Genomic DNA, 70286 nt, shown 5'->3' on the forward strand with positions numbered 1-70286 from the left:
AAGTCCATGCCACCCCAAGGTACTTTATGGCATCTGGGACATCTTAGGACCTCCCTTAACACCTGGCATGGGACATACCATAATTCCCGTCGCAACTATACTATAAGCTTTATTCATAATCACACTGATCAGTGCCTAATTTGCACTACCCATCCATATGATTTCCTTATGGGAATTAACATTTCCATTATACTTCAAAACTCCACGTTTGTGACCTGGATGCAGGGACGGGCTTGGTTTGTCTCATGTATCACTAATCACAATATATCTAACTTAAAAATTACTAGTGCCATGGTATTAAAGAGAAAATCTGAGGCATTCCTACCAGTCAATCTGGCATGCAATTGGCAAGGTTCCTATGCCCTTGCAACATTAGAATGTGCCCTGTCCCCTGTCAGACACAAAAGATTCGTAGTTACTCTTATGGCCTTTATAGTCTCAGCCATAGTCATCCTGGCAACTGCTACCATTGCTGTTGCATGTATTATTGACTTAGTGTAAATGCTGCCTTTTTAGATAATCTGGCCAAAAATGTGTCTAATGAACTTCTCTTACAGCAAGGTACAGATCAAAAAATTCTCGCACACCTGCTCGCCCTCGAGGCTGCTTTAGAATATGTCAGGGAGTGACAAGATGCACTGGCATTCTGACAGCATTTAAACTGTGACTGGGAACATGAACATATCTGTATCACTTCTCTACCATGGAATCTATCAATACATAGTTAGGATGAGGGAAAACCATACCTCTGGGGAACCTTTCATGACAATTTAATAGCAGACATAAAGTAAGTTCAAACTAAAATTTTAGAATCTCTTCACACCATAGATCTACACGCCCAACAAACAGTGATATGGAAGGGTGTGCAAGATCATCTCTCCTGGTTAGACCCCGCTCCTGGGGGTCACTCTGACTGGAAAAGAATGTTGCTAATTCTACTCATGATTGTTTTATGTTATTTGCTAATTCTAGGATGCAAAGCCAGAATAAGAGCAATAACTGCCACACATGACAGACATGTTGCTGCACATATCTGTGCTCTCCAATCTAAAAGACCTGATGTAGAAAACAGAAAAGGGGGAGATGTGATGGTCCAGTCAGGCTGGTGGGAAACATTTTAGTTATAATAGCCACAAACCCTCTTGGAGGGCCTGGGAGTTTGCATAACTTTGGTAATAAATCTGGCTGAAGGCAGCCCAGTCCCCTTACCTTTAGTTACATAAATTAGAGTAGAAACAAAGGAATGTGAGGAGTTTATCTAACTAGCTTGTTTACTCATGTGTTCCTCAGACTAACCTTTGATCTACTGTGGGTGCTTAATTGCTTTCTACTGAAGAGGTCCACAATGTCAATTACCCTCTAGTGGTATTTACTCACGACCTTTGTCAATTAATCTTTACTGAATAAATGCAAGTCTCACTGACTGATTGAGGCCGTGGCTGTGAATAAGTGGCCCAGAAGCTCAGTCGAACTGGCAAAGCAGAATATCTTTGTGTCAGTGCACTTTATTCATTTGTCATTGTGTCAGGGTGTGCAGGACAGACCCCTGCAACTTCCAAGTCACATATTTGTTAAATGAATTCTTTTAATTTGTTAATTAATTTTTATAATCAATATACAAGTAAACTTACAACTAATCAAAAGAAAACAATGCTATTGGAAATGAACCAGATATGGAGAGGCATCTCACCAAAAATTATATAAAAATTGTTAAATATGAATTTTATTAGGGGCATGTGCATTTAAGCAAAAATTAGATATCATTACTTACCTACTAGAATGGTTAAAACACACAATTCTCATAATGATAAATGGTAATATAATGTGGAAAGCCAAGAACAATCATTCATTGATGGTGGGAATTCAAAGAGGTACATGGTCAAAATGAGATTCTTTTTGGCATTTTTTATAGAGATAAAAGTAGAGTTAAAACGTGATTTGTGTCTGTGTTCCAAAACATTTACAACACTGATTCAGAAATTGATGTTCACAAAGATACCTTCAGAGGAGTGTCTATGTCAGCTTTATTAATTTGATTAATTTTCCAATCCCTGAAATTTGCTTACAGAATAAATGTTGTATAAAAAATCTGTCAAATAATTACAATTTCTCAAATACACATTTATATTGTTCCTTTTCGTAAATGACTTAATGTAATTTTCTAAGAACGTCTTCAATCTAATAATCTTTGTCATCTCCTCCATGCCAGCACAGCCACCTCCCCCTGGGGTTTCTGACACTCTCAGGATGTGGGTTCTCACACTGTGTATCTTGCCCAGTAATACACAGCCGAGTCCTCAGATCTCAGGCTGCTCAGCTCCACGTAGGCTGTCCTCAGGGACATGTCCCTGGTAATGGTGACTCTGCCCTGGAACTTCTGTGCACAGTTGGCGTTACCATTGCAAAGTGTGATCCATCTCATCCATTCAAGCCCTTGTCCAGGGGCCTGTCACACCCAGTGCAAGTAGCAGTAGGTGAAGGTGTATCCGGAAGCCTTGCAGGAGACCTTCACTGAGGCCCCAGGCTTCTTCACCTCAGCCTCAGACTGCCCCAGGTGCACCTGGGAGCAGACACCCATTGGAGGGTGGGACACAGGAGTGGATGAAAGCCTCCTTGACTGTACTCAATCCCCTTCTCATCACTGGGACTTGGGAGCACCTTACCTGTAGCTGCTGCCACCAGGAAGATTAGCTCTAGGTCCTGTCCATGGTGAGGAGGTGTGCTCTTGGGGGATTCTCTAGAGGAGGGATGTGATTGTTGGGTGATGCTCCCAGGGCACAGACCATATTTACCTCCGTGGATCTCAGGTATTTACATATTCATGAGACAGGGCATTTCATAGCTCAAAGCCTGATCCATCTGATAAGAAAGGGAAGATAAATGACACATCAGCCTTACAAGAGTGAGATGTTGATGGTCCAAGCCCTAATCCTGCTTGAGGAAATGCATGCCCCTGTCCATTTAGGAATATTTGTGGACAGAAGTCCTTTCACTGAAGAATAAGCCCCCTCAGAACTGCCCCTCACTGTGAAACTACATTAGATTAGCATAGAGACCACTTGGATCATTTTGGGGACCATCACTGTCCATGACACAGAGCAGGTGCGTTGGCCCTGTGCTGGACCCGTCACCAGCACAGCTCACTGATGACTCTGAGCAAGTGACGCTGATGTCACACGTGAGTGTCCAGCAGGTTCCTCTGAGATCCCCGGGTGCTCCTGAGAGTTTCTCCAGCACCTGCCTGGTGTCCTGATTCCCCAGGATCTTCAACAGAAAAACTCTTAGTTAACAGATTTGCCCTGTGATGCATAATTGGAGATGATTTTCTTATATCATGGACACTAGGATTCAGAAGTTGAAACAGGAGTTAGGAGTTCTTTGTGAACTCATGCTCCCATAATAATTTCAAAGGAATTATGTTTTGGATAAGTTTGGATTTTATTTCCTACTGGAATTATTAGAATTTCATGAACTGTTTACATACTTTCAGTTCATGTCCGTAGCTCCTCATCTTTACATACTGATTTCTGACTCACTCTCAGATCCACACTCTCGGATCCACCACTGCCCTGTCACTCACACAATGTAGGCAACTTTACTTAACACTGAAATCTGACTTTATTTATTTTTTTTTTTTGGAGATGGAATCTCACTATGTTACCCAAACTAGAGTGTAGTGGCGCAATCTCGGCTCACTGCAACCTCTGCCTCCCAGGATCACGGCCGGCTGCCTAGTCCGGGGCTGTAAGTCTTGTAACTTACAGCCGACCACCTAGTCTGGGGCTGTAAATCTCCTGCCTCAGCCTCCTGAGTAGCTGGGACTACAGGTTCATGCCACCACACCTGGCTAATTTTTTGTATTTTGAATAGAGACAGGGTTTCATGGTGTTAGCCAGGATGGTCTCGAGCTCCTGACCTCGTAACCCGCTCACCTCGGCCTGGCAAAGTGCTGGGATTACAGGCATGAGCCACCAGCCCCAGCCTGAAATTTGAAATTGTTATTCATAGAAATATAGTGACTCCCATAATTCTCTATCCATTGAATTAGTAAAACCATCCCTATTCTTCATATTCTCACTATTAAGATATTATAATCTTAGAAGCCTACTTTAAAAAAATACTTATCATTGCCTTAAATTGTATGAATAGCTCAGATGTGATAGAATATTTAAAGGCACATCAGCAACTTATTGAATTTTAGCTTTTTTCTCCCAAAGGAAGACCCAGACCCTGAGAGGAAACCTTCTCACGTGCCTCCTGTGCACCAGCTGCAGGGCTGGAATCTGTGCTGAGTGGCTCCTGAGCACCCCCTCCAGCCCAGCCCTTGCCTTGCAACGAGGTTCCTGTTGGGTCTCAAAAAGCATTTACCCCCAGCTTCTCTAGCCCAGCATGAAATGGCTGTGTCGTAGTTTAGAATACTCCTTCAGTGACACCACATGCTGGTGACACCATCTCTCGAAATAATTGATCAACCTTGCTAAACCTATTGAACTCTGCCATGAGACTCAAAGCAAGGATTCTATGACACAGGATGGAGCCCCTTCTCTGAAGCTCCAGATGCACTTAAGTAGTGGACCCACAATGAATACAAAAACTTACAAAAGAGTTGGGAGTGCCTTCTTTCTTCATTGGGCTCTTGCAGGTGAATGTAGCATTGGAAAATACCAGCAGGTGCAGATTCATCGAGATGAAAGCCCACTCCATATCCACTATTCTAATAACACACATTTTCCCTTCTTTCGAAAGCCTAGCCTATAGAAAATTTCTCCTACACTGACACTAGGCCGAGGTATCTGACTTTTTTCTCCTAGAGATCTAAAGCAAACAGGATACAAGTAGAGACTTGGGAAGAGCATGCAGGTTGTTATTTTCACTTTCTCAGCTAGGAACCCAGCAAAAGCCCCATGATAAAAGAAGCTGAGGTCAATGAGGGAGTTTCCAAGACCTTGATCTTAAAAATGGTGATGTCAGAGGCTTCAGATTGCTCTGCTGTCCTTGTCTTACTCTCTGCCATTGTCCTTTAGTTTTCCAGTGTTCTTCTCACGTAGAGTCTGTGCATTGCCACACTTGCATCTTTAATTCAGAGCTATCATCCTGGTTAGAATGGATTGTGCAGTGCAGGTAAGCACTGCCTGTTTTGACAATGGAAACCTAGAGATGCGATTGGCTTCCTCTTCTGGGCTGTGACTTTGACCAGGAAGCTCCAGGGGAAAAGCTACTTTGGCCATTACTCCCTTTCAGTGGGAGTGGTTTCAGTGTCCCTGGACTATTTACTTACATCTTACCCCTATTGGCTAACTTTACTCCTTTGTATAATAATGGAAGAATGGGAGAGAAATCTGGAATGGGAGATTTGTCTTCCTTTACATAGGATAAGGTTCTGGAAAAGCCCTTCCATGTAGAAGCTTTCGAAAAAGTCTCCTGTAATATTTCTCAGTAATTAATCTTCGCCAATCTGACAAATAGGAAATGTATTTGGATAGTATTTTTAGAATCTGGAGGTTTCTGGTGAGAAAGTCCATAAAACACAGAAGTATAAGACCCTCTGGAACAGTCACATTTACTGAGTCCACATCTGTCTTTCAGACAACTATAGTGCTTATCATGTAAGTGCCCTCAACAATTGGTGGCTTCTGTAGCTTCTCTTCCAGTTAAACAAGGGTCAACTGCCATTCTGGACATGGCTATCTACCCAGGTTCTTGAGTGGGTATTTTTTTTCAATTTCAGTTACTTAGTAGATTCCAAAAAGTATTGGCATTCAGATTATGCAGATTTCCTTAGACATAAAAATGAGGGTGATGAACATTATAATCTACATGTCAGTGCATAAACCAAAAGTACAATCGAAGGTCTCCATTGATGTGTTACTGGAGGCAGAATTTTGATCTTATTACGTATAGCAGGCACCTGGTATGACATAAATGAACAGGCAAGAAAACAGAGAAAGGACATGGCACAACACTTATGAAAAAGTCCCAGCAATTTTAATTTTCTCGTGAGGAAGTGGAAATTGTGAAAGTGAAACAGCGGGACTGGTCATGTCTCAGGTGATGTTGTCTTCTGGAAAGTATCTCCAATCCTGGGCTGCATCCAGTAGGTGCACCTGGGCTCCCGAACCTGAAACAGGGACTCTTACTCCTTAAACACAAGACATTCCAATGAGAAAGCTGTTCTCAGGTGAGCTGCAGAGCAGGGAGCAGGAGATGGAGGTATCCTTTGCTTCCCAGAATTGCTGAAACTTGAAGACCAAGGCCACCCCTGAGGGGCAGAGATCCACCTATGAGTACATCACGTCAGCTCTGTCTTCAGGAATCTTTGCCTGTGTGGGAGGATAAGGACTGTGATTTATTTCTTTCTGCTCACTGAATGTGCTTCAGAGGAAATGAAACTGAAAATTCAATAAGTATGTTTTTTGCCATATTAGGGGAGGGAACATGTATAAATCATGGCAATACAAGTGCTCACTACAGAGCCTGCAGAAGGGGCAAGTGCACAATTGAGAGAAGGAAGCGCCCTGCCCGAGGAAGCAGGTGCCCTAAGATCATCCCCTGAGAACTGTGCTCTAGATGCCGTGCATCAGTGGAACCTGGGCTGGGGCCTGGGATTTGTAGGTAGTGTGGAGAGCAGAGCACAGGTCCATTCCTCCTCACTGTGTGACCTGGGATGTGGCATCTTCCTCTGAGCTTCATTCTAACAAGGTGTTAATATAAAATTGCAGCATTAAATTTACCTATAACCTTTCTTTTTAAAATTTTATTTTTATTTTTTTATTTTTTATTCTTTTTATTATTATTATTATTATATTTTAAGTTTTAGGGTACATGTGCGCAATGTGCAGGTTAGTTACATATGTATACATATGCCATGCTGGTGTGCTGCACCCATTAACTCGCCATTTAGCATTAGGCATATCTCCTAATGATTTAGCATTAGGCATATCTCCTAATGCTATCCCTCCCCCCTCCCCCCACCCCACAACAGTCCCCAGAGTGTGATGTTCCCCTTCCTGTGTCCATGTGTTCTCATTGTTCAATTCCCACCTATGAATGAGAACATGCGGTGTTTGGTTTTTTGTCCTTGCGATGGTTTGCTGAGAATGATGATTTCCAATTTCATCCATGTCCCTACAAACGACATGAACTCATCATTTTTTATGGCTGCATAGTATTCCATGGTGTATATGTGCCACATTTTCTTAATCCAGTCTATCATTGTTGGACATTTGGGTTGGTTCCAAGTCTTTGCTATTGTGAATAGTACCGCAATAAACATACATGTGCATGTGTCTTTATAGCAGCATGATTTATAATCCTTTGGGTATATACCCAGTAATGGGATGGCTGGGTCAAATGGTATTTCTAGTTCTAGATCCCTGAGGAATCGCCACACTGACTTCCACAATGGTTGAACTAGTTTACAGTCCCAACAACAGTGTAAAAGTGTTCCTATTTCTCCACATCCTCTCCAGCACCTGTTGTTTCCTGACTTTTTAATGATCACCATTCTAACTGGTGTGAGATGGTATCTCATTGTGGTTTTGGTTTGCATTTCTCTGATGGCCAGTGATGATGAGCATTTTTTCATGTGTCCTTTGGCTGCATAAATGTCTTCTTTTGAGAAGTGTCTGTTCATATCCTTCGCCCACTTTTTGATGGGGTTGTTTGTTTTTTTCTTGTAAATTTATTGGAGTTCATTGTAGATTCTGGATATTAGCCCTTTGTCAGATGAGTAGGTTGCAAAAATTTTCTCCCATTCTGTAGGTTGCCTGTTCACTCTGATGGTGGTTTCTTTTGCAGTGCAGAAGCTCTTTAGTTGAATTAGATCCCATTTGTCAATTTTGGCTTTTGTTGCCATTGCTTTTGGTGTTTTAGACATGAAGTCCTTGCCCATGCCTATGTCCTGAATGGTAATGCCTAGGTTTTCTTCTAGGGTTTTTATGGTTTTAGGTCTAACGTTTAAGTCTTTAAGCCGTCTTGAATTAATTTTTGTATAAGGTGTAAGGAAGGGATCCAGTTTCAGCTTTCTACATATGGCTAGCCAGTTTTCCCAGCACCATTTATTAAATAGGGAATCCTTTCCCCATTGCTTGTTTTTCTCAGATTTGTCAAAGATCAGATAGTTGTAGATATGCGGAGTTATTTCTGAGGACTCTGTTCTGTTCCATTGATCTATATCTCTGTTTTGGTACCAGTACCATGCTGTTTTGGTTACTGTAGCCTTTTAGTATAGTTTGAAGTCAGGTAACGTGATGCCTCCAGCTTTGTTCTTTTGGCTTAGGGTTGACTTGGGGATGTGGGTTCTTTTTTGGTTCCATATGAACTTTAAAGTAGTTTTTTCCAATTCTGTGAAGAAAGTCATTGGTAGCTTGATGGGGATGATGGATTCACAGCCAAATTCTACCAGAGGTATAAGGAGGAACGGGTACCATTCCTTCTGAAACTACTCCAATCAATAGAAAAAGAGGGAATCCTCCCTAACTCATTTTATGAGGCCAGCATCATCCTGATACCAAAGCCTGGCAGAGACACAACAAAAAAAAAGAGAATTTTAGACCAATATCCTTGATGAACATTGATGCAAAAATCCTCAATAAAATACTGGCAAACCAAATCCAGCAGCACATCAAAAAGCTTACCCACCACGATCAAGTGGGCTTCATCCCTGGGATGCAAGGCTGGTTCAATATACGCAAATCAATAAATGTAATCCAGCATATAAACAGAACCAAAGACAAAAACCACATGATTATCTCAATAGATGCAGAAAAGGCCTTTAACAAAATTCAACAATGCTTCATGCTAAAAACTCTCAATAAATTAGGTATCGATGGGATGTATCTCAAAATAATAAGAGCTATCTATGCCAAACCCACAGCCAATATCATACTGAATGGACAAAAACTGGAAGCATTCCCTTTAAAAACTGGCACAAGACAGGGATGCCCTCTCTCACCAATCCTTTTCAACATAGTGTTGGAAGTTCTGGCCAGAGCAACTAGGCAGGAGAAGGAAATAAATGGTATTCAATTAGGAAAAGAGGAAATCAAATTGTCCCTGTTTGCAGATGACATGATTGTATATCTAGAAAACCCCATCGTCTCAGCCCAAAATCTCCTTAAGCTGATAAGCAGCTTCAGCAGTCTCAGGATACAAAATCAATGTACAAAAATCACAAGCATTCTTATACACCAATAACAGACAAACAGAGAGCCAAATCATGAGTGAACTCCCATTCACAATTGCTTCAAAGAGAATAAAATACCTAGGAATCCAACTTACAAGGGATGTGAAGGACATCTTCAAGGAGAACTATAAACCACTGCTCAATGAAATCAAAGAGGATACAAACAAATGGAAGAACATTCCATGCTCATGGGTAGGAAGAATCAATATCGTGAAAATGGCCATACTGCCCAAGGTAATTTATAGATTAAATTTACCTATAACCTTTCAATTAGGAGCCAGGGCTGTTCAGAATTGTTATCACTATTGCTGTCCCCACCCTTAGAAACCAGAACAATACCTGCATGATCCCTCATCTCAGGTCTCAGGTGACCACATTTCAGGGAACACACATGTTTGTTTCTGTCACAAACATGGTATCGGATACTGGAAAGTATGTGTTCCTTGTTAAAGAGTTTGTGTTAATTACGTTACAATGGGTAAAATTAGAATTAGTAAGTGATACTTAAAATTTAGCTTTGGGGATTTCTAAGCAAAGTGTGGATGATGTGTTTTGATTTCTCCTTGCTTAATATAGTATCATGTGAGAGGAGGAGACAAAGGAGAAACTATTCAGCAATGTGGAATCAGGTATTTTATAAATAAAGAAGGTTCTCACATCTTCTGGAAACCCCATAAACTTAAAAAAAATGAAGGAACTTTAAGACATATTTCTATATTCTGGAGACATAACTAATAAAAACTTAGATTTAAGTGCAAAAGGAGATACACAGAAGACGAAAATTCTGCAGCAGAGAATTTTGCCAAATAGACAGTTTTATACTAGTTTGTAATTTTACCTAAATATTCAAAAGATAAACTCCAGAGAGATCCAAATAAGAAATTATAACATTTCAATGTTAGATGACTGGTTGAGAGGTGCTTGAACTAACATTATTTTGATGAATCATACGTCAATAATAAAACTGTGTCTAATGGTACACCTGTTCAAGAGGCTGCTTGAGTAAATACTTTCTACCTCTCCTACTTGGGAGTTCTGGCACAACCCAACATTCTCTTTTGTTTTTTTATTATACTTTAAGTTTTAGGGTACATGTGCACAATGTGCAGGTTTGTTACATATGTATACATGTGTCATGTTGGTGGGCTGCACCCATTAACTCCTCATTTAGCATTAGGTATATCTCCTAATGCTATCCCTCCCCCTCCCCCCACCCCACAACAGTCCCCAGAGTGTGATGTTCCCCTTCCTGTGTCCATGTGTTCTCATTGTTCAATTCCCACCTATGAATGAGAACATGCGGTGTTTGGTTTTTTGTCCTTGCGATGGTTTGCTGAGAATGATGATTTCCAATTTCATCCATGTCCCTACAAACGACATGAACTCATCATTTTTTATGGCTGCATAGTATTCCATGGTGTATATGTGCCACATTTTCTTAATCCAGTCTATCATTGTTGGACATTTGGGTTGGTTCCAAGTCTTTGCTATTGTGAATAGTGCCGCAGTAAACATATGTGTGCGTGTGTCTTTATAGCAGCATGATTTATAATCCTTTGGGTATATACCCAGTAATGGGATGGCTGGGTCAAATGCTATTTCTAGTTCTAGATCCCTGAGGAATCGCCACACTGACTTCCACAATGGATGAACTAGTTTACAGTCCCACCAACAGTGTAAAAGTGTTCCTATCTCTCCACATCCTCTCCAGCACCTGTTGTTTCCTGACTTTTTAATGATCACCATTCTAACTGGTGTGAGATGGTATCTCATTGTGGTTTTGGTTTGCATTTCTCTGATGGCCAGTGATGATGAGCATTTTTTCATGTGTCTTCTGGCTGCATAAATGTCTTCTTTTGAGAAGTGTCTGTTCATATCCTTCGCCCACTTTTTGATGGGGTTGTTTGTTTTTTTCTTGTAAATTTGTTGGAGTTCATTGTAGATTCTGGATATTAGCCCTTTGTCAGATGAGTAGGTTGCAAAAATTTTCTCCCATTCTGTAGGTTGCCTGTTCACTCTGATGGTGGTTTCTTTTGCAGTGCAGAAGCTCTTTAGTTGAATTAGATCCCATTTGTCAATTTTGGCTTTTGTTGCCATTGCTTTTGGTGTTTTAGACATGAAGTCTTTGCCCATGCCTATGTCCTGAATGGCATTGCCTAGGTTTTCTTCTAGGGTTTTTATGGTTTAGGTCTAGCATGTAAGTCTTTAATCCATCTTGAATTAATTTTTGTATAAGGTGTAAGGAAGGGATCCAGTTTCAGTTTCTACATATGGCTAGCCAGTTTTCCCAGTACCATTTATTAAAGAGGGAATCCTTTCCCCATTTCTTCTTTTTGTCAGGTTTGTCAAAGATCAGATAGTTGTAGATATGTGGCATTATTTCTGAAGGCTCTGTTCTGTTCCATTGATCTATATCTCTGTTTTGGTACCAGTACCATGCTGTTTTGGTTACTGTAGCCTTGTAATATAGTTTGAAGTCAGGTAACGTGATGCATCCAGCTTTGTTCTTTTGGCTTAGGATTGACTTGGCAATGCAGGCTCTTTTTTGGTTCCATATGAACTTTAAAGTAGTTTTTTCCAATTCTGTGAAGAAAGTCATTGGTAGCTTGATGGGGATGGCATTGAATCTATAAATTACCTTGGGCAGTATGGCCATTTTCACGATATTGATTCTTCCTACCCATGAGCATGGAATGTTCTTCCATTTGTTTGTATCCTCTTTGATTTCATTGAGCAGTGGCTTATAATTCTTGAAGAGGCCCTTCACGTCCCTTGTAAGTTGGATTCCTAAGTATTTTATTCTCTTTGAAGCAATTGTGAATGGGAGTTCACTCATGATTTGGCTCTCTGTTTGTCTGTTATTGGTGTATAAGAATGCTTGTGATTTTTGTACATTGATTTTGTATCCTGAGACTGCTGAAGCTGCTTATCAGCTTAAGGAGATTTTGGGCTGAGACGATGGGGTTTTCTAGATATACAATCATGTCATCTGCAAACAGGGACAACTTGATTTCCTCTTTTCCTAATTGAACGCCCTTTATTCCCTTCTTCTGCCTGATTGCCCTGGCCAGAACTTCCAACCCTGTGTTGAACAGGAGTGGTGAGAGAGGGCATCCCTGTCTTGTGCCAGTTTTCAAAGGGAATGCTTCCAATTTTTGTCCATTCAGTATGATATTGGCTGTGGGTTTGGCATAGATAGCTCTTATTATTTTGAGATACATCCCATCAATACCTAATTTATTGAGAGTTTTTAGCATGAAGCGTTGTTGAATTTTGTTAAAGGCCTTTCCTGCATCTATTGAGATAATCATGTGGTTTTTGTCTTTGGTTCTGTTTATATGCTGGATTATGTTTATTGATTTTTGTATGTTGAACCAGCCGTGTATCTCAGGGATGAAGCCCACTTGATCATGTTGGATAAGCTTTTTGATGTGCTGCTGGATTCGGTTTGCCAGTATTTTATTGAGGATTTTGCATCAGTGTTCATCAAGGATATTGGTCTAAAATTCTCTTTTTTTTTTTGTGTCTCTGCCAGGCTTTGGTATCAGGATGATGCTGGCCTCATAAAATGAGTTAGGGAGGATTCCCTCTTTTTCTATTGATTGGAGTAGTTTCAGAAGGAATGGTACCAGCTCCTCCTTGTACCTCTGGTAGAATTCGGCTGTGAATCCATCTGGTCCTGGACTTTTTTTGGTTGGTAAGCTATTGATTATTGCCTCAATTTCAGAGCCTGTTATTGGCCTATTCAGAGATTCAACTTCTTCCTGGTTTAGTCTTGGGAGAGTGTATGTGTCCAGGAATTTATCCATTTCTTCTAGATTTTCTAGTTTATTTGCGTAGAGGTGTTTATAGTATTCTCTGATGGTAGTTTGTATTTCTTTGGGATCGGTGGTTATATCCCCTTTATCATTTTTTATTGTGTCTATTTGATTCTTCTCTCTTTTCTTCTTTATTAGCCTTGCTAGCGGTCTATCAATTTTGTTGATCTTTTCAAAAAACCAGCTCCTGGATTCATTGATATTTTGAAGGGTTTTTTGTGTCTCTATTTCCTTCAGTTCTGCTCTGATCTCAGTTATTTCTTGCCTTCTGCTAGCTTTTGAATGTGTTTGCTCTTGCTTCTCTAGTTCTTTTAATTGTGATATTAGGGTGTCAATTTTAGATCTTTCCTGCTTTCTCTTGTGGGCATTTAGTGCTATAAATTTCCCTCTACATACTGCTTTGAATGTGTCCCAGAAATTCTGGTATGTTGTGTCTTTCTTCTCATTGGTTTCAAAGAACATCTTTATTTCTGCCTTCATTTCGTTATGTACCCAGTAGCCATTCAGGAGCAGGTTGTTCAGTTTCCATGTAGTTGAGTGGTTTTGAGTGAGTTTCTTAATCCTGAGTTCTAGTTTGATTGCACTGTGGTCTGAGAGACAGTTTGTTATAATTTCTGTTCTTTTACATCTGCTAAGGAGTGCTTTACTTCCAACTATGTGGTCAATTTTGGAATAGGTGTGGTGTGGTGCTGAAAAGAATGTATATTCTGTTGATTTGGGGTGTAGTGTTCTGTAGATGTCTATTAGGTCCACTTGGTGCAGAGCTGAGTTCAATTCCTGGATATCCTTATTAACTTTCTGTCTCATTGATCTGTCTAATGTTGACAGTGGGGTGTTAAAGTCTCCCATTATTATCGTGTGGGAGTCTAAGTCTTTTTGTAGGTCACTAAGGACTTGCTTTATGCATCTGGGTGCTCCTGTATTGGGTGCATATATATTTAGGATAGTTAGTTCTTCTTGTTGAATTGATCCCTTTACTATTACGTAATGGCCTTCTGTGTCATTCTCTAAACCTGGGGGCCACTAAGAACAGAGACAGTTCTTAGTGTCTCTGTCCAAACAGAGACAGTTTGAATATTATGAAGTTATTATGAAGTTCTGAGAGATCCGCAATCACTGATTGGGACTATTGGCAAGGGTGGTCTCTATGAGCCTGGTCTTTGAAGAGTGTGGCTCTTTTTTATGATGAGCAAAGAGCTGTTTGTTATGATAAACAGAGAGTAACAAAGATAGTCAAGGAAAATGAAGAAACAGGGAACATGGTCCAAACAGACGGACAACATAGAGGTCCAGAATCTGGCATCAATGCATAAAAAAAGCATATGGATGTCCTGGCAGAAAATTCAAAGTAAATATTAGAAGCATGTTTAATAAGGTAGTGGCAGCATGCAAGAAGGATGTGAGAATTTTAATAGAGATAAAAAAATTTAAAAGAAGACTAAACAAAAAGATTTGTGTCGAAGAATACAGTAAGTCAGCCAAAATTTTTAACAGAGCACACTGTGGAAGAGGCTTAGGCTTTCATTTCCCCTAGAGCAGGTAACCCTGAAATTTCCCTAGACATGAATCACTGTTTCCTCCCGTCCACCTTCCAGATTCTCCTCAGAGATGCCCAGGGCTCCGGAGTTCAAGTTCTCATATGTTGTGTGGCTTTCAGTTAAAACACACCTGAAACACTGAGTGTCTGTTGTCCTTTATCACTTCATCATCGTCTGCATTGTAATTGATGCAATTTTTTTTTTACCTCATTTGAAGAAATGAAAATAAATCTGTAGACTCTATCTAGGTCAGTTTTTTTTTTTTTTTTTTTTTTTTTTGAGATGGAGTCTTGCTCTGTCCCCAGGCTGGAGTGCAGTGGCGTGATCTTGGTTCACTGCCAGCTCTGCCTCCCGGGTTCATGCCATTCTCCTGCCTCAGCCTCCCAAGTAGCTGGGGCTACAGGTGCCTGCCACTATGCCCCAGCTAATTTTTTGTATTTTTAGTAGAAACGGGGTTTCACCGTGTTTGCCAGGATGGTCTCGAATTCCTGAACTTGTGATCTGCCAGCCTCAGCCACCGCCTCCCAAAGTGCTGTGATTACAGGCGTGAGCCACCGCGCCTGGCCTAGGCCAGATTTTCTTATCTCTCTTATCTCTCTTTCCCTTGGTAGATGCGAATGTAGCCCCAAATATGATAGGAATCAGTAGACACTGCAGCTCTTACAACACTTTCTTGGTCAGCTGGTCCAACAGCGTGAGCACCACAGTAGCACAATTATTTTATGAGGCTAATTTTGTATCCAATGCAGACACATTTTTTTTATATACCAGGATCTCCAGTCCATCGCAGCCTATGATTATGGACAAGGAAACATTCTTCAAATTTCCATCATACATGTGGTAAGAGAAACTGAGATTTCTGTCCAGTGGTTTCCAGACCCAGGTGTTGTAGCTCCTGGCCACTGGGCACTGTAGTGCTCTCTGTTTGGGGGCATTTAAGCATCCTGGAGAGTAGTATTATCCCCAAAATGGCCCTTCTTTAGAAATTAAATTTCCTACTATAAAATGGAGGCATAAACTACCTGCTGCTTATCTCACATCAGACTGTGGAGACCTAAGTCAACCCGTCCATTGTTCTGCTGGGGTCTTTGTTTCTGGGCAAATGTGAAGGAGAAAGAACTGCTGGATCGCAGACTCTTGTTCCTGTGATCACATCTCCTGTCCCTTAACTACAGCTACATTCCCTCGTGTCAGAACACATTGTGCAGTGTCTCATTCTAGGAATAAGATATTCAGTAACTTGGACAGTGACACTACTAGTTTCTCTATGATTAAAAAAAACATGTGGAGATAAAAGTTAATTCTTCTAAGTATAAATGACTACCTATCAGGTTTGGGCTTTAATTTTTTCAGATTGTCTCCATATGACTGGTGGGTATACTTAGAGTGTGAATTTTTTTTTTTAGACAAATGTGATATCTATCGCTGTCAGTTCAGGCACTTGGTAAGAGGTGCTGGTCAGTCTGGTTGGAGGTATCTGGGCTCAGTCTTCATTGTACATGTTAGGGAAAGCTCTGATATAAACGGAGTGGACACTGTCACTTATGTAGCCGTATGGATTAAACTGCAGAAGATCTTCATACTATGAGGTCTCCATACCCTTTTACACAGCAGAGTAGATTTCCCTTGCTTTCAGCTGCCTGCTTACTTATATTAAATATTACTGCATGTACTTTTACTTTACCTTGTTTTCTATTCTAAGCTATTGCCTGCTTATTTAATTAAAGTAAGCAACAGTAAATTTTAAAACTAACAATCAATTACCTGTACAAGTAACATAAAATGGGCATGATGAATAAGCCAGGTAGAGATACCAGAAAACAAAGCTAATAAAGAAACACATTGTGTAAGTTTAGAGTAGTCAGTGGGCACTGAAACTGTGAAGAGCTTGTGTTAACATTTACACGAAGAAAGTCAATTACATTTGACATCCAGAAGGCTAGTCACACCTGTGAGAGAAATATGTAGAGTGGTCCACATAATTCAGAAATTAGAAAGTGATAAAGTCACAAACTTACAAAATCAGCAAAAACAACATTCAGTGTATTTAGTATTCAGCTCTATTTCTTCAGGAAAAGAGATGGGTTATATCTGCATGGAAAATGGGACAAGTAGTTTTAAACTGATTCTCCTGGGAAGTTGCTAATGAAATCACCCAAGTGATGCGCTGACACAGGATTGTGAAGAGGACATTGACCCCTGGTGGTTGCTGTCAGCAACACAGGATGCTCAACCCTGGTGGGTGCCTTTGTTACCGTTTTGTCCACAAGAGATTTTAGGCTGTCATTTGCTGCATGCAGGTGAGTTTTTAACCCTCAGATGAAAAAAAGAAATAACATGACCACCAAGAAGATGAGAAAATTGAAAACTTCACTTCATCACCCACATTCCACTGATGAGAACTGTTTACACAGAGAGCCAGCGATGAGCTGGGAAGAGGAAGGGGTTGGGGAAGATCATCCATAGAAGGACACATCCAGCCTGCTTGAACTCCCTGTGGAAGGAGGGTTTAAATGTTTGCCCTCAGCTACTCAGGGGCATTTCAAGACCTTCACAAACTTTCAGAAAAACAGTTTTCATGAACAAATGCTCATACGTTACTCAGAGTTGTATTTTTCATCATTTATTCTTCCTCTCTAGGAAGCAACGCAGCAGGGTGTTCTCAGAATTCTCTCTGATCCCCCTTGAGTTCCTGGTGCAGCTCCTGGAGGAAAAGCTTACATGGGGGAGGTAGCCCTCCTCATGTGCAGCCCTGAGGCTGTCCTGTCACCTCACCCACCACTGCCCTTCAGTCAATTGGTAAACATTTCTGAGCTAATCTTCCTGAAACGTGTGGTTTTGGGCAGTGTATTCACCAGGAAATAAAATCCTTAAGCTCTGTTTGTTTCGGCAGGCACGTATCCCTTTCTGGAGCACAGGGTTGTTCTGAGTGTGTGGTAGTGGATAATTAGTGAGAGGAGGTTTATGTGCATCTTGTCATCTCCCAAAGTGCACCCGCCATGGAGTTGACACCCACAAACAAGCAGATGGACTTGGTCAGCTGGAGGATGACAAACAGTTTCATGACCTATGACCTCAGTGGTGCTCTTTGTCTGCAAGACCAATCATGATCATGCCTCTGGCTAATCTGCACTCATCAAGGGTGAACAGTGCCCACCTCTGTGAGGGCTTCAGGTGCACACTCCCTTTGTAAAGCGAAGCTTTTGTTCCTACCTGGGTCCCATGAATGTGTTTGCATTTGCTGCACAAACCACCTTACTCAGACTCACCAGCCAAGAGCTTACAGTGTACCTAATCCAATTCTAGGGCATTGTACATGGAGTCTCTCATTGCCAGGGTCTCCAATTCTCATGAAAGGATGTTCATTATGGGATTCCCCAGAACTTTCTGGTCTTTTAGAGACATGAACCAGCCTCTAAAAGTTTAAAAATCTTACTCTCTGGGAAGGAGCATTGTAAACCAGAAGGAAGATAAGCTCTAAATTAATACGTATTTTGTGGATTTTGGAAGAAAGAGTTCAAACAGTAACAGCCTCACCCACTTTCCCTCTGATATCAGTTCTAGAAAGCACTGAAAAAACCATGGAATTCTGAGATACTTTAGGCATGTTATATTAGGGCATCACCAGAAAAAGAAAAAGCAAGTGTCCTTGGAGATTCATCCATTGTAACTGATTGGTGACTGTGGTGCAGGATGGTCGTAGGGGAGGAGGCTGTGCCTGTGCAGGGCAGGGATGAACGGGAATTCTCACACCTTCTGTGCAATTTCTTTGTAACCCTAAAACTGCTCTAAAGTAAAGTTTATGATAAGGAGTGACAGAAACATTTGAAGGAATTTTTTGCCACTTTTTAAGAATCATTCTTAGTCTCACCACATGATCAAATAACCTTGCTCCAAATCATGTGTTCATCCAATTCGAAAACTTGTTCACAATAGCACCTTCATGGAATGTTTGTATCAACTTTATTGAGTGTGGCCTTTTCCACTCTGTGAATTTGGCTTATATGATGACTCTTGAATGGAATATTTATCTTAAAATTACAGTATGTACTTGTTTCTATTGTTCTTTTTTTCTCAAATATACAACTCATTTTGTAAATAGACTTAAACATAATAACCCCTGTCATCTCCTCAGCCCAGCACAGCTGCCTTCTCCCTCAGGGTTTCTGACACTCTCAGGATGTGGGTTGTCACACTGTGTCTCTCACACAGTAATACACGGCCGTGTCCTCAGATCTCAGGCTGCTCAGCTCCATGTAGGCTGTGCTCGTTGATGTGTCCGCGGTAATCGTGACTCTGCCCTGGAACTTCTGTGCATAGTCTGCTGTACCAAGCACAGGGATGATCCCTCCCATCCACTCAAGCCCTTGTCCAGGGGCCTGTCGCACCCAGCTGATAGCATAGCTGCTGAAGGTGTCTTCAGAAACCTTGCAGGAGATCTTCACTGAGGACCCAGGCTTCTTCACCTCAGCCCCCAACTGCACCAGCTGGACCTGGGACTGGACACCTGTGGAGAGGACACAGGAGTGAATAAAATTCTCTTTAACTAAACCAGGATCCCTTCCTCAGCTTTAGGACTAGGAAGCCCCTTACCCGTAGCTGCTGCCACCACAAAGAGGAACCTCCAGGTCCAGTCCATGGTGATGAGCTGTGCTCCCAGGTGCTTCTTTAGAGGAGGGATGTGGTTGTTATGTGATGCTCTCAGGGCACCAATATATCTATATTTATCTCAGAAGACCTCAGGTTATTTGCATATTCATGAGGCAGGGTATTTCACAGCTCAAAGCCTGAACTAGGATGAGAAAGAAAACACAGATGCCACATCAGCTGTACAAGTGTGGGATGCTGAAAGACCAAGCCCTAAATCCTGCCTGAGGAAATGCATCACCTGCCCCATTTCTAAGCTTTCTGTGGACAGCACTCTTCCCACTGAAGAACATGCCCCAACCCCAGGATGTGCTCTTAACTGTGAACACACATTTTATTGGCCTAGAGATTACCTAGGTTGTTTCTGGGACCATCACTGTCTCTGACATTGAGCAGGCACCTTGACCCATCCTGGTCCTATTAGGAACAGTCAGAGCTCACTGGTAACACTGAAAAGGTGGCCACTAGTTATCCCACGTGAGTATCCAACAGGCTCCATGGAGAGTTCTGAGATCTGCTGGGCATTCGCAAGACAGAGTCCCCAGCACTTTCCCGAGGGTCCTGACCTCCCAGGCCCTTCAATGGAAAGACTCTTGGTTGACAGATTTGCCCTCTGATGTGTGATTGATTCTGGGATTTCCCTCCCATTGACAGTAGGAATCAGGGGTTGAAATAGAAATAAGAATTTGAGTTTCTTGATGAACTCATAGCTCCCAAAATAATTACCAAGTAATTTGTATTTTGAATAAGTTTGTGTTTTATTTCAAACTGCATTAAATAGAATTATTTGAAGTTTTTACATGGTTTTAGATCATATCCATAGATCATCATCTTTACATGTTGATTTCTGTTCTGCTTGGTCTGGGCACCTACCACACTCTTCAATCCACCACTTCCAAGTCACAAACACAACGTAGGAAACATTACTTATCTCTGACATCTGAATACCTTCTTCATAGGGATATAGCGTCTCCCACAGTTATGTGCCCATTGAATTAAAAAAAACCATCCATATCCTTCATATTCTCACTATTCAGATATTTATTATCCTAGAATCCCACTTATAAGTATAGTTCTCATTGCTTTTCGAGTGATATAAGTTGCCCAGATGAAATAGAATATTTAAATGAGTATCAGCAACTTGTTGAACACTTAATTTAGAATGACTTGTTGAATAAGAAAGACTCAGGCCCTGGAAGAATATTTGTTTTTATTTATCTCCAACAAATAAGGGAGAACATATAGTATCTGGTTTTCTGTTCCTGAATTAGTTTGCTAAGAGTATTGACTGCCAGTTCCATTGTGTTCCTACAAAGGGCATAGTTTCATTCTTTTCTTAGCTGCATAGTATTCCCTGGTTGTACGTACCACATTTTTCTCTATCCATTCTTCCAGTGGTGGGGATTTCGGTCAATTCCATGTCTATGCTATTGTGAATAGTGCTGCAGTGAACCTACTTGTTTATATTCCTTTAGGTATATGTCCAGTTGTAGGATTGTTGGGTCAAATGAAACTTCTGTTTTAGGTTATTGGAGGGATCATCACACTGCTTTCCACAATGGTTGAGCTAATTTATATTCCCGCCAGAAATGTATACTTTTCCCCTTTTTTCTGTAACCTTAAAAATCTGTTATTTTTTTTTTTTAAGATTAGCCATCCTGACTGATGTGAGACGGTACCTCATTGTGGTTTTGATATGTATTTCTCTAATGATAGTGATATTCAGCATTTTTTCCTATGCTCGTTGGCCACATGTAGGTCTTTTTTGAAGTGTGTTTTCATGTTCTTTGGTCACTTTTTATTTCTTGAATGTTTGTTAAATTTCCATGTATATACTAAGCATCGGACCTTTCTCAGATGTATAGGTTGCAAATATTTTATTTCCCATTCTGTAGGTTGCCTGTTTACTCTGTTGATAGTATCTTTTGCTGTACAGAGATACAGCAAATTTTAATTTACTCTTTAAGTAAATTAAAGAGTACAGAAGCTCTTTAATTTACTTAGGTCCCATTTGTCAATTTTCAATTTTGTTGCAACTGCTTCTAGCATTTTCATTATAAAACCTTTGTCAGTTCTTACCTCCTAAATTCTGTTTCCTAGGTTATTATCCAGAGGTTTTATAGTGTTAGGTTTTACATTTTGATCTTTAATCCACATAGTTTTTTTTCAATTGATGCTGAAAACGCATTTGATGAAACAACATCCTTTCATTAAAAAAAAAACATGAAAAATGGGTATAGAAAGAACCCATCTCGACAAAATAAAAGTTACATTCGAGAGACTTGCAGGTAGTATCAGGTTGAATGAGAAATAACTAAAAGTCTTTTCTCTAAGATCTGGAACATGACAAGTTTCCCACTTTAACCACCGGTAAAGCATAAACCCTTCTGCGGCCACCATAGTCGGCTCTTACCTGCGAGCACCACCTACTGGCCTGACCTTCAAACTGCATGACCTAATACAAAGTCACTACCACCGGTGTACAGCAGTTGAAATTGAGATTAGCTTCTCAATACTTCTGTGATTCCAGCCCCGCAAAAGACCACGGGCCTGCTCACATGCCCAGTATATTACTACTACAACAGGAATTTGAAAAAGCCACCACACTAATAATAGCTCTTAATAACAAAATAAACCACACTAAGTAGATGCCCCTCACCTGGCCATTTCCATCAAGGCTGGCGCTTTTGCTTGCCAGGCTCAGTGGCTCATGTGTGTCCAGCTTGGTCCACCTCTCAGGGGCTGAGCAGGGAACTCAGGTCACTGTGCATTTCGTAGACCAGTCCATCGCCTGGGGCAACAGAGAGCTTCTCCCTGTGCACAGATATCAAGCATGTATTCATCTGCTTCTGCCACAGTCAGCTCAAACCTATAAGGCCACCTACTAACATGAAGGGTGAACTTGACAACCCAACAGAAAATCTGCTGAAACAAATGAATTCCAAATAAGAAAGAGTTCCTGAGGCCTCCACTATCTGGGACCTGCAGGGGACAGTGAGTCTACTCACAGGTCCAGTACAATGGTACTAAAACCACCATTTCAGAAAGCCACTAAATAATGGCTATCTATAGACAAGGAACTCTTACGGAGTCTTTGCCACTGAGTGAACCAAAAACCAAAATCAAAAGACCCACACAATGTACATTATATTCACATTCTAAAGGGAAGTAAATATTCATCAAAATCAGAATGAATTCAAAAATAAGAAGAAGAGATAGGTTAGCTAATGAAAAGTAAACAGATAAGCAATTCAGGAAGTATGAAAAAACGAGTTACAAACCCCCAAATATCACCTTAACTCTCCAGCAATAGAATCTAAACATGACATATTTGAAATGTCTGATAAATAATTCAAAATGTTGATTTTAAAGAAGCTCAATTAAACCTTTTTCTCTAGTGGCTCAGTAAGCACTGGCACTGAGACAAGCACTATGAAGACAATTGCAGCCCATCCCCTGATGACCTGACCCCCTGTTCCACAAACCGTAACCTCAGCTTTGACTGAACACTAGACTGATATCAGGAATTTTCTCCTGATCCGAGGCTGCTGACCATGGCCTCGTTCTGGCCGTTTACAGAGGCTGCACCTGAGTGCCTTTGTGTCTCTGCTTCCGCTATTGGCACATAGGGCCTGACTGTAATGAATTTAAATGCTAAGTCACCGCGGGTATGTGAACAGGGGTCGTACGTTACAGGCATGTTTGTTCAGTATGCATGTGTGAGGACCACCTCCATGAACATCAGTAGCCCCTCCTGTAACCTGTTGATTATGTCTGTCTAGCCAAACCCTTCAGCATAAAGCTTCTGCCCTACCCCTTCTTTGTGGAGTGCCTTTGTCTCGTCTTTACCAAACGCTATGCTTTCCAGCATATGGGATGGCTGTAACCCTTGATAAAAATAAACTCTCACTTTCCTAAATTGTAGATTGTGTTTTTTTTTTAGTTTAACACAAGTGAAGATTAAATTCAGAAGTTCATCTAATTATAAGGCTACTTTAGTGAAGAAGGACAAACTGAGCATTTTCACATATACTGTAAGGGCCTGTGATATTTTGAAGCAGGAAGCTGACCTGAGACCTTCAGAATAAACTGATGATTGTGGATAATGAAAGGCCCCACCCAGGACATTGATTCAGCACCCCTGCCTGTCTCATTCCTTCTTCTCTTTCTTTTTATTATGTGCTTATAGTAATAAAATTGTTATTTTCTTTAGACGTGCTTGCTTTTCACACATAGTGGACTCTTATCTCTCTTTTTCACTCATTTTCTTAAGCTGCTAGGGAGAATAAAGTGTCAGGTCCTATTTTTAGTGCCTTGATGCTGATGAATTAAGGTTTATTCTTCCTCCTCCTTGTCCCCTGCATGTGGTAAATCTAGTAAGAAATCATGGAAGCTCCCTTATCTGATGACAGTGTGAGGTTTAAATCACACAAGCTCCTTCTCCTGAGTAGAAATGCCCCCCCAGTGACCCCACCACCAAATCATTATAAAGCCCTGAGCCAGCCTCCTTTCCTGCTCTACTGAGGAAATTCCAGTTTGTCATTTCTTGAGAGGCCTGTGCTGCTCTCAGCAGACACCTCAAAAACAGAGCTAATAAATCTTTTCATATTCACCTGGAGTGTGAGTGTGGAACCATCAGACTCCACATCCACACTAACCATTGGTGGGATCGCTCTTCCTCTGCCTGGCATCACCTACAATTGGAACTATGGGCTTGGAGACCTGACAGTGACCCCCACGGGGCCTTGCTTCTCCTGCACTGGATGCTAATGCCCTCTGCCCCAATGCCCAGCATGCACTTCATCCTGGCTACTGCTGGCTGGCCTTTGGAGTTCTGTTGAGCTGGGCTGCAATGCTGAGTTAAACACAGCATCTTTATAGATTTAGCTTATTAACTTCAGAAGCATTGGTAACTTATTGACATTGGGAAACAGGAGTAAGTGACTGTAGGTGACTCAGCCTTTGGTGCATGTGAGAAAGTTTTTCTCTTGTTACAACAAATGTTCTTCTTCAGAGACTTCACAGGAAGAACAGGATAAGGAATCCAGAGATGTGCCACAAAGGAAACTGTTTCATGGAGAGGAAGCCACAGAGCTGAAAGGAAACCAGACCTTAACCCCCATCTGCACCTGCCCTGAGGCTGGATCTTGTGCTCAGTGGGTCCTGAGCGCCCCCAGGTGGTCCTGTGCCCATTCAGGGAGGCTTGTTTCTGGGCTCACACTGACTTTTTTTTCTAATTGTTTTCACAAAAATGGAGACAGAGTACATGGTGAATCCATGCATCTCAGAGAACACAGAACAGCAGGATAACACTCCTTGACACACACACACACATTTAGATAAATATTATTAAAACTGCTGAAAACCAAAGACAAATAGAAATACATGCAAACAAGTGGAGGTGAGTAGAGGGGGCATTCCTTCTAAAAGAAAAGACGATGACAGCATTCTTCTGGTTAAAACCTTATAAACAAGAGGAAAATTGATGGTGTCTGTAAAGTGTTGGAAGAAAAGCCAACCCATTATTTTATAACCCATGGATGTTCGCTAAAAAGTGAAAAAAAAAACCAGTTCTATTTCTCTTTGACAGTATGAGGGGCTCAATGAATCCATACCCTCATGAGACCAGTGAAAATTATTTTGGAAAATTACAGGGTTTGAAAAACTCTAACAGCATACAGCAAGTGAAGAAACATTTATTCAGGAAAATCTAGAAAACTCAGTAAGGCCAGTCATCATATTTGATCTAAGATGCTCTTCCTTTCTTCCACATCCCTGCTCAACATGATGTAAACTCCACTGCAGACAGATACAGCCAAGAAGGCAGGACACCTTCTACCGAGCTCCCATCAGAGGAAACTCTTCCCCAGGGGCCAGGACATTGGCCCTCTGACCCTGCACACAGCACATGATGCTAAGGCTCAGTCTGGACAAGAGCTACTGAGAGCCAGAGACTCACTTCTTCCATGGAGCCCCGGTCATGGACGGAGGCTCTGCCCTGGTTCCAGTGCCACTGGGAACATTCAGTCCGTGGTTTCTAGCTCTGTCCTATGGCACAGATTCCGCCCCACCAGAACCAAAGTGCTGGGATGGTGGGAAGCTTCTGCCCAACCCTCCACTTAGCACTCATCTCCTAGGCTGAGGAAGAAAAAAGCTCAACTTCGTCTCCACCTGCAGAAACTTGGTTATGCGCTCTGTCCCAGGAGAGAGGGGGCACTGGAATTCAGTCATAGAATATCATCCTTAATTTGGTCCTAAACATCCTAACTTCAATAACAACAGAATGTGGAAAAGTTGAAAGCCTGCCTGTGCTCTCAAAACAGTGGAGGGTGTGGTGGAAGGCCCTTGGAAGGAGAGGGCTGGATGCATGGGAGATGCAGACTAAACTGCAGGGCTACCGGCTTGCAGGAGAGAACCGAGGAGGGGGAGAGCTGAGGGACGTTCTCTTGTGGTTGGAACAAATGTCGGACACTGTTCAAAGGAGCCCGTGTTTGTTTTGTTCAGTCTGTGAAGCAATTCAAACCTCAGTGCATGGTTGAAAATAGGATTTTCCATCTGCAAGTGGCAGAGCTCAACATCTGGGTCTGGTCAGGAAAGAGGCAGAGAGAGCCCAGCCCAAACCACTGACACCTGAGGATGACCATGGTGCTTACAGCTGCGTCCCTTTGATATTTGAGACTGGCTTCTCTCACTTAGCACAATGTCTGGAGTTCACCTGTAATGGTTTCTGTATCGGTCACTTGTTATTTTTTTATTGCTGATGGTATTCAATTTATAGATGCTTCCTAGTTTCTTCACCTATTCAAATTGTGAGACATTTATGTTATTTTTACTTTCTAACACACACACACACAAAATATCTTGAATATTTGAATAGAAGTTATGTGTGAATATAAGATTGTTTTTCTCTGATGCAAATATTCAGGAGTGGGATATTAGGGTCAGGTGTTAAGGGCATGTTTGATTTTAGAGAAAACTAAAAATTATTTTCCTGAGTATCTGTTTCATTTTGCATTCCCGTTAGCAATGTTTTAGCCTCTAGCAACCTGGTATGCTCACCAGCATTGATGTTATCCATATTTCTTCTTAATCTCAGCCATTTTAAAAAGTGTACAGTGGTATCTCATTGTGGGCTTGATTTGAATTTCTCTAATGGAAAATCCTGTTGAGAGCCTGTTTATATGCTTCAGTGTCATCTGCACGTCTCCTTTATGAAATGTCTGTACAAACCCTTGCCTAATTTATCCATCAGTTATTTCTTTTTTATTCACAGTTGAGTTCTGAAGGTTCTTATTATAATTACATTGGTGATTATATGACTCGAAAACAGTTTCTCATCTGTAACCTGGCATTCATTTTCTTACAGTCACTTGAGTAGAAAAAGTTTTTAAATTTAATGAGGTCAACTAATATCAAATTCATTTATTGATCATATTCTACATTTTAATTTTAAGATCATTGGTCAATTCTTAATTATTTTATATTGTGCCCTTTATATAACATCTCATCATGCTCCCGCCTTCTGCCCGCCCATCCTTCTAAGTCTCCAGTGTGTATAATTTCTCTCTACAAATGCTTGTGTACACACTGTTTACCTCCCACTTACAGGTAATAACGTTTGACATGTGACATTCTGTTTGTGAGTTAGTTCACTAATTATATTGTCCCCCAGTTCTATGCATCTTGCTGCAAAGACACAGTTTCATTCCTTATTGTGGCTGACTAGTATTGAATTGTGCATACATGCTACATTATTTTATAAAATCATCTGTTGGCAGACACTCAGTTTGACACATGTGCTACTGAGAGTAGTTTTATGGTAAGCATAGGAGGTGGGTATCTTTTTGAAATAATGGTTTATTTTCCTTTGGGTAGTTACCCAGTAGTGGGATTGCTTGACCAAATGGCAGTTCTGTTTCTAGTTTTCTGGGAAATCTCCATACCGTTTTCCATAGAGATTGTACTCGTCTACATCCTCATCAACAATGTCTAAGAGTTGCCTTTATTTTCTATCCTCACCAACATCTGATATTTTTTGAGTTTTTAGTAATAGTCATTGTGACTGGTGGAAGATAATATCTTATTGTGGTTTTAGTTTGCATTTCCCTGATGGTTAGTGATGCTAAGCATTGTTTATATATTTATTATCCATTTCTATGCGTTCTTTTGAAAATGTCTACTCATGTCCTTTGCTCATTTTAACGGGGTTATTTGGTTCTTGTTGCTGTTGTTGTTGTAGAGTTGTTTGAGTTCCTTGCAAATTCTTCATATTAGTTCCCTGTCACAGGCAAAGTGTGTAGAAGTTTTCTGTCATTCTGCAAATTGCGTATTTGCCTTGTTGTTGTGAAAAAATTATTTAGGTTAATTAAGTCTCATTTGTCTATTTTTTTTAGGTAACAGGATCTTTCATGCTGAATCTTTGTCAAACAAGATACAGCTTCTGCTTGTGTGAATCACTAACAGGGGACATGCCATTTATTAGTAAAGAAGAGGGAGGAAAACAAGGCTCTGAGTCAGATGGGGATGGGAAACGCAGGCCCTGGCAGGAAATGTCATCTCTGTAACACTATCCTGTTCTGCAGAGGTGGGGAGGGAGCACCACTGAGAAGCAGCCTGAGTTCTTGTAGAGGAGGCCCCCTGGGCTGTGTCTCTGTGGTCTCCGTGCACAGTAATATGTGGCTGTGTCCACAGGGTCCATGTTGGTCATTGTAACGACCACCTGGTTTTTGGAGGTGTCCTTGGAGATGGTGAGCCTGCTCTTCAGAGATGGGCTGTAGTATTTATCATCATCCCAATCAATGCTTGCAAGCCACTCCAGGGCCTTCCCTGGGGGCTGATGGATCCAGCCCACACCCACTCCACTAGTGCTGAGTGAGAACCCAGAGAAGGTGCAGGTCAGCGTGAGGGTCTGTGTGGATTTCACCAGCGCAGGACCAGACTCCTTCAAGGTGGTCTGGGAGAAGACCCCTGTGGAGAAGACATAAGAAGATGAAGCCCACAAAGGAGAGAACAGATGTTTCGCTTCTGAAGTAGTCCCTGACCACAGTACTCACAGGACGGGACGGTCAGTAGCAGGAGCGTGAAACAAAGCATGTCCATGGTGGAGAGCAGGATTCACTGAGCAAGGCCCCGTCCTCGTCTTTTGAACCCAGAGGAGGGTGGAGCTGGTGGAGATTTGCATCCCCTCATCTGAGCCCTACTCTATCGGGTGCACTCAGGTCTCAGGACTCAGTAGGGGAGTGCATCTGTGGTGAGGAGCAGTGAGCCCTCAGGTGTGGGGGTCCACGTGTGCTCTCCATCAGGGAATCCATCTCATTTCAGCACCATGGCTCTCAGTCAAGTCTTGACGCTCCTGCTTCTACAGACAGGATCTTCTTGGATGCTCCCGCAGGGGACATGCAACCTTCTGGTTTTAGTCCTAGAGGATTAGAATAGAAATCAAGAGAGCTGCCTTTCCTCCTCCCTTCAAGAGAAATGATGGTGGGCATCTGGTGGGGCAAGGGGCTCCCCACAAGCATTCTGATCAAAATCCTCTTTGATTATGGGGAAAAGTGATGAATTTGTGTAAAAAAATTGGAGAGAATAAATAAGAAAAAACAGTTACAAGTAATTATGTAAAGAAGTGTGTGCTTAGCAGTGTGTGTGCACACAGCTGCATTCCTAGAGGCATGTTCCGTGAATAATCGATGTTGTCCTTGTGCCCCGTCAGTTCTGTGGAGAGAGTAGACTGCATGCATAACTTCCCTTTTCTCAGCCCATGAATGAGCAGACGCTTTGGACAAGGGAATTGGAAGACTCCTGAGGGAGCAGCAGGCTGACTGTTGCAGCCTTGCTCTGCACCTGCACTGGATGTGGTCTCTGTGCTCACAAGGCCGTGGAAACTCATCAATCCAGGTTCAAGGACTTAACTGCAGAGTTATATTCATTTGTGTTTTTCTTTGTAACAAGAAAGTTCTGAGTTACAGATGATATAGTGGGTGGTCTTCTTAGGGTTGGATGCTGTGAAGCAAAAGAAGACAACCCTAGATTGTAGTCAGAGGTTCTCTGGCTGGTTCCTTGCTGCACCTGCTCCTAAATTGGGCTCTGTCTTGGCCGAGTTCTGAGTTTCTTCTGCTTGTCCTCTGCTGCCCATGCAGCCCAGATAAAGGAGGGCTGGGGGATCTGCTTCTGAGATGCCAAGTCCTATGTCTGGCTCCAAGCCAGGAGCTCAGCCAGTCCTGGAGGCTGAACCTTGGATCTCTCCTGTGAGACCTCACCTGTGCACTGAGCATCCTCACAGCAAGGTGGCAAGGTCAGCTTCACAGAAATTACTGTAGACAATTTTCAGCAAATCTAATTGCAGTTCGACTATATAATTAAGGAATCATTTTCACTGGGGTGTAAGTGACTGACATATCTCACCCCCCACACACACACATGCACACACACATAGACAGTATGGACATTAATTTACATTTCCCAAAAACTGGACACATTTTTTATTATTCCTAATGAATTCATAAAATTCTAAGGTTTGAATCAAAAACTAAAAGGTAACATTTTCTATAACCAAACTTACAAATGAATAAGATGGGGTCAGAAAAATCAAGATTGAGTTATTACCTGCAGTCTAATGGTGGTAAGTTACATCATGGAGCTGTGATGAGATAGGCTTCCAAGTGCTCTAATTCTTAACCACTCAATTACGGCTGACCAGCAATCTCTGAGAGTGAGGAAGATAGAGGTCCCCACATGGGAAAGCTCTCTGACTCCATAAAACTTCACTGGGCTTCTCTGCAAGCTCTGAGGTGTGCAGGCTCTGAGGTGTGTAGACTCCTACCCCAGATTCTGCAGTCAGGCAAATCTCTGCTCTTTCCAGGGAGACACAAGAGATAGTGCGGATAAGGGCCAGACATGGCTCTACTCAAGGTCTCTGCACATGGAGAAAAGCCAGTGAGAGTAGAAAATGCATGTTCTCGATCCTTGGAACAATTCCCATGAAAAACTCAACTCTGTGCCAGGACCTCATGCACAATTGTGAACGAATGCAATTAAAATAAATGTGAAAATTACAATTGTTTGCAGGTGCACATTTGTTCATATATTTTTCCAGTAAAATAAAGTAAAAGCAGGTGTTCTCTATAAAAATCCAAAAACAGTGTGTTGGCCCTGAGAATGCACGTCCCTCCCTCCTCCTACAGGCAGCAAAATGCAGGCAGATCAGGTTCCCAGCAGCTGCTTTCTGACATCTGTGGCATGGCGTGTGCTGAGGCCCATGTCCTGTGGTCTACTCTAATGAATGGACTGACTCCACAGTGATTCCTAAGCAAAGCCATTATTTCTGGGAGTCATGGGGATCCCCTGAGAGGTAGCACTGACTTGTACAAGAATCAATTATATTTTGCACCTCCCTTGCACAGCACAGAAATATAGGAACCTTCCACCCAATCCAGCTTCCCTCTCTCCTTCACTCAGGGACAAGCTTCCACCATGTGCCATCTGCTTCCCAGCCCCATTCCACCCCCTGTGCATTTTCTCTTAAAGGGATGAATGTGCTTCTTACAGTGGATGGATTATTCATGAGTCCCCTGGGCAATTCCTGAAGCTGGGGTTTCCTCCCCTCCTTTGTACACCATCTAGGGAAACTTCCTGATGTTGCCATGGCATTTGTAAACTGTCATGGAGCTGGGGGGAGTGGCTTTTAGCATGTTAAGACATTATAATGAGCAGTGAGGACGAACAGAAATCACTTTTGTCGCCATCTTGGTTTTGGTGGGCTTTGGCCAGCTTCTTTACTGTAACCTTTACCAGCAAGGTCTTTATAACCTGGATCTTGTGCAGACGTCCTAGCTCATCCTCTGACTAAGAATGCCTTAACTTACTGGGAATGTAGCCCAGCAGGTCTCGGTCTTATTTTTCCTAGCCTCTATTCAAGATGAAGTTGTTCTTGTTCAAAAGCTTCTGACACGAAAAATGTAGCAAAAATATTTGTAATATGAGCATGAGTATATTGCCAAATATAAAATAAAATATAATAATGGCAACAATTTTCCCTGTAACCTTGACTAGACCACAGTCTCATCTATTCAATCACACACTAGCCTAGGTGTTGCTCCCATGGCATAATGCAGGTCTTAGGAGAGTCTGCCACTATTTTTTCCCAAGTCACGAAGAGTGTTCTAGATAACCTAGGTGGGCCTGATTCCATCAGAGCATAACAGAAGACGATGGGACTCCATGGTGGATGGCAGATGCAGGTTTTCCTAGGAATTACAGCCTGCCTTTCCCGAAGACCAGCAGTATTACCTTAGGCTGCCTAGCCAGACCCTACAATTACTGTTACCAGAGCTCACAGCACAATGGAGAGTCCATCCTCAGCTCTCCTAAAGTCACAGGTGAGAGCATAAACTCTGTGACAGTGTGAGAAGCATAAGATCAGCTCTACATCAACATCCCTTTGGAGAAAACTAGTATTATTCCCTTCATGACTAATGTTCACTTCATTTTCCAAACACCTCCACACACAAAATACAGCAGGAGTGTCACCAGGCTATGGTGAGTGAGAAAGTCCCCTCAGCCTACCCAGGTCCTGCAGACCTGATCCCTGGGATTTTGACTACAGAAAACATATCCTCTTGTTTTCAGGAAAGAGAAGAAGAAAGGGAACTGTGAGAATCAAGTCTGCAGAGAAGGAAAATATAGTAGCAGAAATAAGGTCAACTGAATCAGTCTGAGTCAGATATGCACAGTTTTTCAAGACGAGGTGGGACAGCTGTGAAAACCATCAGGTTTTAAGGACCCTGACCCTGGGTGAGCCTCTCTCTTAGCTCCCATCAGAACTCAAAGCCTGTTCTAATCAGAGATTCCCGTGGAGGTCTCTGCCCTGAGTCTAATTGGAAAAGACTTCCCAGGTTCCACTGAGGTTCCTCAGCACTTTCATCCTGCTGACCACAGAAGGATTATCTGCCCCCAAAGTGACACTGTGGCTTCTGTGGAGGTGAGGGTGTGTCATCCTGTTACAAAAACAAAAATACAAAAAGAACAAAAGAGTTTTGCATTTAGAGACATGAAATGTTAGTACCGAATTGTAGATCTGGAGAAGTTCCCTGGGGAAATTTGACAATGAGGCATCCCCAGACCATGACAGGAAGCCAGCCCTTAGCAGCGCCTGCTCCTGCCCTGGAGACAGCCCCGTGCACAGCGTCCCGGGCGCCCCCTGGTGGTCTTGGGGACCCCCGCAGGATGTTTGTGTCTGGGCTCACACTGACTTCCCCTCACTGTGTCTTTCACACAGTAATAAACAGCCGTGTCCTCGGCTCTCAGGCTGTTCATTCGCAGATACAATGAGTTCTTGGCGTTGTCTCTGGAGATGGTGAATCGGCCCTTCACAGAGTCTGCGTAGTTTATGTAACTACTGTCACCACTAATGTATGAAACCCACTCCAGCCCCTTCCCTGGAGCCTGGCGGACCCAGTTCATGCCATAGCTACTGAATGTGAATCCAGAGGCTGCACAGGAGAGTCTCAGGGAACCCCCAGGCTGTACCAAGCCTCCCCCAGACTCCACCAGCTGCACCTCACACTGGACACCTGCAAGTAAAGAGACATCCTGGTCACAAACTGCCACATATATCCACTGTTTCTCTTGCTTGTATCCACACACACTCAATCTCTCTAGTTTTCCATGAATCACCTTCTAAAATGGCAACAAGGAAAACCCAGCTCAGCCCCAATTCCATGGTGAGTCCTCTGTGTTCAGTGCTGATCACCAAGTGGAAAGGCCTGGGAGTCCCAGGGCTAAGGCTCGTCTCTCAGAGCTGCAGGGTCAGGCTTGGGTTGGTTTTCATCAGCAGAGGGAGGGCCCTGTTTGTATGTCTCCTACTATATAACAAGCTCTAGGGTGGGGCGCTTGAGGAGTAGGCTGTACCCAGATAAGACGACGGTGCCCTTCAGAAGTTTGCTGACAATGATGGTATTTGGAAAACGTACTGTCTTATTATGAAATTGTGCTGTGATAAACACTTTGTCCTGAACACCCTATTACATTTTTGAATATTTGTGTATGTCATGTTCTGTAGGAGTCAATGTTTTCTCCATTTACAGATATGTGAATTGACCCACACATGGTGGAGGCTGTGTATGCATCTAGGAGCTGGTGTATGGGATGAGTGAACGCTGGTATCTGGCCCTTTGCTCATCGTCACTGGCTCTGACTTCCCCCTGAACCATCCCCAGGATAAAGATGGATGTTCCTAGTGTGGTTTTCAGAACCCACTTTCTGAAACAAGAGCATGCGTGATTTTGCCACACTCCAACACTCAGCTGAAAATATGCAGAGAACTAGGGTCCAGGCACATTAATTTTCAGGCACTTCTGACATTTAACATATGTTTGTATCTTTCTATTACTCCTTTCTTGTCTAAGTTTCCATTTGTTTGCTTGTAATACATTTTATGAGGCTTAATTGAAAGCTAATAAACTTCACATATTTGAAATGTACAATTAACAAACATGATGTAACTGTCATCATTATCAAGAAAGTGAATAAGTGAATTCTTCTCAACATTTCCTCTTGTTCCGCTGTATTCCTCCTCCTCTCCCCTTCCCTTCTTCTACCATTTCCCCCGGCAACTACTGATCTTCATTATACTACTTTAGATGCATTTTTATTTATCAGAATTTATAAAAATGAAATAACATAGTACACATTCTTATTTGTTTGGCTAATTTTACTCAACATAAATACTTAGATATTATACCTTGTCGTTCTGTGTATCAGGCATTTATTTACTATAAATGATGGTTAGTATTCCAGTGAACAAATTCACCACAATTTGTTTTTCTATTAAGCAGCTTAACAATATTTGCATTATTTTATTACTCTCAGTCTTACCAAAAAAAAATCTGCAACTCAGCTTTGAAATGTACATAGATGGGGAATACACTTTACTAATTTTTTTTTATAACAAGAACATCAATCATAACAGATAAACAGAGAAGATTGATTTTGCAAATTTTAAAAAAATACTTTAAATACTTGAAGTTTTAAGATAAACACCAAATATGAAATCTAAGGAGAGGCAAGTTCTTGTAGAGAGTAATAAGGCCAGGGTGTGAGCTGAACTGAGGCAGAGTCTGGCGTGTATAATGTAGGCTATTACAAGAGAAAAACACACATATGTACTGGATTGCTTGAAGTCAAGTGTGGCAAACATGTTGCAGTGTGAATTTCTCAGGGACCACGTACTGAAGAGCTTTTATATCCTTTTTAATTCCTTTTCCACAAAATGGGGACATTCACAAAAATCTTTCCTTCCCAGTGTGTCTGTCTGTGAGAGAAAATAGCCCACACTCTGAAATGCATTTAGACCCACCACCTTTATCCCCATTGCAGAACTAAGAAATTACTCTGCAGGGGCAAGCTACAAAAACCAGTTATCTTAGGGGCACTGGGGCAATCTTTCAGGAACTGAGATGGGAAGAGAGGTCTTCACCTAAGTTTCATTGAGAAGTATCTCCCCTCTCTTTCTTCTTTAATCAGAGCCTTGGTCTGAAGGTGAGGTCAGCAAATCTGTAAGGTGATAACACCAAAATAGAACATTGGAGCTGTGGGAGGAAACAACTGGGGAAAACAAGAGGACTCCATCCCAGGGAAAAGGACAAGAACACACAGATGAACATTTCATCTGGAGGAAGTTCAGAAACACTTGAAAGGTCACACCCAGACTCAGGGTCCCAATGCCTTCTTAGAAATATGGACCCAGGAAAGGTCAGAAAATCTCCCTTTATTCTATTGCCTTCCACCAATTTCACAATTTTCAGCTAAAGGCAACGTTTTAACTCTCCTGAAGGAACTGAAAGAGATTCTCTGGAGGAGGAAACAAGGTGAAGAGACAATGCCAAGCAGGAAAGAAAAACAAGGTATCACTGGAAGATCTGAAGTCTCTGGTGGACACAGAAGAACAGACTTCAACTCTGAAGTCCACTGCAAAAGTAAATGTCAAATGTACCTCTGAGAAGATTCACAGACATGTCCACAATAAAGGCCTGGCAAAGATAAAGTGTGCTCAAATACAGCAGAAAATACATAAAATGAAATAATAAACCAGTATCAACTGTGCAACCCAACATGTCTGGTTATCAACAACAATTACTAAATATACCAATGAGAAACACCAAAGTCACAATAAACAAATGATCAGAATGAGATTTGTAAATGATACGGATATTATAACTATCTAATTAAATAAGATATGTAAAGTAACTGTAATTCACATATAAAAATCTCTTAAAGAGACTGTGGGCATAATGCAGGACTAGATAGGGAAATGAGAGATGAAAATACTAAGAAAGAATCAAATGGAAATGCATAAGAAATCAAAAGCAATGCAGTATAAACATTGAGCAAGCTTTGGCCACACCCCTCAGTAGAGCTGGCTTAGCTTTTAAATGAAACCATGCACTTAAAATGTTATTAGAAATTTCACAAAGCAAATTGCAAATATTCCAAATGGAGAGTGAAGAAAGTAAACATTAATATCAAATATTGTAGTTTATGTAATTCTAAATCTGAAAGGTGAAATTGTAGATACAGAGACAGTATTTGAAAAAAAAATATGGCTTAGAATGTTCCCAGTTTTGTGAGAGACACTGAACTACAGATTCCAGAATCACAGAGAACTCGAAGCAGAGGAAACACAAACAGACACAGACACACACACCACACATCCACCATGGATAGAGTGGTGCACAATAAAAAGCTCTCACATCACACACCACGTGCACATTTCCTCAATTTTATACTTTTACTTAGTTGTTTTAAATTTATTTGCATTTATAGTATTAAATAGAAGTTTAAAATTAAAAATATATTATTCTATGCATAAGTTTGTCTATTTTTACCATGATCCAATACACGGTTTTGTTCAAATGAATGTAACTACTTTCTTAGGAAACTCACTATTTCCAATAAAAATGGTATTTATTCCTGGCTCTGTGTTGAATCATTTGTAATGTATGCAAATAAAATCCTTTTTAATTAATTAAAAGATTTTTTTAGATTTGGCACATAATAACTGTTTATATTCATGGGATAGAGCGTGATATGTCTATACATGTGTGCCATGTGGTATGACCAAATCAGAACAATAAGCAAATTCATCAGCTTAGATACTAACATTTCTTTGTGTTGGTAGCACACAAAATTCTCTCTTCTGGCTACTTGTAAACATAAAATGTATGATATATTTTTAGCTGTAGTCACACTACTGCACTGTAGAACACTACAGCATATCCCTCCTGTCTACCTGTAATTGTGCATTTGTTAACAAACCTCTTCTTATCTCTCAGTCTCCTCCCATTCCCAGCATCTCATAACCACTACTCTACAATCTACTTCTAGGAGATCAATTTTCTTAAACTTACACATTACATTACATTGAGAAAATGCGGTATTTATTTGTCTGTGTCTGGCTTGTTTCACTCAACATAATGGTGTCCAGTTCCATGCATGTTGCTTCAAATGGCAGAATTTCAGTTTAATGCTGAATAATATTCCATTGTGTAAATACACCACATTTTATTTATCCATTCATCTGTTGGTAGACACATATGTTGATTTCATATGTTAGGTATTGTGAATAGAACTGCAATAAACATGGGTGTACAGGTATCTCTTCAATATTAGTTTTTTTCTTTCAATTATTTAAATAGATATATACTCAGCAGTTGGATTGCTGAATTATATGATAGTCCTATTTTTTCCCATGATGGTAGTACTAATTTACATTTCCACCAATTCTCTATAAGGGTTTCCCTTTTGATGCATGTGGCTAGCTTCTGTTATTATTATTATTATCATGATTATTATTATTATTATTATTTGCCTTTCTAATAACAGACTTTCTAGCAAAGATGTAGGATGAGAAGACATCTCATTGTGAATTTGCATTTTCCTGAATATTAGTGATTTCTAGCAATATATATATGTATATATACTAACATATCTATCTATCTATCTTTCTATCTCTCTACCCTTTTTCATTTCTTTTTTTAAGAGATGTGTATTCATGTTATTTACCTATTATTAATCACATTATTATTTTCAGTTGAGTTTATTTTATATGCTTGATAGTAATCCCTTGTCATATAAATCGTTTTCTTTTCTTTTTTATTTTTTTGAGACAGAGTCTCGCTCTTTCCCCCAGGCTGGAGTGTAGTGGTGCCATCTCGGCTCACTGCAAACTCCGCCTCCCGGGTTCACGCCATTCTCCTGCCTCAGCCTCCTGAGTAGCTGGGACTTCAGGTGCCCACCGGGAGTGGTAACTCCAGGCTAATTTTTTTTGTATTTTTAGTAGAAATGACGTTTCACCGTGTTAGCCAGGATGGTTTCGATCTCCTGACCTCGTGATCTGCCCGCCTCGGCCTCCCAAAGTGCAGGGACTACAGGCATGAGCCACCGTGCCCAGCCGATAGTTTTCAAATATTGTCTATCATCTGCAGGTTCTCTCCTCACTCAGTTGTTTCCTTTACTGTGTAGGAGCTAAACTTTCTTGATAGAACGTGGACAGGTGTGCTGAGGGGCTGTGGGACACTGGAGGGGAAGAGATGGACACAATATTCAGAACCAGGTGAGCGTTACTCATTATGTGGTTTGGATTCTGAGTTTATGGTTTGAACAGATGCGGAAGAGTTTGTCCAGGCCTTCTGGGAGGTGGGGGGGGGGGGCGGGTAAAGAATTTGAAGAGAGGATGATAAACTTATTAGTCAAGTAAATGAAAATATCATAATTGCGAATATGTTCTTATGAGTAGGGTAGCTCAGCAGCATGTGTTCATCCCCAGAAAAGAGAAAATTATGTCTGCTGTGAGAAGAATGCATAACTTTTGACATATGTGGTTATTATTGATGACAACTGAGCCTGGATACTAGGTCATGCTGTCATGCTAGTGGGAAGACTCAATAGAAGAAAAAGTGTCATAGCAATAAAAAATGAAGCATCAAATATTTAAATGAAATGGCTTCGAATATTACTTGTAATGAACATGCCAGAAAGTGCCATTGCCATAACCAGGAGAGTAATTCATGACCACTCATAGGATTCATGTTGAGATGATATAAAATTTCCACTTAATGGCTCATTACCACCCTCCTAAAATCATTCAGAGAAAAAGCTAAGAACAGAGTGTGACCTTACAGCAAGTGGAGGGCAAACATTTTGGAGAGGGAGAGTCTGTGTTGGAATTGTGAGAAGTAGAAACCTGAACTCTGCAGAGAAACAGCAGTGATCAAAGGCAGTGCCGAGTCCACTTGAGTTTAGTGGTGAATACAGTAAAGATTGGTTTCCCTGCCCTCATTCAGTTTCTGTTCTCAACAGTCTCTTGGAAGATCAGTTGTGGACATTGGAAATCTTCCTAAAACTCAATCAAGGCAAGCATTTTTTCACTGAAGAAAGTGGTAATAATTTGAGGGTAATTAAATTTAGGTTATAAAAATTAGTTATTGGAACCTCAATGTCAGCCCCTAGTAATTTATATCATAAAATGCTCAGCTTCATCAATGGAGTCCTCGGCATGTGGTGCAGTCATGGAGACCGGGGAGATGGTCTGTTTAGGCTTTCCTAGTCCTTCAGAGAACTGCAGAATCGTCTCCTCTCCTATTCCCACCAATTTTCATATCTGTGTGTGAACGTGGAGGACATCATTGCCATGTCTCTACATAATAGGAGTCAAATGGGGCGTGAAGCTGACATGCTGGGTGTGTCAGTGTAGAACTTGGTGAAGAAACTGCCTGCATACATGAAATGTTGCATTATCCAGGCCTGGAGCCTCTCACATCTAGGCTTTGCATTTTATTAGTGATTTTCTGTGTTGCTTAGTCAGTACAAATGTTATTTTTAACTTTCTACTGGAATAGCCTCACACAATAATCTAGAGGCATAGAGATTAAAAAATAACTTATTTGGAAATTAACCCAAGTTCCAGATGAGGTCTTAGTTAGTTTGTGGTGATAGGGAGATAGGGAGAAGCATGGCTGGAAACTATGACTGTGCTCATAGATGCTTCATGTTAATAGGGAAGACCCTGTACACCCAAGAGGTTTAGACACTGCTACTGAGAACCTCAACCTATCATTATTTGTTATGAATCACACCTCAATAATAAGACTCTAGGTTAATGACTAAAATTGCTGTTACTAAGGTAAGCTTTCCTTTAGAACACAGTCCTCTATCTGATGTGAAATCAGCCCAGATGGCAGAATTGATTGTATTTATTAGAAATTCCAATTTGTCAAACTAGGAAATAAACATGTTTTAGGACAGTGCATGGCTTTGGGATGCTTTGTGAACAAAAGGGCATCTCACATATTCTGGAACACCCCCCAAAACAGGCAAGGTAGGGAGTTCTTAGAAGCCTTCCTTTATCCCAGATTCCTGGCAAATATAAAGGTGAAAGTCAGTGCAAAAAGAGATAACATTTAAGCTAGGAAAACTGCCACAGCAGATCATATTCTCAGATGATAAAACTGCTGAGAGAGCCACGGGTGTTATCAAAAATATCAATGCTTAGCTGCTGATCTTTAATACAAATGAATGAAAAAACATCATTATCAACTTTGCTTAGATAATTTGTGCCAGATTATTTCAAATGAATATTTGCTGCATTTCAACTCTACAATTTATAGACAAATTGATTATCAGATTAATAGACCCTTTGAGGAAACAGCAGAGGTTAATTCTTGATGAGGAGTGACGAGCTAGCCACAAAATCCTCGGAGAATCCCAACATTGGGACCTAAACAGAAACCAAACCACAGGGCCCTTTGGAAACATTTAGATAAACTTTCCTCAATTTCCACCCTTAAGGGGATATGAATGTCTTTTATTTATCATCTGTCTGTGTTCTCGGTGTCTTGAAATAATTCCTTGACAAAAGGCTATAGCCCTTTTAGTTAATTAAAAACTTCAGTATTTTGTGTTTTTGGCCTGTGACCTGCCAGGTTTTGCATGAACTGAGTGAAGCACAACCATGAAAGGAACTATTATAAAATGATTCTGTGAGGCAGGGCTGATACTAAAGAACGACACTGTTATAATCTCCCACAATCTTCAACATAAATTTAAAAGAATGGTATTCTTACATTAAAATTATCACAATCTTAAGAAACCCTTGAACTCCCTTGGACAAATGTACTCCTACTAGCACTGTGGCATTATGGTCCTCTGCCTCAAGGATGTGTCTGATTGTCCTGTGATTTGGTAGCTGGAAAAAATACATTTAGAGATTTTACCTCCAATACTAGCCTTTGCCATACTGTATTTGGATGAGGCAGAACCCTCAAAGAGATTCATGTATTATGCTCACTCCTATCACCAAGAGATTAAAGCTGCCATTCCAGTATGTCTTTTTAACAACAGCCTCTTATAATTTTGCTCTGGACAATTTATAGATTGCAAAAAATTTTAGAGAAAAACTTTCCTTGAAACACTGGAAGGAATCTTATTAAATATTTTTATTAACACAGCAGTAAAACTCCATGGAGTCAGCCCCTGGGATTTTTTTTACAACTCAATAAGGAATTGAAAATTCCACACAGTTGGAAGTTACTGCCAAAGAGAGAATTTTTACCTACTTAATTAATAGACCAACCTTCACTAAGAGGCACTCTCCCATGGGATGCCAAACTTAAACAGATCTCTGTAACCTGCTGACGTCTCAATGCAGTTTTTCTCTAGATAGCCATAAATGCAAAAGCAAATTTTGTGTATTTGTGCATAAGTGATCTGGACACCCCCTTGGCATTTTAAATGAATTTCATGGAAACATGATTACTTACTGGGAACTCATATTTCATAAGCATTCAAAAATTCATCACCCTTATGATGGGGTGGCAATAGGTGCCTTGGAGAAATACGCTGATGCTTCACTTGAACAAGTTCTGGGCTCCTCCCTTGACTTCATGGTTCCTCACTCAGTACACATGTGTCTATGAACAAAACCCAACACTGATAACCAGCACTTTCTCCCTTTGTGAAATTTATTTTTTCTCTTTGTTGGCCTGTTTCTCTCTCTCTCTCGCTCTCTCACTTTCTCTCTCTTGCCTTCTCATTATGATTTTTGCTGTATCATTCTGAAACCTACTAACAGTATGCATCTTGAATCATGCCATTTACCAGCCTCAAAAAGAAAAAGATGCAAACTCATAATTTTGCTAACAAGGTTAGAAAACTTCCTGCATTTCCGCCAGATTCATTAGAGACTCCCAATGAGAATCATGATCAAACTGAATTTGTTTTTGGATCATACCTTTCATAGTGGTTGTTCCTATTGTATTTCCACTATTGTACAAAGTAGTATGAAGACTCCAAAATAAATTAAAAATAGAAATACCTGATGACTCGGCAAATCCTCTTCTGGGTACGTTCTAAAGAAGATAAAACCAACACCTCATAAAGGCATGTGCACTCCATGTTCTTTGCAGCTCTATTCACAATAGCCCAGATATGAAAGCAACCTCAGTGTCTGTAGGTGGACAAATGGATAGAGAAAATGTAATCTATGTATGCAATAGAATATTATTCAGCCATAAAAGATGATATCCTGTCATTCGCAACAATATGAATGGAACTGGAAGCCATTATGTTAAGTTAAATAAGTCAAACAAAGACAGACAAATATTGCATCTTCTTACTTTCATGTCAAAATTGAAAAATTGGATTTCCTGAAGACAGAGAGTAGATTGTTGGTTACCAGAAGCCTGGGTGGATACAAGAGAGAAGGGGATAAGAGAGGTTGATTACAGAATTCAGATATATAGTTATATAGGAGAAATAAAACCTAAATGTCTCATAGATCGGTAAGGTGACTATAGTTAAAAATAATCTAATGTACACGTTAAAATATCTAGAAGAGAGTCATTCCAATGTGCCTAGCATAAAGGAAATATACATGTTTAATGTGATAGTTATACCAATCCTGATCTGATCTTTACACATTTGTAAATGTATCAATATATTACATGTTCCTATAGAATAGGTATGCTTATTATGTGTCAATAAAATAAATAAACCATCTCCATGGCATGTTTTTATGAAAATATTTTAAAGTGTTCCAATTTATATAAAAATACAAAAGCCTTCAAATAGCCAAAATAATTTTGGGGAAAATATAACAAAACTGAATATATCATATTCTATAATTTCAAAGTCAAATCTGTATAAATCAAAACAGTATAATGCTGACATTTAAACAGACATATACTCCAATGGAACATTATAGACAACCTGGTAATCAACCCATTTCATCCCAATAAACTGATCTTTGACAAGTTGCCAACAACACAAAATAGACAAAGGACAATCTCTTCAACAAGCGGTGTGAAAACTGGGAATTCACATGAAGAAGGAAATAAATGGGTCGGTCGGGTGTAATGGCTCACACCTGTAATCTCAGCACTTTGGGAGGCTGAGGCGGGCAGATCACGAGTTCAGGAGTTTGAGACCAGCCTGGCCAATATGGTGAAACGCCGTCTCTACTAAAAATAAAAAAATTAGCCGGGTGTGCTGATGCACACCTGTAGTCCCAGCTACTCTGGAGCCTGAGGCAGAAGACTCGCTTGAACCCGGAAGGCGGAGGTTGCAGTCCGCCGAAATCGTGCCACTGCACTCCAGCCTGGGCGACAGAGCGAGACTCCATCTCAAAGAGAGAAAAAAAAGGACCTTACCTCACAAAATACACAGAAATCAACTAAAAATGGATTCAAGACTTAAACAAAAACCTGAATATGTGGCATAAATGTATACAGGTATGGTTTGGAACAAAATGTAAATTAGTACACCCATTATGAAAAACAACATTAAGATTACTCAATGAATTGAACATAGAGTATACCCACTTCTGAGTATACATCTAGAGAAAATAAAGTGAGTGTGTCAAACATATGTTCATTGTGAGATTATTCATAATAGTCTAGATATGGAAAATAAGTCAATGTCCGTCTATGAATGAACAGATAAAATGTGGCATATACATACATAAAATGGAATGTTATTCAGCCTTTGAAAGAAGGAAATTCTTACATTTTCAACACCATAGAGAACATTATGCTAAGTGAAATAAGCCAGGCACAGAAAGACAAATGCTGTGTCATCTCATTTATATGTAGAATCTAAAATATTCCAGCTCTCAAAAGCAGAGTAGAAGAGTAGTTCGCAGGGGCTGGGAGGAGGAGGAAAATATAGGGTGATGTTGGTCAAAGGGTAAAACTTTCAGCTATGCAGGTTGATACAGTTTCTCTCTGTGTTCCCACTCCAATCTCATGCCAAGTTGTAATTCCTACACGTTGAAGAAAGGGCCTAATATAAAGTGATTGGATCACCGGGTGGCCTTCCTCTTTGCTGTTCTCCTAATAAAGTTCTCAAGAGATCTGTTGGTTTAAAAGTGTGGCATCTCCCCGCTCACTTGCTGTCTCTCTCTGCCACCATGTCTTTCCCCTTCACCTTCCGCTATCATTGTGTTTCTCAATGCCACCCAGGAATGCTTCCTGTTTAGCCTGCAGAACTGTGAGCCAACTAAACCTCTTTTCTTCATAAATTACCCAGTCTCAGGTAGTTCTTTATAGCAGTGGAAAAATGACTAATACAGTGAATTTACACCAGGAGTAGGACACTGCTATTATGACACCTGAAAATGTGGAAGTGACTCTGTAATTGGGTAATGGACAAGCTTGGAGGGCTCACAAGAAGACAGGAAGATGTGGAAAGGTTTGAAAGATCCTAGAGGCTCGTTGAATGGTTTTGACCAAAATGCTGATAGTGATATGGACAATAAAGTCCAGGCTGAGCTGGTCTCAGATGAAGATGAAGATCTTCTTGTGAACTGGAGTAAAGGTCACACTTGCTATGCTTTAGCAAAAAGACTAGTGGCATTTTACCCCTGCCCTAGAGATCTGCACAATGTTGAACTAAGGAGAGATGATTTATAGTATCGGGCAGAATAAATTTCTAAGCAGCAACGCATTCACCATTTGACCTGGCTGTTTCTGAAAACATAAGTCATATGTAATCACAAAAAGATGGTCTGAAATTGGAACTTATATTTAAAAGGGAAGCAGAGCATAAAAGTTTAAAAAAAATTGCAGCCTGACCATCTGGTAGACAAGAAGAGCCAATTTCCTGGGGAGAAATTCAAGCTGGTTGCAGAAATTTGCGTAAGTAATGAGGAGCCCAATGGGAAACAAATGTCTCCAGGACATTTCAGAGATCTTTGCTGCAACCCCTCCCATCACAGGCCCAGAAGCCCAGGAGAGAAAAATGGTTTCATGGTCCAAGCTCAGGACCCGACTGCTCTGTGATGCCTCGGGACATGGCACCTTACATCCCTGTCTCTCTCATGCCAGCCATAGCTAAAAGGGACCAAGGTACAGCTCAGACCATTGCTTCAGAGGGTGCAAGCCCTAAGGTTTGCTCACTTCCACGTGGTGTTGAGACTGCTGGTGCACATAACGCAAGAGTTGAAGTTTGGGAACCTCCTCCTAGATTTCAGATGATGTATGAAAATGCCTGGATATTCAGGCAGAAGTCTGATGCAGGGGCTGAGCCATAAGAGAGTACCTCTACAAGGCCAGTGTACAAGGAAAATGTGATGCTGGATAACCCACACAAAGTCTCTGTTGGGGCACTAGCTAGTGGATCTATGAGAAGACGGCCACCATCCTCTAGACCCCAGAATGGTAGATCCACCAAATGCTTGTGCGGTGTACCTGGAAAAGCCACAGGAACTCAATGTCAGCCTATGAAAGCAGCCATGGGACTGTACCCTGCAGAGCCACAAGGGTGGAGCTTCCCAAGGCCTTGGGAACCCACCTCTTACATCAGTGTGTCCTGGATGTGAGACATGGGGTAAAAGAAAAATTATTTTTGAGCTTTAATGTTTAATGACTGCCCTGCTGGTGTTTGGACTTGCATGGGGGCCTGTAACCCCTTTTCTGTGGCCAATTTCTCCCATTTGGAATGGGAGCATTTACCCAGTACATGCATCCCCATTGTATCTTGGAAATAACTAACTTGTTTTTGATTTTACAGGTTTATTGGGGGAAGAAACTGACCTTGTCTCAGAGGAGACTTTAGACAGTAGATTTTTGTGATAATGCTGAAATGAGTTAAGACTGGGAGACTGTTGAGAGGGGATAATTATATTTTGCAATGTGAGAAGGACATGAGATTCGTCATGGACCAGGAGTGGAATAATATGGTTTGTCTCTGCATTTTCACCCAAATCTCATGCTAAATTTTAATCCCCAAGTGTTGTAGGAGGGGTCTTACGGGGAGTGATTGAATAATGGGGGCGACCTTCCACTTTGTGATTCTCACAAGATCTCGTGGTTTAAAAGTGTGGCACATGTCCCCTTGCTCTTTCTCTCTCTCTCCCCTGCCAGCATGTGAAGAAGGTCCTTGCTTCCTCTTCGGTTTCCATGATGTCTGTAAGTTTCCTGACGTCTCCCAGTAATGCCTCCTGTTAAGCCGGCAGAACTGTGAGTCAACTAAACCGCTTTTCTTCATAAATTTCCCAGTCTTAGGCAGTTCCTTACATTAGGGTGAGAATGGACTAAAACACAGGTTGAAATAGTTCTGGAGAGCATTCGTACGACAAAATGACTATACTAATGAATATTGTATCATAAAAGTATCTTTTGCAGGAAGAGTAGATATTAGGTGTTTTATCACACACACACAATAAATTAAAGGCATAAAATGATAACTCTCTGAGAGTATAGGCATGCCAATTACCTTGATAATTGTGAGCATTTCCCCAAGAATATCAGTACATCAAGTGGTGTACCTTAAATACATACAATTTTATTTGTCAGCGATAGCTCCATAAAGCTGAGAAGTTATAATGCATACTTATATTTCTACATATTTTATCAATAAAAATATGTGACTATAAACAGAAGACCTTGTACAAAGATATTTATAATAGTGTTGTTTATGATGTTTATTTTGGAAACAAATTTCAATCTCATCAACAGGAAAATAGGTATATATATTGTCACTTATTCACTTAATGAACTGATTTATTTATTTAATAATCTGTCATTTATTAATGCAATGGACTGATTCAGATATGAAATATCTATATGTATATGAGTACATACATATTTATACATATGAGGACAAAACCTTGATAGATGCTATCATATGAATGAACCTCACAGATAGTAAAAGTTGCCCCTTACAAAACTGATCTATAATATTTTGTTTCATGTATATGAAGTTCAAAATAAGAAAAAGGGACCTATAGTGACAGAAATCAGAAAATTTTTCTATTTGCATTTCTCTGAATGATTAGTGATGCTAAACATTTTTACAATATATTTGCTGGGCACTTGAATGTATTCTTTTGAGACGTGTCTGTGTCATTTGCCTATGTATTTGTCTGTTTTCAAACTGCTGATAGAGACATACCCAAAACGGGGAAGAAAAAAAGGTTTAATTGGACTGACAGTTCCACATGGCTTGGGAGGCCTCAGAAACATGGTGGGAGGAAAAAGGCACTCCTTACCTGGCGGGTGGCAAGAGAAAATGAGGAAGAAGCAAAAGCGGAAATCCCTGATAAACCCATCAGATCTGGTGAGAATTATTCACTTTCACCAGAATAGCACGGAAAAGACCGGCCCCCATGATTCAATTACCTCCCCCTGGGTCCCTGTCACAACACATGGGAATTCTGGGAGATACAATTCAAGTTGAAATTTGGGTGGGGACACAGCCAAACCATATCAGCCCATTTTTAAAGGGGTTATTTGTTTTTCTTTTTGATTTGTTTGAGTTCCCTGTAGATTCTGGATATTAGGGCTTTACGGGATGCAACGTTTGTGAATATCTTCTCACATTCTGTAGGTGGTCTGCTTACACTGCTGATCATTTTGCTTGCTTGTTTGTTTGTTTGTCTGACTGTGCAGAAACTCCTTAGTTAATTTGGTCCCACTTGTCTATTTTTGTTTTTGTTGCAATAGGTTTTGGATACTCAGCCAAAAATTTTTTGTCAAAGCTGGTATCGATAAGAATATTTCCAAGGCTGTCTTCAAAGAATGTTATGGTTTGAGATCTTGCATTTAACACTTTAATCAATTTCGAGTTAATTTTATATATGTAGAAAATACACGTCCAGCTTCAATCTTCAACATATGGCTAGCCAGTTGTCCCAGCACTATTTATTGAACAGAGTCCTTTCCTCATTGCTTGTTTTCATCAGCCTTATCAAATATGAGATGATTGTAGGTGTGCAGCCACACACCACTCAGAATGGCTATCCCTAAAAAGTCAAAAAACAATGGAAGCTGGTGGGACTTTGGAGAAAAGAGAACACTTATACACTGTTGATGGGAGTACAAATTAGCTTTGCCACTTTGGAAAGCAGACTGGAGATTTCTCAAAGAACCTAAAACAGAGATATCATTTTACCCAGCAATTCCACCGCTGTGTATACACTAGAAAGCAAGCAAATAATTCTACCAAAGTGACACATGCACATGTGTGTTCATTGCTGTGCTATTCACAGTGGCAAGACATAGATCAACCCAGATGCACATCACTGGTAGAGTGAATATAGAAAATGTGGTACATCTACACTATACAATACTACACAGCCACGAAGAAGAATGAAATCATGTCCTTTTCAGCAAAATTAGTGGAGCTGGGGGTCTTCATCATAAGCAAATAAATGCAGGGACAGAAAAACAGCATACCACATATTCTTCTATGTGGGAGCTCAACATTGAGCACTCATGCACATAAATACAAGAACTATAGACACTGTGGACTGCTAGAGAGTGGAGTGAGGGGGTGATGGAATCTGGATTCCAAACCTCAGCATCACTCAATAATCCCATGTAACAAGTCCACACATGTACCCTTGTATCTAAATTAAAAGTTGAAAATTAAAGAAAAAAAATCCTTATATGAGAGCTGACTGGAAGCACTGAGAGGACACTTGTTGTGGAGATGGACCTGCTCCTCACCCTAATTTAGGTGCTGGAGATAAATGTGTGCACATTTGCCAGAAATGTACAGTTTGATGTACATTGAAGATCTATGCATTTTTGTATATGTTAATTTTATCTCATAAAACTAGAAAATAGACAATTGTAGGAAAATATTTTATATTGAAATTAAAATCTTAATAACGTGTATATGAAAATTCAAATAGAAAATGTAAATGTGATTATTACATAATTATTTAAATGCATTTAGCTATATCTACTAGAATAAAAGCCCAGAAAAAAGAAAGACGAAGGTGACATCTTAAAAAGAAAAATTAATAAACACACATGTCACAGATAAGCAAAACTTGGCCAAAATATGTGGAAGATTTTATACTGTTAGTTATACAAAGTTAATAAACTATTGATATAATATTCTAACCTGTTTTATCAGGATAAATTACTAATATTTTGTGTAAAATTATAATTGGGGACAGCTGACAGGAAAATAACAATATTTACAAGCTTATGTTATAAATGTTAACATATTCTCAATGTTGGCCCAGCTCTTACACTTGAAATTTATAATTAAATCATGGTTTTGTTTGGAGTCTTAGGAAAAATTAATTTTAAGAGATGACTTAATGGAATCATCTCCAATATGGAGATATTAGTATCTCATCTATACAGAAATTAAAAATACATAATACATATAAAGTCCTCATGAGAAACTCTGTTCCATGGAAAAGGGCTTATCGTATTTGTTTGTGATACATTTACTGTTAAAATTATCACCTTTATGATGTTTTAGAAAATTAAAACAAATTGTGGTGAATTGAAGTGTGATGTTGCTTGTTTGGTACAACAGCAGGGTGAGGATAATGAAGAGCCCTGTGATCCTGAGGAGATGGCTTAATCCAAGGAGAGGGAGGTTCCAGGTCGTGTGGACTCATACGGGGCACCTGCTTCTGCTTGTCCCGCAGCCACTCCCAGAAGCCTTCAGGAGACAGGGATGCAGATGGGCCCTCGAGATGATCCAGTGAGATCTGGAACTGAAGAAAAAGATAATGATCTGGGATAAATTTTAAAAATTAAAATAAAATATTATATTAAATTCCCAAATTATGGTTGTTTATATTTACAAGGTAAGAAGCAATGTTATGATTTGTGAGTACAATATGAAATAACTAAGATAATTAAGAAATGATTAAGATAATTATCAATCATCATCTGAAATTCTATTTATTGTGACAACCACATTTGAAATAACCATTATTTAACAGTAGTTAAATGAACAAATATAAATCAACTGATATAAACAATTAAAATAACCAAAACCAATTATGAAATACTCCAATAATTTACATTTAGCTCATCATTAAGTTTTATTTTTAGGACATATTTTTAGAATTATTTTATTGTAATGTTTATTATGAATTCCTACATATATATGCGTAGGTCTGTGCATTCATTTTTCTTTCTTTGTCTTTGTTTTCTTTTTTTTTTTTTTTGAGATCAAGTCTTGCTGTGTCACTCAGGCTGGAGGGCAATGGTGCCATCTTAGCTCACTGCAATCTCTGTCTTCTGGGTTCAAGTGATTCTCCTGCTTCAGCCTACCAAGTACCTGGGATAAAAGGCGTGTGCCAACACACCCGGCTAATTTTTGTATTTTTAGTAGAGATGAAGTTTCACTATGTCGCCCAGGCTGGACTCGAACTCCCAGCCTCAAGTGATCCCCCAACCTAGGCCTTCCGAGTTGCTGGGATTACGTGCATGAGCCACCGCGCCTGGCCTATACATCTTTCTATAGTTATAAATTTCTGTCCCTATAGCTTTGTAGCTGCTGATGTCAACAAATGTTAATAAAACTCTGCAAGTATGGGTGCAAATAATTAGGAATGTTTATTTCATGAAAGTGTATACTTAAATATATAAATATATATAATTTAAAAATTACTAAAATCTGAGTGTCTGGTGGCTGCAGAGGAAACACACTTTGATTCTGCAGCCACTGAGACAATGACTTTCAAATGTAGCCCTGACTAGTTTCACACAATTTTCTACAATAAAGGCCGAGAAAATATAGGGTGTGATCATCTACAATAAAATGCAAAAATCATAAAGCAAGTAATTAGCTGATATAATGAATCTGATAGAAGTATCTGCAGAAGATAAATTTTGAAATAACTTGCATAAATACTGTGAAACATTTACACTTGATCCCATTGTTAGTCTATACATAACTTCATAAGAATTTTCCAACATGTGTTATAACTAATACTAATATTACTAATACTATATTAATATCATGCTTTTAACAAAAACCACAGAGTAGGTTCTGTTAGAACTACTGATGAAAAAGCAACCTTGCAAAATATTTAGATAGATTTATTCTGAGGCAAATGTGAGGACCATGAACTGTGAACAGCCCCAGAAGATCTTGAGAACATGTGCCCAAAGTGGCTTGATGGCAGCTTAAATTTAATGTACTACAGAGACAGTCACCAACCAATACATGTATGTTGATTTGGTCCATAAAGACAAAACAGCTAGAAGTGAGGCAGTGTGGGGCGGGGATTACAACTTAGAGTGAGTTCAAATATTTTCTGATTGACGATTGAAAGATTTAAGTTTTTTTCTAAAGACCTGAAACCAGTAGAAAAATGTTTCTAGGTTAAGAAAACAGGTTTTGGAGAACAAGATTCTTACTATGTAGATGAAGTCTCTTATGTGACCACTTTTAGAGGCAATAGATGGGAAATGTTTTCTCCTAAGACCTTTAAAAGAAGCTAGGTTCTCAGCTAATCTCCTCGGTATAAGAAAAAGACCTGGAAAGGGAAGGAGATTCTCTACAGAATGTAAATTTCTCTCACAAAAGATAACTGTGCCGGGCTATTTTAAAATATGTCAAAGGAATATATTTTAGGGTAAAAGCCTTTGATTCCTTTCAATGCCTGCTCTCTGTCATGTGATGATATTCTTGAGTAGGGTTAGAATTTGGTATCCTACTGCTACAAATAATCTGTTTTCTGAGCCTTAAGCTCTGTTTTCAAAAAAATGCTGGTTAGATGTGCTTGAATTCCAAAGGGAGGAGTGTATAATGAGGCATTTCTGATCCTCTATTTCTAACATGGCCTGAGCTAGGTTTTCAAGTGTCTCTGGAACTCCTTGGAGAAGAGGAAGCGTCCATCCGGTCAGGTAGATGCTTATAATTCTACTTTTAGTTTCTAGGACAGATATGAGACTTATCTTAGTCAGGGGTATCAGAAAATATTTACTGAGGTAATCACAGTGAAGTTGAGACTTGAAAGATGGTCCCAGATTCCTCCCTGCAAACCTTTTCTCGTAACACGAGAAGAAGAAAACTTACCAGACACAAATATTAACATTTCTTCTATGTTCAAAATCGCCACCCATTAGGAAAATATTTAAACTTGGGAGACTTATCTTTAGAAACAAGCAGCCTAGTTGATTTCTAAAGTCCTTTACAAACCCACAGATTCTGATTAGTTTACATATTATGTAGAACATCCCATCTAATGGGAATCTGCAATTAGCTGGATTCCACCGCATTGGTGTTTTTTAATGTTTGATTTATATAGATACACAATATTTCAAAATATTTAGGTGGTACAAGTGATATTTTGATAAAAGCATTTTATGTGCAGTGATCAAATCTGGATAACTAGGATATCCTTCATCTCTATCATTATTTCTTAGTGTTATGAACATTCCAAATCTTATCTTGTAGCTATTCTGAAATACACAATAAATGATTAACTGTAGTTTTCTATGTGCCATTTCAGCATTCCCACCAGCAAGGGGTGAAAGTTCCTGTTTTTCAGCTTCCTCATCACCATCTGATATTGTCTACCTTGTAATTTTTACCCATTCTCATAGTTTAGTAGAACTTTTTAAATATTAAACAGAAGTACACTTAATGAAAATCAAGTTGATCACTTTTTATGTTTGTCTTTTGGATATGGTTTCTATTCAGGTCTCTGCCCATTTTAAAATTAAATTCTGTGGTTTTGTTGTTCAATTGTAAGTTAATTTGTATATTTGTGATAAAATCCCTTTTCCAAATATTAGATTTGCAAGGAAATTCTCCAAATCTATGGCTTTTCACTCTCATGTAAGGGCTTATTTTCAAAGGCATAGGTTAGTTTATCCCTATACGAAATGAGGATAATCGTAATTCTAAATTCTAAGAATTATTAGAATAATAATGTTGGTTAAATTAATCCCAGTATCTGGCGCTTCACAACTTTTGGTATAACACCAGTGAGAAAAATTCGTATTCTGTGAAGACCAGAAATCAGAAGGTGATAAAGGGACAATTATATTTGAATAACCTGGAGATAGGAAGTGTATTTGGTATTATTCTCCTTCTATTTCTCTATGAAGATGAAATGGAAAAATGACATCTCCATGTGAAATGGGACACAAAGTTTTTAAGATGATTCTGAAGGAAAGTTGCTAATACAATCTCTCAGGCGATGCTCCAACACAGGCTGTGGAGGGGATGGTGGCCGCCGGTGGTTGCTGTCAGCCACAGGGTTGGTTGGCGTGGCCATTGTTTTGTCCGTGAGAGACAGTAGGCTATAATGTACTACATGCAGGTGAGTTTCTTAATCTCAGATAAGGGGAGAACATGAGAACACAGAAGACGGGAAATTTGAAGATCTCACTACATCAACCACATTCTACCGAGGAGAACTTGTCACTGAGAGACCCGGGGATAGGCAGGGAGTGGAGAGGAGTTTGGGGGATACTATCCATGAAAGAACCGATCCAAGCTCATCGACCTCCCCATGGAAGGAGGGGTTAAATGTTTGTTCACAGAGAATGGTGGCTTATGTCAGGGTTCCCACAGGATCCAGAAGTAGTTTCTAATAACAAATGTCATACTATATTTAGAATTGATTTATTTTTTATAATTTATTTTGCCCCTCTAGGCAGCACCACAGAAGAATGTTCTCAGAATCCTTCCTGATCCTCTGTGATTTCCTGGTGCAACTCCTGTGTGGGGAGGGAGCCCTCCACATGTGCAGCCCTGAGGCTGTCCCATCACTTCACCTACCACTGCCCTTCAGTCACTTCCTGAACACTTATGAGTTAACTTTCCTGAAACGTGCTTTCCCGGGTAATAGAATACTTCCGTTCTGTTTATCCTTGCAGGCCCCTGTCCCTTTCTGGAGCACGGGTTGCAGCTGAGTGTGTGGTGGTGGATAATCAGTGGGAGGAGGTTTGTGTGCATCTTATCATCTTCCAGAGTGCACCCCTCATGCGGTTGACACCGACAAGCACGCAGATGGGCTTGCTCAGCTGGAAGATGACAGGCATTTTTGTAACCTTTGACCCCAGGAAGGCTCTCCCACTGCAAGACCAATCAGGCTCAGGCCTCTGGCTAAAATGCAGCCAGCAAAGGGTACAGTGCCCAACCCTGAGAGCTCCTTCCAGGTGCCAAACCACTTTGTAAAGGAAGCTTTTTTCCTGCATGGATCCCATGGATGTGTCTGCATTTTCTGCACAAAGGGCTTTATCCAGAAACACCCCCCCAGAGCTTACAATGTTTTGAATCCAACTGTAGGGCATTATTCACGAAGGCCCTCATGACCAAAGTCTCCACTTCTCATTAAAGGACATTAATTATGGGATTCACCAGAAGCTGCTGGCTTTCCGAGGTACAGACCTGCCTCTACACCAGTGTCCCCAACCATTTTGGCACCAGGGAACAGTTCGGTGGAAGAGAATTTTTCCATGATGATGGCGGCGGGTGATTTTGGGATGAACCTGTTCCCCCTGCAATCATCAGGCATTAGATTCTCATAGGGAGTGATCAACCTAGGTCCCTTGTATGCGCACTTCACAATAGACTTCGATGAGTGCAGCAAACCAGCATGGTGCGTGTAACCCTATGTAACAAACCTGTACGTTATGCACATGTACCCTAGAATTAAAGTATATATATATAAAAATGAATTCAGCTCATAGGAGAATCTAATGCACAGCTGATCCAACAGCAGACGGAGCTTAGGCAGCCATGCCGGCTCACCCCCACTCATCTCCAGCTGTGTGGCCCGGTACCTAACACACTGCACACCTTAACAGATCCACAGCATGGGGACTGGGGACCCCCGCTGTAAACACTGGGAAACCTTACCCTTGGGGAAGGGGCATATAAAACCAGGAGAAAGAGGAGCTCCACGTAAATGTACATTTTATGGATCCTTGAGGAAAGAGTGCAAAGAGGAATGGCCCCACCCACTTTCCCTCTACCTGGCATCATTCCTAGTAACCCACTTGAAGAATCCACTTGAACCTGGGGTGCTTCAAGATAGTTGAGGTTTGTTATACCAGGGACCGCCAGAAAAGGAAACAACCAATATGTTTGTGGAGATTCATCCACTGTAACCGATTTATGACACTGGTGCAGTGTGTTGATAGCAGAGAAGGCTGAGCGTGGGGGGCAGGAGTGCATGGGAACTCTGTTTCTTCCACTCAAACTTACCGTGATCCTAAAACTCCTTTAAAATAAATTCAATGTAAAAGGAAGGGCAAAGACATTTTGGAAGAAATTTCGGCCACTTCTTGGAAACTATATTTAGTCTTACCATGGGATCAAGCAATCCTGTTTCTAATGATTTATACATCCAATTTTAAAATGTATGTCCCCACAAACCCTCCATGGGAATGTTTGCATCAGCTTGATTGATGGCTGCCTTTCCCACTCTGTGAGTGTTATTTATAGGGTGACAGTAGAAAATACTACTTCCTACATAATGACAGTGTACACATCTTTCCATTGCTGTTTTACTCAATTACTTAACCCACTTTCTAAATACGTTTAAACCTCATAAATCCTGTCATCTCCTCAGCCCCAGTACAGCTGCCTCCTTCCTCAGGGTTTCTGACACTCTCAGGATGTGGGTTGTCACACTGTGTCTGTTGCACAGTAATACACGGCCGTGTCCTCAGATCTCAGGCTGCTCAGCTCCATGTGGGCTGTGCTCGTGGATGTGTCCGCAGTAATCGTGACTCTGCCCTGAAACTTCTGTGCGTAGTTTGTTATACCAGCAACAGGAATGATCACTCCCATCCACTCAAGCCCTTGTCCAGGGGCCTGTCGCACCCAGCTGATAGCATAGCTGCTGAAGGTGTCTTCAGAAACCTTGCAGGAGATCTTCACTGAGGACCCAGGCTTCTTCACCTCAGCCCCAGACTGCACCAGCTGGACCTGGGACTGGACACCTGTGGAGAGGACACAGGAGTGAATAAAATCCTCTTTAACTAAACCAGGATCCCTTCCTCAGCTTTAGGACTAGGAAGCCCCTTACCCGTAGCTGCTGCCACCACAAAGAGGAACCTCCAGGTCCAGTCCATGGTGATGAGCTGTGCTCCCAGGTGCTTCTTTAGAGGAGGGATGTGGTTGTTGTGTGATGCTCTCAGGACACAAATATATCTATATTTATCTCAGAAGACCTCAGGTTATTTGCATATTCATGAGGCAGGGTATTTCACAGCTCAAAGCCTGAACTAGGATGAGAAAGAAAACACAGATGCCACATCAGGTATACAACAGTGGGATGCTGAGAGACCAAGCCCAAAATCCTGCCTGAGGAAATGCATCTCCTGCCCCATTTCTAAGCTTTCTGTGGACAGCACTCTTCCCACTGAAGAACAAACCCCAACCCCAGGATGTGCTCCTCACTGTGAACCCACATTTTATTGGCCTAGAGATTACCTAGGTTGTTTCTGGGACAATCGCTGTCTCTGACATTGAGCAGGCACCTTGACCCATCCTGGTCCCATTAGGAACAGTCAGAGCTCACTGGTAACACTGAAAAGGTGGCCACTAGTTATCCCACGTGAGTATCCAACAGGCTCCATGGAGAGTTCTGAGATCTGCTGGGCATTCGCAAGACAGAGTCCCCAGCACTTTCCCGAGGGTCCTGACCTCCCAGGCCCTTCAGTGGAAAGACTCTCAGTTGACAGATTTGCCCTCTGATGTGTGATTGGTTCTGAGATTTCCCTCCCATTGACAGTAGGAATCAGAGGTTGAAATAGAAATAGGAATTTGAGTTTCTTGATGAACTCATAGCTCCCAAAACAATTACCAAGTAATTTGTATTTTGAATAAGTTTGTGTTTTATTTCAAACTGCATTAAATAGAATTATTTGAAGTCTTTACATGGTTTTAGATCATATCCATAGATCATCATCTTTACATGTTGATTTCTGTTCTGCTTGGTCTGGGCACCTACTACATTCTTCAATCCACCACTTCCAAGTCACAAGCACAACGTAGAAAACATTACTTATCTCTGAAGTCTGAATACCTTCTTCATAGGAATATAGTGTCTCCCACAGTTATGTGCCCATTGAATTAAAAAAAATCCATATCCTTCATATTCGCACTATTCAGATATTTATTATCCTAGAATCCCACTTATAAATATAGTTCTCATTGCTTTTTGAGTGATATAAGTTTCCCAGATGAAATAGAATATTTAAATGAGTATCAGCAACTTGTTGAACACTTAATTTAGAATGACTTGTTGAATAAGGAAGACTCAGGCCCTGGAATAATATTTGTTTTTATTTATCTCCAACAAATAAGGAAGAACATATAGTATCTGGTTTTCTGTTCCTGAATTAGTTTGCTAAGAGTATTGACTGCCAGTTCCATCGTGTTCCTACAAAGGACATAATTTCATTCTTTTCTTAGCTGCATAGTATTCCCTGGTTGTATGTACCACATTTTTCTCTATCCATTCTTCCAGTGGTGGGGATTTCGGTCAATTCCATGTCTATGCTATTGTGAATAGTGCTGCAGTGAACCTACATGTTTATATTCCTTTAGGTATATGTCCAGTTGTAGGATTGTTGGGTCAAATGAAACTTGTGTTTTAGGATATTGGAGGGATCACCACACTGCTTTCCACAATGGTTGAGCTAATTTATATTCCCACCAGAAGTGTATACATTTCCCCTTTTTTCTGTAACCTTAAAAATCTGTTATTTTTTTTTAAGATTAACCATCCTGGCTGATGTGAGACGGTACCTCACTGTGGTTTTGATATGTATTTCTCTAATGATAGTGATATTCAGCATTTTTTCCTATGCTTGTTGGCCACATGTAGGTCTTTTTTGAAGTGTCTTTTCATGTCCTTTGGTCACTTTTTATTTCTTGAATGTTTGTTAAAATTCCATGTATATACTAAGTATCGGAACTTTGTCAGATGTATAGGTTGCAAATATTTTATTTCCCATTCTGTAGTTTGCCTGTTTACTCTGTTAATAGTATCTTTTGCTGTACAGAAGCACTTTAATTTACTTAGGTCCCATTTGTCAATTTTCAATTTTGTTGCAACTGCTTCTAGCATTTTCATTATAAAACCTTTGTCAGTTCTTACCTCCTAAATTCTGTTTCCTAGGTTATTATCCAGAGGTTTTATAGTGTTAGGTTTTACATTTTGATCTTTAATCCACATATAATTTTTTTCAATTGATGCTGAAAACGCATTTGATGAAACAACATCCTTTCATTAAAAAAACCATAAAAATGGGTATAGAAAGAGCCCATCTCTACCAAATAAAGGTTACATTCGAGAGACTTGCAGGTAGTATCAGGTTGAATGAGAAATAACTACAAGTCTTTTCTCTAAGATCTGGAACATGACAAGTTTCCCACTTTAACCACCGGTAAAGCATAAACCCTTCTGCGGCCACCATAGTCGGCTCTTACCTGCGAGCACCACCTACTGGCCTGACCTTCAAACTGCATGACCTAATACAAAGTCACTACCACCGGTGTACAGCAGTTGAAATTGAGATTAGCTTCTCAATACTTCTGTGATTCCAGCCCCGCAAAAGACCACGGGCCTGCTCACATGCCCAGTATATTACTACTACAGCGGGAATTTGAAAAAGCCACCACACTAAAGCTCTTAATAACAAAATAAACCACACTAAGTAGATGCCCCTCACCTGGCTATTTCCATCAAGGCTGGCGCTTTTGCTTGCCAGGCTCAGTGGCTCATGTGTGTCCAGCTTGGTCCACCTCTCAGGGGCTGAGCAGGGAACTCAGGTCACTGTGCATTTCGTAGACCAGTCCATCACCTGGGGCAACAGAGAGCTTCTCCCTGTGCACAGATATCAAGCATGTATTCATCTGCTTCTGCCACAGTCAGCTCAAACCTATAAGGCCACCTACTAACATGAAGGGTGAACTTGACAACCCAACAGAAAATCTGCTGAAACAAATGAATTCCAAATAAGAAAGAGTTCCTGAGGCCTCCACTATCTGGGACCTGCAGGGGACAGTGAGTCTACTCACAGGTCCAGTACTTTGGTACTAAAACCACTGTTTCAGAAAGCCACTAATAATGGCCATCTATAGACAAGGAACTCTTACAGAGTCTTTGCCACTGAGTGAACCAAGAACCAAAATCAAAAGAAACACACAATGTAGATTATATTCACATTCTAAAGGGAAGTAAATATTCATCAAAATCAGAATGAATTCAAAAATAAGAAGAAGAGATAGGTTAGCTAATGAAAAGTAAACAGATAAGCAATTCAGGAAGTATGAAAAAACAGAATTACAAACCCCCAAATATCACCTTAACTCTCCAGCAATAGAATCTAAACAACATGACATATTTGAAATGTCTGATAAATAATTCAAAATGTTGATTTTAAAGAAGCTCAATTAAACCTTTTTCTCTAGTGGCTCAGTAAGCACTGGCACTGAGACAAGCACTATGAAGACAATTGCAGCCCATCCCCTGATGACCTGACCCCGTGTTCCACAAGCCATAATCCCAGCTTTGATTGAACACTAGACTGATATCAGGAACTATCTCCTGATCCAAGACTGCTGACCATGGCCTGGTTCTGGCCGTTTACAGAGGCTGCACCCTGAGTGCCTTTGTGTCTCTGCTTCTGCTATTGGCACATAGGGCCTGACTGTAATGAATTTAAATGCTAAATCACCGCGGGTATGTGAACAGGGGTCGTACGTTACAGGCATGTTTGTTCAGTATGCATGTGTGAGGATCACCTCCGTGAACATCAGTAGCCCCTCCTGTAACCTGTTGATTATGTCTGTCTAGCCAAACCCTTCAGCATAAAGCTTCTGCCCTACCCCTTCTTTGTGGAGTGCCTTTCTCTCGTCTTTACCAAACACTATGCTTTCCAGTATATGGGATGGCTGTAACCCTTGATAAAAATAAACTCTCACTTTCCTAAATTGTAGATTGTGGTTTTTTTTTATTTAACACAAGTGAAGATTAAATCCAGAAGTTCATCTAATTATAAGGCTACTTTAGTGAAGAAGGACAAACTGAGCATTTTCACATATACTGTAAGGGCCTGTGATATTTTGAAGCAGGAAGCTGACCTGAGACCTTCAGAATAAACTGATGATTGTGGATAATGAAAGGCCCCACCCAGGACATTGATTCAGCACCCCTGCCTGTCTCATTCCTTCTTCTCTTTCTTTTTATTATGTGCTTATATTAATAAAATTGTTATTTTCTTTAGACGTGTTTGCTTTTCACACATAGTGGTCTCTTATCTCTCTTTTTCACTCATTTTCTTAAGCTGCTAGGGAGAATAAAGTGTCAGGTCCTATTTTTGGTGCCTTGATGCTGATGAATTAAGGTTTATTCTTCCTCCTCCTTGTCCCCTGCATGTGGTAAATCTAGTAAGAAATCATGGAAGCTCCCTCATGTGATGCCAGTGTGAGGTTTAAATCACACAAGCTCCTTCTCCTGAGTAGAAATGCCCCCCCGCTGACCCCACCACCAAATCATTATAAAGCCCTGAGCCAGCCTCCTTTCCTGCTCTACTGAGGAAATTCCAGTTTGTAATTTCTGGAGAGGAGTGTGCTGCTCTCAGCAGACACCTCAAAAACAGAGCTAATAAATCTTTTCATATTCACCTGGAGTGTGAGTGTGGAACCATCAGACTCGACATCCACACTAACCATTGGTGGGATCTCTCTTCCTCTGCCTGGCATCACCTACAATTGGAACTATGGGCTTGGAGACCTGACAGTGACCCCCACGGGGCCTTGCTTCTCCTGCACTGGATGCTAACGCCCTCTGCCCCAGTGCCCAGCATGAACTTTATCCTGGCTGCTGCTGGCTGGCTTTTGGAGTTCTGTTGAGCTGGGCTGCAATGCTGAGTTAAACACAGCATTTTTATAGATTTAGCTTATTAACTTCAGAAGCATTGATAACTTATTGACATTGAAAAATAGGAGTAAGTGACTGTAGGTGACTCTGCCTTTGGTGCATGTGAGAAAGTTTTTCTCTTGTTACGACAAATGTTTCTTCTTCAGAGACTTCACAGGAAGAACAGGATAAGGAATCCAGAGATGTGCCACAAAGGACACTGTTTCATGGAGAGGAAGCCACAGAGCTGACAGGAATCCAGACCTTAACCCCCATCTGCACCTGCCCTGAGGCTGGATCTTGTGCTCAGTGGGTCCTGAGCGCCCCCAGGTGGTCCTGTGCCCACTTCAGGGAGGCTTGTTTCTGGGCTCACACTGACTTTTTTTTCTAATGGTTTTCACAAAAATGGAGACAGAGTACATGGTGAATCCATGCATCTCAGAGAACACAGAACAGCAGGATAACACTCCTTGACACACACACACACATTTAGATAAATATTATTAAAACTGCTGAAAACCAAAGACAAATAGAAATACATGCAAACAAGTGGAGGTGAGTAGAGGGGGCATTCCTTCCAAAAGAACAGAAAAGGTGATGACAGCATTCTTCTGGTTAAAACCTTATAAGCAAGAGGAAAATTGATGGTGTCTGTGAAGTGTTGGAAGAAAAGCCAACCCGTTATGGATGTTCGCTAAAAAGTGAAAAAAACCAGTTCTATATCTCTTTGACAGCATGAGGGGCTCAATGAATCCATGCTCTCATGAGACCAGTGAAAATTATTTTGGGAAATTACAGGGTTTGGAAAGACTCTAACAGCATACAGCAAGTGAAGAAACATTTATTCAGGAAAATCTAGAAAACTCAGTAAGGCCAGTCATCATATTTGATCTAAGATGCTCTTCCTTCCTTCCACATCCCTGCTCAACATGATGTAAACTCCACTGCAGACAGATGCAGCCAAGAAGACAGGATACCTTCTACTGAGCTCCCATCAGAGGAAACTCTTCCCAGGGACCAGGACATTGGCCCTCTGACCCTGCAAACAGCACATGATGCTAAGGCTCAGTCTGGACAAGAGCTACTGAGAGCCAGAGACTCGCTTTTTCCATGGAGCCCCAGTCACGGATGGAGGCTCTGCCCTGGGTCCAGTGCCACTGGGAACATTCAGTCCGTGGTTTCTAGCTCTGTCCTATGGCACAGGTTCCGCCCCACCAGAACCAAAGTGCTGGGGTGGTGGGAAGCTTCTGCCCAACCCTCCACTTAGCGCTCATCTCCTAGGTTGAGGAAGAAAAAAGCTCAACTTCGTCTCCACCTGCAGAAACTTGGTTATGCGCTCTGTCCCAGGAGAGAGGGGGCACTGGAATTCAGTCATAGAATATCATCCTTAATTTGGTCCTAAACATCCTAACTTCAATAACAACAGAATGTGGAAAAGTTCAAAGCCTGCCTGTGCTCTAAAAACAGTGGAGGGTGTGGTGACAGGCCCTTGGAAGGAGAGGGCTGGATGCATGGGAGAGGCAGGCTAAACTGCAGGGCTACTGGCTTGCAGGAGAGAACCGAGGAGGGGGAGAGCTGAGGGACGTTCTCTTGTGATTGGAAAAAATGCCAGACACTGCTCAAAGGAGCCCGTGTTTGTTTCGTTCAGTCTGTGAAGCAATTCAAACCTCAGTGCATGGTTGAAAATAGGATTTTCCATCTGCAAGTGGCGGAGCTCAACATATGGGTCTGGTCAGGAAAGAGACAGAGAGAGACCATCCCAAACCACTGACACCTGAGGATGACCATGGTGCTTACAGCTGCGTCCCGTTGATATTTGATACTGGTTTCTCTCACTTAGCACAATGTCTGGAGTTCACCTGTAATGGTTTCTGTATCGGTCACTTGTTATTTTTTTATTGCTGATGGTATTCAATTTATAGATGCTTCCTAGTTTCTTCACCTATTCAAATTGTGAGACATTTATGTTATTTTTACTTTCTAACACACACACACAATATCTTGAATATTTGAATAGAAGTTATGTGTGAATATAAGATTGTTTTTCTCTGATGCAAATATTCAGGAGTGGGATATTAGGGTCAGGCGTTAAGGGCATGTTTGATTTTAGAGAAAACTAAAAATTATTTTCCTGAGTATCTGTTTCATTTTGCATTCCCATTAGCAATGTTTTAGCCTCTAGCAACCTAGTATGCTCACCAGCATTGATGTTATCTGTATTTCTTCATAATTTCAGCCATTTTAAAAAGTGTACAGTGGTGTCTTATTGTGGGCTTGATTTGAATTTCTCTAATGGAAAATCCTGTTGAGAGCCTGTTTATATGCTTCAGTGTCATCTGCACATCTTCTTTGATGAAATGTCTGTACAAACCCTTGCCTAATTTATCCATCAGTTGTTTCTTTTTTATTCACAGTTGAGTTCTGAAGGTTCTTATTATAATTACATTGGTGATTATTTGACTCGCAAACAGTTTCTCATCTGTAACCTGGCATTCATTTTCTTACAGTCACTTGAGTAGAAAAAGTTTTTAAATTTAATGAGGTCAACTAATATCAATTCATTTATTGATCATATTCTACATTTTAATTTTAAGATCATTGGTCAATTTTTAATTATTTTATATTGTGCCCTTTATATAACATGTCATCATGCTCCCGCCTTCTGCCCGCCCATCCTTCTAAGTCTCCAGTGTGTATAATTTCTCTCTACAAATGCTTGTGTACACACTGTTTACCTCCCACTTACAGGTAATAACGTTTGACATGTGACATTCTGTTTGTGAGTTAGTTCACTAATTATATTGTCCCCCAGTTCTATGCATCTTGCTGCAAAAGACACAGTTTCATTCCTTATTGTGGCTGACTGGTATTGAATTGTGCATACATGCTACATTATTTTATAAAATCATTTGTTGGCAGACACTCTGTTTGACACATGTGCTACTGAGAGTAGTTTTATGGTAAGCATAGAAGGTGGGTATCTTTTTGAAATAATGGTTTATTTTCCTTTGGGTAGTTACCCAGTAGTGGGATTGCTTGACCAAATGGCAGTTCTGTTTCTAGTTTTCTGGGAAATCTCCATACCATTTTCCATAGAGGTTGTGCTCGTCTACATCCTCATCAACAATGTCTAAGAGTTGCCTTTATTTCCCATCCTCACCAACATCTGATATTTTTTGAGTTTTTAGTAATAGTCATTGTGACTGGTGGAAGATAATATCTTATTGTGGTTTTAATTTGCATTTCCCTGATGGTTAGTGATGTTGAGCATTGTTTACGTATTTATTATCCATTTCTATGTGTTCTTTTGAAAATGTCTACTCATGTCCTTTGCTCATTTTAACAGGGTTATTTGGTTCTTGTTGCTGTTGTTGTTGTAGAGTTGTTTGAGTTCCTTGCAAATTCTTCATATTAGTTCCCTGTCACAGGCAAAGTGTGCAAAAGTTTTCTGTCATTCTGCAAATTGCGTATTTGCCCTGTTGTTGTGAAAAAAATTATTTAGGTTAATTAAGTCTCATTTGTCTATTTTTTTTTAGGTAACAGGACCTTTCATGCTGAATCTTTGTCAAACAAGATACAGCTTCTGTTTGTGTGAACCACTAACAGGGGACATGCTATTTATTAGTAAAGAAGAGGGAGGAAAACAAGGCTCTGAGTCAGATGGGGATGGGAAACGCAGGCCCTGGCAGGAAATGTCATCTCAGACACACTATCCTGTTCTGCAGAGGTGGGGAGGGAGCACCACTGAGAAGCAGCCTGGGTTCTTGTACAGGAGGAGCCCTGGGCTGTGTCTCTGTGGTATCCGTGCACAGTAATATGTGGCTGTGTCCACAGGGTCCATGTTGGTCATTGTAATGACCACCTGGTTTTTGGAGGTGTCCTTGGAGATGGTGAGCCTGCTCTTCAGAGATGGGCTGTAGTATTTATCATCATCCCAATCAATGCTTGCAAGCCACTCCAGGGCCTTCCCTGGGGGCTGACGGATCCAGCCCACACCCACTCCACTAGTGCTGAGTGAGAACCCAGAGAAGGTGCAGGTCAGCGTGAGGGTCTGTGTGGGTTTCACCAACGCAGGACCAGACTCCTTCAAGGTGACCTGGGAGAAGACCCCTGTGGAGAAGACATAAGAAGATGAAGCCCACAAAGGAGAGAACAGATGTTTCGCTTCTGAAGTAGTCCCTGACCACAGCACTCACAGGACGGGACGGTCAGTAGCAGGAGCGTGAAACAAAGCATGTCCATGGTGGAGAGCAGGATTCACTGAGCGAGGCCCCGTCCTCGTCTTTTGAACCCAGAGGAGGGTGGAGCTGGTGGAGATTTGCATCCCCTCATCTGAGCCCTACTCTATCGGGTGCACTCAGGTCTCAGGACTCAGTAGGGGAGTGCATCTGTGGTGAGGAGCAGTAAGCCCTCAGGTGTGGGGGTCCACGTGTGCTCTCCATCAGGGAATCCATCTCATTTCAGCACCATGGCTCTCAGTCAAGTCTTGACGCTCCTGCTTCTACAGACAGGATCTTCTTGGATGCTCCCGCAGGGGACATGCAACCTTCTGGTTTTAGTCCTAGAGGATTAGAGTAGAAATCAAGAGAGCTGCCTTTCCTCCTCCCTTCAAGAGAAATGATGATGGGCATCTGGTGGGGCAAGGGGCTCCCCACAAGCATTCTGATCAAAATCCTCTTTGATTATGGGGAAAAGTGATGAATTTGTGTAAAAAAAATTGGAGGGAATAAATAAGAAAAAACAGTTACAAGTAATTATGTAAAGAAGTGTGTACTTAGCGGTGTGTGTGCACACAGCTGCATTCCTAGACGTATGTTCCCTGAATAATCGATGTTGTCCTTGTGCCCCGTCAGTTCTGTGGAGAGAGTAGACTGCATGCATAACTTCCCTTTTCTCAGCCCATGAATGAGCAGACGCTTTGGACAAGGGAATTGGAAGACTCCTGAGGGAGCAGCAGGCTGACTGTTGCAGCCTTGCTCTGCACCTGCACTGGATGTGGTCTCTGTGCTCATAAGGCCATGGAAACTCATCAGTCCAGGTTCAAGGACTTAACTGCAGAGTTATATTCATTTGTGTTTTTCTTTGTAACAAGAAAGTTCTGAGTTAGAAATGATATAGTGGGTGGTCTCCTTAGGGTTGGATGCTGTGAAGCAAAAGAAGACAACCCTAGATTGTAGTCAGAGGTTCTCTGGCTGGTTCCTTGCTGCACCTGCTCCTAAATTGGGCTCTGTCTTGGCTGAGTTCTGAGTTTCTTCTGCTTGTCCTCGCTGCCCATGCAGCCCAGATAAAGGAGGGCCGGGGGTTCTGCTTCTGAGATGCCCAGTCCTATGTCTGGCTCCAAGCCAAGAGCTCAGCCAGTCCTGGAGGCTGAACCTTGGATCTCTCCTGTGAGACCTCACCTGTGCACTGAGCATCCTCACAGCAAGGTGGCAAGGTGAGCTTCACAGAAAATACTGTAGACAGTTTTCAGCAAATCTAATTGTAGTTTGACTATATAATTAAGGAATCATTTTCACTGGGGTGTAAGTGACTGACATATCTCACCCCCCACACACACACATGCACACACACATACACAGTATGGACATTACATTTCCCAAAAACTGGACACATTTTTTATTATTCCTAATGAATTCATAAAATTCTGAGATTTGAATCAGAAACTAAAAGGTAACATTTTCTATAACCAAACTTACAAATGAATAAGATGGGGTCAGAAAAATCAAGATTGAGTTATTACCTGCAGTCTAATGGTGGTAAGTTACATCATGGAGCTGTGATGAGATAGGCTTCCAAGTGCTCTAATTCTTAACCACTCAATTACGGCTGACCAGCAATCTCTGAGAGTGAGGAAGATAGAGGTCCCCAACGTGGGAAAGCTCTCTGACTCCATAAAACTTCACTGGGCTTCTCTGCAAGCTCTGAGGTGTGCAGGCTCTGAGGTGTGTAGACTCCTACCCCAGATTCTGCAGTCAGGCAAATCTCTGCTCTTTCCAGGGAGACACAAGAGATAGTGTGGATAAGGGCCAGACATGGCTCTACTCAAGGTCTCTGCACATGGAGAAAAGCCAGTGAGAGTAGAAAATGCATGTTCTCGATCCTTGGAACAATTCCCATGAGAAACTCAACTCTGCGCCAGGACCTCATGCACAATTGTGAACGAATGCAATTAAAATAAATGTGAAAATTACAATTGTTTGCAGGTGCACATTTGTTCATATATTTTTACAGTAAAATAAAGTAAAAGTAGGTGTTCCCTATAAAAATCCAAAAACAGTGTGTTGGCCCTAAGAATGCACGTCCCTCCCTCCTCCTACAGGCAGCAAAATGCAGGCAGATCAGGTTTCCAGCAGCTGCTTTCTGACATCTGTGGCATGGCGTGTGCTGAGGCCCATGTCCTGTGGTCTACTCTAATGAAATGACTGACTCTGCAGGGATTCCTAAGCAGATCCATTTCTGGGAGTCATGGGGATCCCCTGAGAGGTAGCACTGACTTGCACAAGACTCAATTATATTTTGCACCTTCCTTGCACAGCACAGAAATATAGGAACCTTCCACCCAATCCAGCTTCCCTCTCTCCTTCACTCAGGGACAAGCTTCCACCATGTGCCACTGGCTTCCCAGCCTCATTCCACCCCCTGTGCATTTTCTCTCAAAGGGATGAATGTACTTCTTACAACGGATGGATTATTCATGAGTCCCCTGGGCAATTCCCAAAGCTGAAGTTTCCTCCCCTCCTTTGTACACCATCTAGGGAAACTTCCTGGCATTTGTAAACTGTCATGGAGCTGGGGGGAGTGGCTTTTAGCATGTTAAGACATTATAATGAGCAGTGAGGATGAACAGAAATCACTTTTGTCGCCATCTTGGTTTCGGTGGGCTGTGGCCAGCTTCTTTACTGTAACCTTTACCAGCAAGGTCTTTATAACCTGGATCCTGTGCAGACCTCCTATCTCATCCTGTCACTAAGAACGCCTTAACTTATTGGGAATGTAGCCCAGCAGGTCTCAGTCTTATTTTTCCTAGCCTTTATTCAAGATGAAGTTGTTCTTGTTCAAAAGCTTCTGACACGAAAAATGTAGCAAAAATATTTGTAATATGAGCATGAGTATATTGCCAAATATAAAATAAAGTATAATAATGGCAACAATTTTCCCTGTCACCTTGACTAGACCACAGTCTCATCTATTCAATCACACACTAGCCTAGGTGTTGCTCCTATGGCATAATGTAGGTCTTAGTAGAGTCTCCCACTATTTTTTCCTAAGTCACGAAGAGTGTTCTAGATAACCTAGGTGGGCCTGATTCAATCAGAGCATAACAGAAGACTATGTGACTCCATGGTGGATGGCAGATGCAGGTTTTCCCAGGAATTACAGCCTGCATTTCCCGAAGGACAGCAGTATTGACCTTAGGCTGCCTAGCCAGACCCTACAATTACTGTTACCAGAGCTCACAGCACAGTGGAGTGTCCATCCTCAGCTCTCCTAAAGTCACAGGTGAGAGCATAAACTCTGTGACAGTGTCAGAAGCACAAGATCAGATCTACATCCACATCCTTTTGGAGAAAACTAGTATTATTCCCTTCATGACCAATGTTCACTTCATTTTCAACACACCTCCACACACAAAATACAGCAGGAGTGTCACTAAGCTATGGTGCTATGGTGAGTGAGAAAGTCCCCTCAGCCTACCCAGGTCCTGCAGACTCGATCCCTGGGATTTTGACTACAGAAAACACATCCTGTTTTCAGGAAAGAGAAGAAGAAAGGGAACTGTGAGAATCAAGTCTGCAGAGAAGGAAAATACATTAGCAGAAATAAGGTCAACTCAATCAGTCTGAGTCAGATGTGCACAGTTTTTCAAGACGAGGTGGGACAGCTGTGAAAACCATCAGGTTTTAAGGACCCTGACCCTGGGTGAGCCTCTCTCTTAGCTCCCATCAGAATTCAAAGCCTGTTCTAATCAAAGATTCCCGTGGAGGTCTCTGCCCTGAGTCTAATTGGAAAAGACTTCCCAGGTTCCACTGAGGTTCCTTGGCACTTTCATCCTGCTGACCACAGAAGGATTATCTGCCCCCAAAGTGACACTGTGGCTTCTGTGAAGGCGAGAATGTGTCCTCCTGTTACAAAAACAAAAATAGAAAAAGAACAAAAGAGTTTTGCATTTAGAGACATGAAATGTTAGTACAGAATTGTCAATCTGCAGAAGTTCCCTGTGGAAATTTGACAATGATGCAGCCCCAGACCATGCCAGGAAGCCAGCCCTCAGCAGCACCTGCTCCTGCCCTGGAGACAGCCCCGTGCACAGTGTCTTGTCGCCCCCTGGTGGTCCTGGGGACCCCTGCAAGAGGTTTGTGTCTGGGCTCACACTGACTTCCCCTCACTGTGTCTTTCACACAGTAATACACAGCCGTGTCCTCGGCTCTCAGACTGTTGTTCATTTGCAGATACAGTGAGTTCTTGGCGTTGTCTCTGGAGATGGTGAATCGGCCCTTCATGGAGTCTGCGTAGTGTATGGTACCACTACTCCTACTAATAACTGAGACCCACTCCAGCCCCTTCCCTGGAGCCTGGCAGACCCAGTTCATTCCATAGCTACTGAAGGTGAATCCAGAGGCTGCACAGGAGAGTCTTAGGGACCCCCCAGGCTGTACCAAGTCTCCCCTAGACTCCACCAGCTGCAGCTCACACTGGACACCTGCAAGTAAAGAGACATCCTGGTCAGAAACTGCCACATATATCCACTGTTTCTCTCGCTTGTATCCACACACACTCAATCTCTCTACTTTTCCATGAATCACCTTCTAAAATAGCAACAAGGAAAACCCAGCTCAGCCCCAATTCCATGGTGAGTCCTCTGTGCTCAGTGCTGATCACCAAGTGGAAAGGCCTTGGAACCCAGGGCTAAGGCTCCTCTCTCAGAGCTGCAGGGTCAGGCTTGGGTTGGTTTTCATCAGTAGAGGGAGGTCCCTGTTTGCATGTCTCCTATTATATAACAAGCTCTAGGGTGGGATGCTTGAGGAGTAGGCTGTACCCAGATAAGAAGACAGTGCCCTGCAGAAGTTTGCTGACAATGATGGTATTTGGAAAACGTACTGTCTTATTATGAAATTGTGCTGTGATAAACACTTTGTCCTGAACACCCTATTACATTTTTAAATATTTGTGTATGTTATGTTCTGTAGGAGTCAATATTTCTCCATTTACAGATATGTAAATCGACCCACACATGGTGGAGGCTGTGTATGCCTCTAGGAGCTCGTGTCTGGGATGAGTGAACGCTGGTATCTGGCCCTGTGCTCCTCGTCACTGGCTCTGACTTCCCCCTGAACCATCCCCGGGATAAAGATGGACGTTCCTAGTGTGGTTTTTAGAACCCACTTTCTGAAATAAGAGCATGCGTGATTTTGCCGCACTCCAGCACTCAGCTGAAAATATGCAGAGAACTAGGGTCCAGGCACATTAATTTTCAGGTACTTCTGACATTTAACATATGTTTGTATCTTTCTATTACTCCTTTCTTGTCTAAGTTTCCATTTGTTTGCTTGTAATACATTTTATGAGGCTTAATTGAAAGCTAATAAACTTCACATATTTAAAATGTACAATTAATAAATGTGATGTAACTGTCATCATTATCAAGAAAGTGGATAAGTGAATTCTTCTCAACATTTCCTCTTGTTCCGCTGTATTCCTCCTCCTCTCCCCTTCCCTTCTTCTACCATTACCCCCGGCAACTACTGATCTTCATTGTACTACTTTAGATGCATTTTTATTTATCAGAATTTATAAAAATGAAATAACATAGTACACATTCTTATTTGTTTGGCTTATTTTACTCAACATAAATACTTAGATATTATACCTTGTTGTTCTGTGTATCAGGCATTTATTTGCTATAAATGATGGTTAGTATTCCAGTGAACAAATTCACCACCACAGTTTGTTTTTCT

General features: G+C 41.1%; 1 protein-coding gene and 4 gene segments (V, D, J or C); all 5 read right to left on the reverse strand.

Annotated features, from left to right (window-relative positions):
* Positions 1 to 18730: 18730 nt before the first annotated feature.
* LOC134759366 (immunoglobulin heavy variable 1-69D-like) lies at positions 18731 to 19179 on the reverse strand. The segment is given in 2 exon segments: positions 18731 to 19047; positions 19134 to 19179. Coding segments are annotated over 2 exon segments (363 nt in total).
* A 5787-nt stretch (positions 19180 to 24966) lies between these two features.
* LOC100939231 (Ig heavy chain V region MOPC 141) lies at positions 24967 to 32977 on the reverse strand. Its single transcript, XM_024231422.3, has 4 exons — positions 32859 to 32977; positions 32456 to 32755; positions 27849 to 28145; positions 24967 to 25046 (listed from the first exon to the last, which is right to left on the reverse strand). The coding sequence occupies exons 1-4, from the start codon at positions 32902 to 32904 to the stop codon at positions 24967 to 24969; spliced, it is 723 nt and encodes a 240-aa protein (XP_024087190.3). The 5' UTR covers positions 32905 to 32977.
* Positions 32978 to 54815: 21838 nt separating this feature from the next.
* Positions 54816 to 55587, reverse strand: LOC112128757 (immunoglobulin heavy variable 1-69D-like). The segment is given in 2 exon segments: positions 54816 to 55399; positions 55486 to 55587. Coding segments are annotated over 2 exon segments (363 nt in total).
* An 8452-nt stretch (positions 55588 to 64039) lies between these two features.
* On the reverse strand, positions 64040 to 64572 carry LOC134759990 (immunoglobulin heavy variable 2-70D-like). The segment is given in 2 exon segments: positions 64040 to 64440; positions 64527 to 64572. Coding segments are annotated over 2 exon segments (447 nt in total).
* A 3956-nt stretch (positions 64573 to 68528) lies between these two features.
* Positions 68529 to 69252, reverse strand: LOC134759991 (immunoglobulin heavy variable 3-21-like). The segment is given in 2 exon segments: positions 68529 to 69031; positions 69135 to 69252. Coding segments are annotated over 2 exon segments (549 nt in total).
* Positions 69253 to 70286: the final 1034 nt, after the last annotated feature.

The sequence above is a fragment of the Pongo abelii genome, chromosome 15 (assembly GCF_028885655.2).
Source record: "Pongo abelii isolate AG06213 chromosome 15, NHGRI_mPonAbe1-v2.0_pri, whole genome shotgun sequence".
NCBI classification, from domain to species: Eukaryota; Metazoa; Chordata; class Mammalia; order Primates; family Hominidae; genus Pongo; species Pongo abelii.

What these genes read in the sequence shown, in the direction of transcription:
- LOC100939231 (XM_024231422.3), bottom strand. Translation starts at nt 32,904, where the DNA reads ATGGAATTGGGGCTGAGCTGGGTTTTCCTTGTTGCCATTTTAGAAG. An exon ending in CACGGCTGTTTATTACTGTG is followed by an intron (nt 28,146 to 32,455) that starts TGAAAGACACAG and finishes CAGGGGTCTTCT; the next exon opens with CCCAGACCACCTTGAAGGAG. An exon ending in AGCCACATATTACTGTGCAC is followed by an intron (nt 25,047 to 27,848) that starts GGAGACCACAGA and finishes CCTGGGGAAGAG; the next exon opens with TTTCCTCTGATGGGAGCTCG.